Here is a 72,089-nt window from a genome sequence, read left to right on the forward strand (position 1 = left end):
GGCATCTTCACATGCACCATGGACAGGGGATTGGCTTGCATGCACAACAGCGGAAGAAGCAGTGGTGCCACCCGCAGACACTGTTCCTGAACCCTGGGGTTCGGCCCACAAAGTCGGGTGCTTTGCTGCCATGTGTCTGATCATGCTGGTGGTGGTCAGGCGGGTAGTTTTGACACCCCTGCTGATGCTGGCCTAGCAGGTGGTGTAAGTGGCCTTTTTGGGGTTATCGGCAGAGTCTTTAAAAAAACAACCAGACTGGGGAAGACCTAACAGTTGTACTGGCAACTTCCTTCGTGTTGGTGTTGCGGGGAACGGTTGCCTGCCTTCTGTCTGCGGCCACCACACTGCTTCTTCCTGCCTGTTGGGGTGCTCTGCCTCCCTCCCCCTGTGTGCTGCTGTCCTCGCTCTGCATGTCCTCCTGCCAGGTTGGATCAGTTACCATATCATCCACCACCTCGTCTTCCACTTCCGCACCCTGGTACTCCTCCTGACTTTCTGGCAATTGTGTCTCACCATTGTCCACCTCTTGTTTTGTTTTCAATGTTTTATTTATTGAAGAAATAGACATAACAGATAGATATCGTACACATATTTTTCAATCTGAATCAAATCGTATAAAGAAAAGTGTACAACAAATTTTTAAATATTTGAAATGTAGGTACACGGATTTGTCATGAAGATTGCAGCAAAGCATAGTAATACAGATGATGCAATTTGAACATATGATCAATGTACGTATAACATAAAAGAGGCAAATTTGTCTCCATATATAAGTAATGACAATATAAGAAAAACAAGAATAAGAATGCGTACAAAAGAAAGAGAATCAAATAATCAACTGGGTAATGAGGAAAGAGAAAACTTGGATATAAAAGGGGGGACAGTCAAGGTAGGAGGAAAAGAATGATGGGAGGAGAAAGTGAAGCGGGGTGGAGGAGTGGAGGAGGGGGAGGGGAAAGGTCCAGTCACTGTATGAAGAGGTTAAAAGTAAAAATAGCATATATTAAAATGTTCAAACAGTTTATGTGATAGAGGATAGGTAGGAGGCATAGTTTCTAAATTTCTGCCATGGAGTCCAAACCCGATGAAAGGAGGTGAGATTTTGCATTGACAAGGCTGCCAGTTGTTCAGTTTGGAATAATTGGTCGATTTTGAGAAGCAATTGCTTCTTGCTTGGTAAATCAGGTGTATGCCAAAGAGGTGGTATGAGAAGCTTACCCGCCGATAGAACAAAAAAGAGACTAATTTAGATGGAAACTTTTTGTCTGATTTAATTGGTAGGTTTAAGAATATGTGTTCAGGGGTTAAGGTCAGGCATATGTGTAGTAATTCAAATAGGGTTTGAGATATCATTTTCCAGAATCTTTGAATAACCGGGCAATTCCACCATATGTGTAAGTATGATCCTTTATCTTTTTCACACCTCCAACAAAGGTCTGGGGTAGTAGAAAACCATTTATGAGTCTGAATGGGTGTTGTGTACCATTGAGATATTATTTTATAGGAATTCTCTTGAACCCTGACACATTGTGAAGGACCATGTGAGAAATTAAATACACTGTGTTCCAAATTATTATGCACAAAGTGTTTCGGAGTGATAAGGTAAGAATTTTTTTGTTTGTCAGTTAAACTCATTGATGTGATATGTGTCAGGGCTCTTTATATCACTGTAAGCAATTGCAGACACCTGTGCTAATTAGTTTGGCAGGTGTGTCCAATGAAAGGCAAGACTACATAAGAAGGATGTCCCACATTATTAAGCAGCCTACATTTTCTGCCAAAATGGGAAAGAAAAAGGATGTGTCGGCTGCTGAGAAGCAACAAATTGTGGAGTGTTTAGGTCAAGGCATGACTACAATCAACATTGCCTAGACACTTCATCGTGATCATCGCACAATCAAGAAGTATGTAGCTGATTCACAGTACACACGTGTGCGTGCTGATAAGGGAAAATTGAGGACTCCTTCCTACAGGTAATTACGTCAGGTTAAAAGAGCAGCGGTAAAAAAGCCTTGTCATAGCAGCAGACAAGTTTTTGAAGCTGCTGGTGCCTCCACGGTCCCCCGAACAACAAGATGCAGGGTCCTTCAGTGGTTTGCAGCTGTGCGTAAGCCATCCTGTTGACCTCCTCTATCCACTGCACACAAGCAGAAATGGCTCCAGTGGGCCAAACAATACATGAAGACTGACTTCAAAACTGTTTTGTTCACCGATGAGTGCCGTGCAACGCTCGATGGTCCAGACGGATGGAGTGGAGGATGGCTGGTTGATGGACACCCCATGCAAACACGGCTATGGCGCCAATAAGGAGGAGGTGGAGTAATGTTTTGGGCTGGAATCATGGGGGGAGAGATTGTCGGCCCCTTTAGGATCCCTGAAGGGGTAAAGATGAACTCCATAATGTATGTTGAGTTTCTCAAACAGCACTTCCTGCCATGGTTCAAGAAGAAGAACCGTGTATTCCGCAGCAAGATCATTTTCATGCATGATAATGCACCGTCTCATGCTGCACATAACACATCTGCATCTCTGGCTGCTATGGGCATAAAAGGGGACAAACTTATGGTGTGGCCCCCATGCTCCCCTGACCTCAACCCCATTGAGAACCTCTGGAGCATCATCAAAAGGAGTGTCTATGATGGTGGGAGGCAGTTCACATCTAAGCAACAGCTCTGGGAGGGTATTCTGTCTTCATGCACAACAATTGCAGCAGAAACCATCCTAAACCTGACAAATTCAATGCACGAGAGAGTTCAGAAGCTCCTTTCGAACAAGGGGTCCTATGTGCAAATGTAACATCACCTAGAATAAAGTTTTGAGGTGAAAACGGTTTGATTTCAGTTTGTAATAACCTGCTAATGCTTATAATTTCAAAAATGACCATTTTTTTTGTTCTTTATTAAAATGAAAAGGTTGAAAACTCTGCTGTGCATAATAATTTGGAACATTCATTTTGAGTGCAGTTTGAGTGTTTTATTTTTTTAAAAATATACTGTTATCATAGGCAGTTTGTACAAAAACCTTTCAATTGTACTCTAATAGTTATTTGACTGGAAAATTACAATGACTGCAATTCATGTAGGTAATTTGGGAAAATCTGAGAAAATATTACTTGCATAATAATTTGGAACACAGTGTATTTGTTTAATTTGGGATTCAGTAAAAGAGATACCCAACTCTTTTTCCCATTTTAACAAGAATGCTCTCTTTTGAGAAATATCCTTCAAGAGTAAGATGTTTTAGAGAGAACAGAGGATTTTCTTTGGCGGGTTTGTTTGTGCGCATAGAGATTCATAAGCAGTGCGCATAGAGATTCATAAACAGTGAGTGGTCTAGAGGGATCTCCCTTTATCAAGGCTTGATGAATTGCCTTTTTTAAGGATTCATAATGGAGAAAATTAAAGTTGGACGTTGTGGGCAAGGCTTTCATTTCCTTCAGTAATTTATCTATTAAGGGGGAGGTTTCTATAAGTCTTTCTGCATTAAGTGATTTGGGTTTTCCTAAGCTTGGGGTGAGGAAGTCCAATGCTCGAGATAATGGAGATAGGAGGGGAGCTAAAGAATCTGCGACTGTTAACGAACGTTTGACTGTCGTGTGGGTTAGTTGGTTGTAAAATGTAATTTTATGTGTTAAAGTAAGGTTAGACAGTATTATTGAGCGCAGTGGTATAGGTGACATATCTTCTTCTATGGAGAGCCATAGATTTTCCCCCGGTTTTCTGATCCAATCCATAGTTCTGGAGAGTATGGCAGCTTGGTAGTATTTATGGATATTGGGTACTCCCATACCACCCGATCTCTTGGGGAGCGATAAAGTTAGGGAGTTAAATCTTGGTCAGTGTTTGTTCCAAATGTAATTAAAAAAGAGTGAGTTAATTTTGGATAAGTATGTTTTGGACAGAGAAGTGGGAAGCATTTGAAAAAGGTAAATGAATTTGAGTAAAAGAACGCTTTTAATTATTTTTTTTCTGCCAAACCAAGAGAGATAGGGAGCCCTCCATTTCTTGATGTGGTCTGGGACTGTAACAAGAAGAGGTTTATAGTTAAGTTTAAATAAGTCTTTATATGATGCACTAATCTTGATGCCTAAATAAGTGATGTGACTTTCTGGCCATCTGAACGGGAATTGGGTTTTTAAAGCTGTTTATGGTGTGTATTGGTATGTTTTTTCCCAGTGCTTCAGATTTGGAAAGATTTATTTTAAAGTTGGACAAGGAACCATATTTGTCTAGAATCTGCATTAGGGCCGGTATCCCTTTGTGAGGTTGTGTCATTGAGATGAGAAGGTCATCAGCGAAGGCCATAGTTTTATGGTGGATACCATCGATATTGACCCCCACTATGTCCTCACATAAATTAATGGATTTAATCAAGGGTTACATCACCATAATAAATAAAAGTGGTGAAAGGGGGCAGCCTTGCCTTGTTCCATTATGAATGGTGAAAGGATTAGAGAGGGAATTGTTGATTTTAATTTTAGCTGAGGGATGAGAGTACATTTGGAGTATTGCCGATGTCACAACAGGAGGAAAATTAAAGCTATTAAGTGTCTCTTGTAAGAAGGTCCAGTTTACCCTGTCAAAAGCTTTCTCCGCGTCGGTGCCTAAGAGCACCAGTGGAAGTTTATGGTGGATAGAGTACTGCAATCATCGTCAACCTCTTGTGACACTTTCCCATCGTCGCCTTTGTGTGACCGTGGCTGCTCAAATATTTGGGCATCGCTTCATGCGATCTCCTCTTGCCCCGCTTCAAGTGGACCGGGCGAGAGACCCGAATCTATAAATGGAAAAGTGAACAGCTCTTCAGAGTGTTCAAGTGTGGGATCAGTTGTCTCTGGGCACTCGGCATGGTGGGAGGAAGGAGGTTCAGGGTGAGGAATATGCGATCCAGACTCACGGCTACTGAGACTTGACCGTGTGGAAGACAGGGTGATGGTGGTTGTGGCTAAGTGACTGGAAGCATTATCTGATATCCAACCAATAACCTTTTCACACTGCTCTGTGTTCAATAGTGGTGTTCTGCGGTCCCCTATTAATTGGGACAGGAAGGTCGAACCAGAAGATGTGGGTATTTGATATGGCACAATTTCAGCTTGCCCACGGCCTCGGCCTCCGCATGCACCATCACCATCACGTCCAGTTCCCCGTCCCTTGCCACGTGCCTTGCCCATTTTAAATGGAGGACAATATCTTCCATGCTCACTACAAATGGCTGAATTTGATGTGAACTTATATGTGATCCGTGTGATGGACAAACCACAGTTTTAAATAGCTGGCCTGTAGGTAACTATTTTGAACAGCAAACTGGTGTCAATAGCTTCACTGACACACTGAAACAGTTTTTTAATGGAGGCCAGAAATGGCAGTATTTTCTGAAAACGTATATGTGATCCGTGTGACGGAGAAAACACAGCTTTAAATAGCAGGCCTGTAGGTAATTATGTTGAACAGCAAACTGGTGTCAATAGTTTCACTAACACATTGAAACAAATTTTAATTGGAGGCCAGAAATGGCAGTATTTTCAGCGCAAATATGTGATCCGTGTGACGGACAAACCACAGTTTTAAATAGCTTAATTTTTAGTGCTGTAATATGGAAAGGACCTGGCTGTATTCTGCAGTGCCAACAAACAAATGGCGCAGAAAAACAGTGTTCTCTGGATTGCTTTTTAAGCAAATAATGAGGATTAAGATCCAAAAAAAAAAATATTCCTGGCCCCTGAGACCCGGGCCTATGTCTAGAAATATCTAACAGCAGCAGCAGACAAAACTGGAATGGAGCCTCTTGTGCTATATGCACTTCAGTCTGCTATATACACTGCCTGCCTGACATCTCTGCAGATGGATTAGTCCTCAGAAGGACTGTTTGTTGAGATGGATATGTGTCTCTAATATAGTTTGGTAAACCTACACTAACTAGAAACAAGCAAATCTCTACCTAGCTCAGCAGCACCTCTGCCTACACTGTCTGATTCTGGAGTAACTGTGACGAGCATAGCGGCGCCAGGTCTGATATAGACCTGATGACGCTGTGCGGCCAGCCAATCACTGTAATGCCACAACCAATATGGCTGCGGCATTACAGTGAGTGGCAGACAATCTCTGCATGTTCATTGACTCTGTAAAGGGCGCCAAACATGCAGGGAGGGGACCCAAGCTCCCGCCCAGCAACCCCGGAAATACTCGGCGAGCGCCGAGCATCTTGAGCAGTGAGATGCTCGGGCGAGCACCGAGCATGCTTGCTCATCACTAGTTACAGCTTTACAATATTTGCTGGTGCAACATTAAACCAAAAGTCCTTTTCAGGGCTAATTAAAATAGATTCTATTCTATAATAAAACCGCTCTTAGCTGCAATTAGTGTAGGGTTAGCTGCTGGAGTAGGGATAGCGTATTAGAGGCAACTAGTCAGGAATTATTGCCTTAGAGTCCTTGGTGCTGCCACGTGCAACCAAAAGTCCTTTCAGGGCCAATTTAAATAGATTCTATTCTATAATAATACCGCTATTAGCTGTAACTAGTGTAGATTACCTGTTGGAGATGGGATAGCGTATTAGATGCATCTAGTCAGTGATTATTGCATTACAGTCCTTGCTGGTGCTACATTAAAACAAAATTCATTTTCAGGGCTCATTCCAATATATTCTATTCTATAATAATACCATTCTTAGAAAACAAAAAAGGAGGTGGGAAGCTCACCAACATTGCTAATAGAGATATCCACTTGAAATAAAACAACACGTCGAGTGCAGTATTCAACTAGCAGTTTGCAGCAATAATAGGAAATTCTGCACATCCATCCATAAGTAATATAAAAAAGTTATTTTTATTGTTAATCCATTAAAAAATGACAAAAACACATACAGAGGAATAAATAACTGACACGTTTTGAATGGCGAACTGCTCTTAATCATATCATATGCTATGATTAAGAGCAGTTTACTGCTCGAAACGAGTCAGTTTTTTATTCCCCTGTATGTATTTTTGTCATTTTTTTAATGGATTTACAATAAAATAACTTTTTTATATTACCTACAGATGGATGTGCGGAATTTCCTCTTCTATTACCGTTCTTAGCTGCAATTAGTTTTGGGCTAGCTGCTGTAGTAGGGATAGTGTATTAGAGGCATTTAGGCAGTGATTATTGCCTTACAGTCCTTGCTGCAGAAACCAAAACCCAAATTCCTTTAGAGGACTACATCTGTTCTATTCCCTATTATTACTGCTGTTAGCTGCATTTAGTGTAGGGATAGGTGCTGGATGAGGGATAGTTTTGGATTAGAGGAGGAGGAAGACAGGAAAAAGAAGAAACTGTGAATCGGAGCCCTATTTTGGGTTGGAAGGGGTGCATGGGATTACATCAGAAAAAAAGGAACACCTAACCCTTGGCCTAGGAACTTGCCACGTGTGGGTGCTCTGCGGAACAGTTGTCTGCCTTCTCCTTCTGGCCACCCCACTGCCTCTTCCTGCCTTTTGTAGTGCTCCTGATCCTGCCACCTCTGCACTTTTATCCTTGCTCTGCATGGCACCTTGCTAGGTTGAGTCAGTGACTTCATCATCCATCACCTCGTCCTCCACTTCCGCACTCTGGTCCTCCTCCTGACTTGGTGACTTAACAACATCACTTGTTGGCAACTGTGTCTCATCATCATCGACTGCTTGAGACACTAATTGCCATTGCACATCGCCTTCTTCTTCTGACCGTGGCTGCTCAAATATTTTGTCATCACTACGCACGATCTCATATCCCTCTTGAAACATGCAGGGCAGGGAAATAATAAATGGAAATGTAAAGACTCGCTCCTCGAAGTGTCCGAGTGTGGGATCACTTGTCTCCTGGGACTCACCATGGTGGGAAGAAGGAGGATCAGATTGAGGATTATGTGGTCCAGACTCTTGGCTAGCAAGACTGGACGAGGGGAAGATAGGGTGGTGTTGGGAAATAGACTGGAAGCATTATCTGTCATCCAACCGACCACCTTTTCTGCACTGTTCTGGGTTCAAGAGTGTTGTCCCGCATCCCCATGCAAAGTGGGACAGGAAGCTAGGTCTGGTGAATGACAGTGTTTGTTGTGCTCCCGCCTGCAAACTGTATGGTGTTATTTTTGAAAATAAAATATGTAACCCTGAAAATTAATTTAGCATGAGGGCCGCCTGCTCGCCCTCCAAAAGTTTTGTGTGAGGGTCACCTGCTGGCCCTCAAAAAAATTATGAGTAAGGGCTGCTTGATGGCCCTCCAAAATGTAAGACTGAGGGCCGCCTGATGGCCTTCCAAAATTTATGACTGAGGACCTCTTGATGGCCCTCCAAAATGTATGACTGAGGGCCGCCTGATGGTCTTCCAAAATCTATAAGTGAGGGCCGCCTGAAGGCCCTCCAAAATCCATGACTGAGGGCCTCCTGATGGCCCTCCAAAATGTATGACTGAGGGCCTCCTGATGGCCCGCAAAAATTTGAAGTGAGGGCCGCATGATAACCCTGTCTAGGCATCCCACTCCTTACAAATAGGAAAAAATTTCAGAAATCTCATGCACATGATTCCTTTTTTTTCGTGACTGAAATGGAAAACTGTTGCATTTTTGAAAGAAGGAGCATGTCAATACTTTCAGCAAAAATGCTACTCTATGGGTGTTAGGCGTTTGCTGGATTTGAAACGGGTTCAGAACCATCAGTGGACTGTGTGGTCTCTCATTCTGGTCCAGCCAGGGCTGATGCTGCTCAGCATTGACATCAGTCCCAATGCCTAGCTTGTGCACGAGATGTACAAGTTGTCTCTTGGGTCTTTGTTCCTAGCAACATGAAGCGTAGGTTGCAGAGGGAGATAGGGCTGCTACAGCCAAAGTCCAGGATTCACTGCACTGAGCATGCCAGTGACATGACGGACCGTGATTGGTGGTTTGGGAGTCAGCTGATCCGGTGACCTGGCACCGCCTGATTGGTCGCGGGTGACATCACCAATAGTGCGACGGTGGGCAGGGCTTAATCTGTAAATAACCCGCCCACAAACATGGCAGCGCAATCTGATCATTGAGCGGTGATGGTGTTGTTGTGTGGACGCTTGGTCATTTGGGCTCCACGTGTGCTTTAGCTTCTGTCAGGCAGGTTTAGCGGGGGATAGGCAGCCTTAGATGGAGGGAGGCAGGTAGCTTCGTCTGACAGTCTGGCTCCGACAAAGGGGTCGCCATACACCCCGAGCAGTCTGCAGACGCCGTATTCCCGGCACCGCCTGTAAGCCACATGGAGAGATACTCCTCAGTCCGGTAGCACGCCGCTTGGGAGCACGTATACGCCGGCGTGTATCACACACGCATCCTAGCGCCTGCTGTGTAGTCCCCATGCTGTAAACAGGGCTACAGATACATTATTTATCGCACATCTCTCGTGCAGTTAACGGAGATAGTGCGAATCCCTATTCCCGTTCCGGTGTGCAGGAACACGGAAGGGATTGTGATTTCAGTTGATTGTTTTACCTTCTTACCTGGAAGGTGTTCGGGCGCAGTCCTCCAGGCTGCATCACGGACCCCGGGTTTGGTTGCTTTGCATTATTTAATAAAGTTGTTTGCAACCGTCCCCTTAACAATGGGTGAACGTAGCCTAAGGGGTGAAGGAGGCATTTTTTTTTTTCTCTTTTTAATTTTGCCATATATACAAGTCATTATACAGGAAAGAATGTTTCCTAATATTTTTTCCTGTAAAATCCATTTTGTCTTACGTTTGGTATGTTTTACTGTTAGTCCGTAAAAGTGGTATAATACTCTGACAACATTGTTCCCAGCAGCGAGTTAGAGATGCATCCAGGCATCTTCCCCATGCTGTTCCCATTCTATTTGAGCACTTTTTCCATCTATTTCAGCAATTTTACTGCCCCCCAGACCTTCTGCCGGAAAAATGCTCGTTTCCCATTGACTTCCATTATACGCGTTACTCGAGTCGAGCACCCGAGCAGTCAGACGTGCTCGATTCGAGTAACCAAGCCCCTGAGCATTTTAGTGCTCGCTCATCACTACTTCTTACACCTCTTAGCTAGAATTTTAGACTACTCTTCTTTTGTAAATTCCTCCAGGTCTCTGATATTTGAAGGGTGCCTTCTCCCAACAGAAATTTTAAGATCTCTCCACAGGTGTTCAATGGGATTTAGATCCAGACTCACTGCCAGCCACTTCAGAATTCTCCGGTGCTTTGTTTCCATCCATTTCTGGGTGCTTCTTGAAGTATGTTTTTGGTCAGTGTCCTGCTGAAACACCTAAGACATAGGATGCAAACCCATCTTTTTCACACTGGGCACTACATTGCGACCCAAAATCCTTTGGTAATCTTCAGATTTCATGATATCTTGCACACAGTTAAGGCACCTAGTGCCAGAGGCAGCAAAACCCCAAAACATCTTTTAACCCTCACCATATATGACTGTAGGTACTGTGTTCTTTTCTTTGTAGGCCTTGTTCTGTTTTCTGTAAACCGTAGAATGACGTGCTTTACCAAGGATCTCTTTCTTTGTCTCAATTGTCCACACTACGCTTTCCCAGAAGGATTTTGGCTTTCTCAAATACATTTTGGCAAACTGCAGTATAGCTTCTTTTGTCTCTGTGTCAGCAGTGGGATCCTCCTGGGTCTCCTGCCATAGCGTTTCATTTCATTCAAATGTCGACGGATAGTTTGCGCTGACACGGATGCACCCTGAGCTTGCAGGACACCTTGAGTTTCTTTGGAACTTGATTAGTGCTGCTTACTGTATCCACCACCTGGGCTGTCCTGCATTGCAACCTTTTATCAATTTTTCTCTGCAGTCCACGTCCAGGGAGATTAGTTACATTGCCATGGGTTGTAAACTTCTTGATTACATTGTGCACCATGGACAAAAGAACATCAAGATCTCTGGAGATGGACTGGTAGCCTTCAGATTGTTGATAATTTTTAACAATTTTGGTTCTCAAGTCCTCAGACAGTTCTCTTCTCTTCTTCCTGTTCTCCATGCTTAGTGTGGCACACACAGACACACAATGCAAAAACACCTGTTACTTACCACAGATGAGCTTGAACGAGCATCAATGCTTGAAACAAAGTTGTTTACTCGCAATTTTGGAAAGGTGCCAACAATTTTGTCTGGCCCAATTTTGGGGGTTTTGTGTGAAATGATGTCCAATTTGCCTTTTTTCCTGAGTTCCAATGCCCAAAAAGCAAATAAACACGTGTATAACAAAACATGTGTAATTGCAATACATTTCTACGAGAAATACTTCATTATCTGGAACAATTTCAAGGGTGCCAACACTTTCGGCCATGACTGTATGGGTATGTATGTAGACTGTTATGCAGTGTGCAGGGCCCATGCTGGGCAGTACTATTTATCACAAGTTCTGCCTTTCATCAAATTTTTGATGTTGCACTAGACACATGATGTAAATGATGCAATAGCGGCTACAGAACGGAATTAAATGTTTTCTTCTTTTTAATTTCGCCTCTCTGTTGCAAAGATATTAGCAAACAAAGTATTTGGCATCTAATGAGTTAACATTTTAAAGTCCAAATGGGTGTTATCAGACAGCAACTCATACTGAGAGAAGAATTACATATCCCCAATGAAAAGTATCTGATAATAACCACTTCGACTTAACTAAAGTTAACTCATTAGGTGTCAAATACTTTGATTGCTAATATCTCTGCAACAGAGGGTTGAAATAAAAAACAAAAAAGTTTTATTCTGTCTGCAGCCACTATTACATGATATGTACAGCGCAACATGAAAAATGTGTTGAAAGGTCCTTTTTAAAGAGAAAAATGTTTATTACTGTGCCGCCCCTAAATTCTGTTGCCCTAGGCACTTGCCCTTGGCTGTCTACTGGCAAATACGGCCCTGACTTTATGTAAGGAAAATTGAAATGTTATTAACGTTATTCCAAACCAATTGGATATTCTTTTTTCCCATATGCATTTATCCAAATATGTCTTCACAAAAGCCTTTAACTTTCCCAACCACTGGATCTTAATAATATCTCAATTCTCAATAGTGATATGTCTAGTTTTAATTATTTATCCAATAATCTCATGGATTTCCACATTATTATAATAGGATGTTGAGACAAGTTCCCAGTAGTTACTCATGGCATTCCACGTGCAATAAGACAGGTGTTTATAAAGGTTTTATAATACAATTACAAGTGAACAGTTACATTGTGTTTTCTTACTTTCTTTTATTGCAAAGTCATCAATGAATTCATTCCATGTGGAGCTTTGCCATTGATGTTTGTGTCTTTATGTGTTTTTGAACCTGCAAGTCAATGAATAAACTTAAAACACAAATATATATTTTTTATGAGAAGTAACCTATGATATGGTCTGTCATTGATGACTTTATTTATATCTGAAACATTTCTAACCAATGGGATTGTTGCATTGTTGGATTTGTAATGTGGTATCAACCAGACATGTAAGAAAAAAGGGTTTTTTGAAGCTTACTACTTGCCGTATATTTCGGACTATAAGACGCACCGGACCATAAGACGCACCTAGGTTTTAGAGGAGGAAAAATAGAAAAAAAATGACGCAAAAAACGTGGTCATAATGCACTGTTAAGGGGGAGGGGGTCTGCTGCTGACACGGTTATAGGGGTAATGTCCCCCAATTCTGTTAATATCGCCCATTCTGGTATATATGTCCCCTTCCTGTTATACATGGCCTCCATCCCCATATGCATGGCACCCCTCATCCCCATCCTGGTATGCATGTCATCCCCTGATCCCCATCCTGGTATGCTTGGCACCCCTGATCCCCATCCTGGTATGCATGGCAACCCCTGATCCCCTTTCTGGTATGCATGGCACCCCTTGATCCCCATCCTGGTATGCAAGGCACCCCTGATCCTCATCCTGGTATGCAAGGCACCCCTGATCCTCATCCTGGTATGCAAGGCACCCTTGATCCCATCCTGGTATGCTTGGCACCCCTGATCCCCATTCTGGTATACTTGGCAGCCCCTGATCCCCATTCTGGTATGCTTGGCACCCCCTGATCCCATTCTGATATGCAAGCCACCCCCTGATCAAAATACTGGTATGCATGGCACCCCCTGATCATCATCCTGGTATGCATGGCACCCCCTGATCCCCATCCTGGTAATGCATGGCTTCCCTGATCCCCATCCTGGTAATGCATGGCCCCCCTGATCCCCATCCTGGTAATGCATGGCCCCCCTGATCCCCATCCTGGTAATGCATGGCCCCATGGGCGTGGGGAGCAGTAAATATTCATTTTGTTTAGCAGCGGGCACAGCGTAGGCTGCAGCAGGCGGCTGCTGCCTCCTGTGCCCCGCTCATCCCCCACTGCCGCTCCCCCCCCCCCATACCCTACCACCCACAGTATATACTATGGCTAGTACTAGTATTCGGACTATAAGACGCACCCCCATTTTCCTCTAAAATTTTGGAGGAAAAAAGTGCTTCTTATAGTCCAAAAAATACGATATCTTACTATTCTTAGAGTAGGTTGTCAATATCACATTCTTGCAGATTCGACACCTGACTCCTTCACAATCAACTGTTTTCAGCTCCGGCAGTGACTGGATGTAAGGAGTAAATGGAGCCGAATTTCACAATTCTGTGAAATGGAGCTGAGCTGCAGTTCCTGGGAATCGGCAAAAACACTATAAATGGAGCTGTGCTATTCACCTCCACTCGCTGTTTACATCCAGTCACTGCCATAGAAGTAAACAGTGTATTTTGGCCATGCAAGGTATAGGATCCCCACCATTGTTAAATTGATGACCTAAACTAGAGATAAGTGCCTGGTGGAAATGTCAGCACTCTCCCTTCCTGTGGCAATCACTTCCTTGCCTTCTCTCAGTAGATGAATACCTGACAGTTTATGTTCTCTGGTTCACCATTTCATTCTTCCACAGTGTGAGCATGTTTTTCGGCATCCTGTGCCATGTCTGTAGTTTCCAAAGTGTCTATTCAGGAATCCAGATTTTTTGTAGGTGTGATACCATCTCTATCTATTGAGTCACAGGAAGAGTCTCATGCTGTTCTTCCTTTTACTAGCTTCTTTCATCACCTGTTGAGAATTATCTCTGCTGCAGAGGATAAGTTCAATAGAATTACCAGCCTCAGAAACTGAAAATTGACAGCACCTCAGTTAACAGCCCTCATAAATGATGCACAGACATCAAGTAACAGACACATCTCAACATCAGCTGTCCAAAGGAGACTGCGAGATGCAGGCCTTTATGCTCAAATTGCTGCAAAGATGCCACTACTGAGGAGAGCAAACCAAAAGATGAGACTTGTTTGGACCAAGCAACACAAGGACTGGACATTAGATCAGTGTAAATCTGTGCTATAGTTTGATGAGTTATTATTTTAGATTTTTGGTATCAACTTCCATATCTTTGTGAGACTCAGAAAAGGTGAGCAATTTTTTTCTCTATCTATGGTGCCCACCATGAAGCATGGAGGGGAGTTGTGATGGTGTGGGGTGCTTTGTCTGGTGATACTTATGCAGCCCCACATAGGAAAACTGCCGCCACCACGTTTACCTTTAGACACCAAGTATTTTTTTAAATTCATTTTTCTAAATCCATGGTGCCTATGGTGAAACTTTCATGAGTGCTGCTGGTGTCGGGGAGCTGCATGTCACTGATGGTATCATGAATTCACAGATGTTCTTCTCTATATTGAAAGAGAAGATGCAAGGAGAGATAGCTGGAGCATGTCACAAATGCTGCGCTCCAGCCATGGCAATGCAAAGTTCAATACAAGCAGAATAAACAGTTTCTACAATAGTACTCTCTGCTAACTTCTTACCTGGCTTCCGATAATCGGGCAGCGCTGCTATAGTGCTCTAACTAGAGAGACCTGCTCTGCACCCTAACACAGTTGAACACCGGTGTCACACTCACAGTTCTGTAGGGCTTAGCAGAAAGTCTGGTAGGTGCTGCTTGGTCCTGATGAGATGAAGCAGAGTTTGTGTTGAGCTCTTTGTGACGATACAACCTAAAATCTTAATAAGCCAGACATTTAGATTTGTTAATCCAAGAGAAATACTCTATTATCTTTGTGTATTTGTGTGTGGTCAATAAGAACAGACCAGTATAACCCTGAATGTTGAATTCTATTCCTTTGGAAACAATCATGTTTACTATGCTAATGACCAATTGTACTAAAAGCCAGCTAGAGGTTTATTTACAATAGCCCCTGTGATACCAACTATGTAAATAGATTAGCTCATACAATGATAGCTGAGCCCTGCACCTTTACCTCTTACCTGTGACTAATGACCCTTGACCTGTGGATGTGTTATTAAAAAGGACATGTGCTTCTGTAGCAGAGAGACTTTAAACAGGGATGTCTGTAGTGCTGCAGACAGAATCAAGGAGCATTAGAAAGACAAGGAGAATGAGAGACATACTTCAGGACAGCAGATGAATTGCATGGCATTACTCAAATAAACACAGATTTGAATTCTATATGATTCTAGCCTAAGCGTGCGGCCCTGACTGAAAAGATTAGAATCTGCTCCATTAACCATCAGAGAGACATGGATACATTTTGGGGAGACCAGGGTGGGATGACGAAGTCACCTGGCCCCATGGAGATGTCATTTGGGGTTGTCAGGAGGGACCCACCGGTCGCCTGCAACCCACGGAGACATTCGGAGAAGCCAAATTGTGACCCGCCGGTCATCTGGCTCCATGGAAACTCTTGGAGAGGCCAGGTTGGGACCCTCGGGTCTCCTGGTCTTGTACCTCGATGGACTGCTAGCTTCCTAAGCTTGCTACTACCTTCTCTCTGTGGGGGCCTGCCAGAAGCGGGGGGCCACTGGTTGAGGTAGTCTGCCCTGGAAGTCTCCAAAATCGCAGCTGTTCTATCCCAGGCGGGTGGAGAAGGAAGAGAGAGACTGTGTACTGTTGTACCATCTTGGGTATCTGCTGGGACTGTTCTGCATGTTTATTGTCTATTTTGTGGTTCAATAAAGTATTGCCATGCTGTTTTACCATCACCCTGTGTTGTCTGAGTAATGTTATGCCCACAGAAGACCCCAGGTCTTTACACTTTTCCTTCAGGTTAATGGATCCATCCTCTTCCAGATCCATGCAAGTCTCGTTCCCACTTTCAATGTTGAGGGATCGCTGGTTCCACAGAGTTGTTTTCTCCCTCAGGTTACAGGTGCTCAGGTAGACAAGGTCCTGGAGATCGATCCTGCGATAACCGGGCACTATCTTCTCCCTTGTTAGGACACACTTATTGTCCTGCCTTTCTCTCACAGGCACCAGTCTCTCAGAGGGCAGCACGAGTCTCTCATAGGGCAGCACAAGTCTCTCATAGGGCACTTCCTGAACGCTAAATTCCTGCTTCTTGTCCAAACCAATACACAGCAAGCTGCAGGGGAGAAAGGACTAGTCCAAGTGCACACACATCAGAGGGGAGCATTGTCTCTTAAATTTACAGTGTAATTCAGTTGTTAGCAGGGGCTGACCACCTACACTGACCAGTGTATATACAATGGTAGTTTCTCCCTTCCCTTAATTCTCATGGTGATTTTGGTTTGCACTGGTTTTGTCAACCAACACAGAAGGGGGAGGTGTTGAGAGGGGTTTGTGCAGACAAATAAAGCACTGTTTGACAATGCATCCATCAGTAACAAGAGAGAGATGCTTCCATATTATTTTAGGTGGTCTAGTTATTGGATTAACATGAATAATTCTGCTGATACTCACATTACACTCACTGATTATTTCTTCGCACCTCCGTAGCAAAGGTTGCTCTCCTGGTTTTAATACCTGTCTTTTTTTATTAAACATAACTAGGTTGTGTTTCTTTTCCTACTAGATTTTATAAATAGGGATTGTCCAGAGTGGACAACTCCATTGACTACCAATAAAATGTATTTGATCCTGTTGCTAGTTTTACTAATGCTATGATATTTCTGATGACACTCATGTTCAGTATTATCTCCACATGCCAACAACTTAGCAGTCAAGTGTGGCTGTTAAACCAAACTAATTGTAGAACACTCCCCTATAGGAGTCTTGTAGGCTGAGGACCACTGTAGCCATTTTACAGTAAGGCTTTATTAATATATGTCTTTTAGTTGGTTCATAATTAAAGTGCAGGTATTCGAAACTTATGTGAGTAGATATATGACTATTGTTTTTGTTTTCCTTTTAAACCAATAGACAGCAAATGTATTTCAGATTGTTGAATAAGCATAATTCTGGTTGACAATTAAAGGGAATTTGTCAGTAGGTTCTTGCTATGTAATCTGAGAGCAGCACAGTGTAGGGGCAGAGACCCTGATTTCAGCAATGTGTCACTTTCTGGGCTGTGTGTGGCTGTTTCAATAAAATCATTTATTAAATTATCATTACAGGACTAGGTTTCCCATGGCTCCTAGTCAACTGCTGAGAGTAACCCCACCTACCACCACAGTGTACACAGAAAGCTGCCAATCAGTGGTGTGGGCGGGGTTATACAGAGTTCAGCATTCAGAGAACTGCTAGATCTGCAGCAGAGAAAACTGTGATTACATCAAAATGACAGCAAGCAAACCAGAAAATGACATCATTGGAATCAGGGTCTCAGCCCCTTCACCATACTGCTCTCAGATTACATTCCAAAAACCTACTGACAGATTCTCTTTTATTTAGACATTATACCAATGCACATTGACCTCTATGTAACAAACAAGTGACATGATTCTAAATATGCAATCTCACTGCAAAATACAAGGTTCATAATTTGCTAATGTTCCTATGGGGTTTCTGTTTTCCTCTTTTAGTCAATTCTACCTGTCTATACATAATAGAATACATACTGTTTAAATGTAATGTGTCCGAAACAGAGAGACTATTGTTAATTTCCCAAGCTGCAATATCGATAACCTCAATAATTTAAGGCTACACTCAATTTAATAAACATTCTACTGCTACAAACAACAATACAGATATAGCCTGTTGTGATGAAAGCCGGCCGGTGGGTGCAGCTCTCTGGCGCCCCCTTACCTCTCAGGTCAGTCAAGGTACTGCACCTAGAGAAAGTAGTGCCAGGAAGCTGCAACCAGCGCAGGGAACACGGTAGTGTGTTATCCCTTCAACGTCACTAAACCGTAACGTCACTACACAGCACAACTCGCTAGCGCCCTCTTAGCCTCAGGTCAGTCAAGGAACTGCACCTAGGATAAGCGGTCGCCAGGGAGACTGTCCTGTAACCTACTGGGTATCGGGGCCCTCTGTAGTGAGGGCGGTATATATATCTTCCTTGGCCGCGCCAGGAATATATATATCTGAACCTCCGACCGTCACTACCAGCCTTCCCCAATCCCCAGTTGGTATGCTGCCACCAGTCCCTATTTTAGATATACGCCCAGTCCGTGAATGGGCCTATATCGGGTCAGGAACCAACCCTGGGTAGCGTTTTTGGCTTGAGCCGAGCTCACACGGACGTGCGTTCGTTATGCAGAATAAAAGGCAGGCCCACAATTACTTGAGGTAATTGATTATAATAATACACTAGATACACGATATACAACTAAATATACACAGGTATAAGGTCAGGCTAAACTATACAACAATGGAATACAACACACAGAATCACCACAGCATATCAGTTACCGGTTTCTTGATTTTCTTGTGACGCAGGGAGAGGATTCTGCGATCGCAGGCACGGTTCTTTGTTACAGGCTGAGGCCTACCACCGCATGGTCAAACTGCTCCTCCCCTTGGTGGCCTCAGCTGGTGCTCAGATGTTCAGCACACCACTCTTGGGTCAAGACTGACTTGTCTCTTGTCTGTCCTGCTATCTTACCTGCCCCGTCCCGCCCACTGCTGGTGAGGTCAGCTGGCTCAGTCTCCACCCTCAGGTCTAACTTCGATCAGAAGCCCAAATTCTATGGAACCCAATAACTTCTTCTGGGATGGTCTCATGATACCCCCAGGGGTTCCCATGGATTCGGGCCGCCGTAACCGACCTTTTGATATCAATTATGATACCATACGGTCCTCAGGAATGGCTCCGCGCTATATCTTGGCTTCCAGAGCACGTACAAACGTCTACCGCGGAGGCTTGTGTGCGCAATGGCTCCGGGACGCCGTGATATTTTTTTATTGGCCCATCCCACGCAACATGCGTGTACTATTCATGTTTCTATATCTTATGCCTCCATGCTTGTGACAGACAAAGAAACTAGTCCTATGGGACAAATGGTCAGGTACAGATAGACGAAGCACCCCCCCCTGCTGGCTGTGTTTCCTCTCGAAGCCTTTGAAGCTCCTAGCATTCAAGTGTTAAGTAGGCTTCTTATCTTACAGGAGCCTGGATGGGGGGAAACTATCTAGTTGACGTGTTAACAGAAGGTCCCAAGGGTGGGGGCTGCTGAAGTGTGGCCATCCCTGGATATGATTTATCATTACCAAGATGGCGGCTACAGGTTCATCACACCTCCCCCTATACGAGGGCGCGAGGGGGTAGCACATTCCTGTGTTCCCCCGTGCGTCCTTCTGCACCCTCCCCTTGCCGGGATAACCCGTCAGCGTTACCGTGGTCACGGCCTCTTCTGTGGCGAATGGAGAAGTGGTACTGCTGGAGAGCGAGGCTCCAGCGTAGCAACCTGCCATTCGACCCAGAGACCGTGTGTAACCAGCTGAGGGGGTTGTGGTCCGTCTCCACGGTGAAATGGCTCCCGTACAAGTAGGGCTGCAGACGCTGCAGGGCCCATACAATTGCCAGGCATTCTTTTTCCACCGTGGAGTAAGCCACCTCCCGGGGCAGTAGCTTCCTGCTCAGGTACAAGACAGGATGTTCCTGGCCTGTCGTGTTGACCTGACTTAGCACAGCACCGAGGCCAAAGTCACTGGCGTCGGTCTGTACCACAAACGGCCGGTCGAAGTCGGCAGCTTGCAGTACAGGGGAGCTACTTAGGGCGGCCTTGAGTGCCCCGAAAGCTGTCTCGCAGGCGACTGTCCAGTCGACTGCGACGGGCAGCTTCTTCTTGGTGAGGTCCGTCAGGGGCTTGGCCAGGGTGCTATAGTGTGGGACGAACCTCCTATAGTACCCGGCGGTCCCCAAGAAGGACATCACCTGCTTTTTGGTCCTAGGAGTGGGCCAGGATGCGATGGCATCCACTTTCCCCGGTTCTGGCTTCAGAACCCCCCCGCCTACCCGGTGACCCAGGTAGAGGACCTCACTCATGCCCAGCTGGCACTTTTCTGGCTTGATGGTCAAGCCTGCCTGGTGGATCCGACCGAGCACCTGCCGCAGGTGCTCTAGGTGATCCTCCCAAGTGGGACTGAAGACTGCAATATCGTCCAAGTACGCAGCCGCGTACCCTTCAAGTCCCTCAAGCAGCGTATTGACCATCCGCTGAAAAGTGGCAGGGGCATTCTTCATGCCGAATGGCATCACTGTGGACTCGTACAGTCCAAAAGGGGTGATAAAGGCAGAGCGTTCCCTTGCCGCGGGGGTCAGAGGAATCTGCCAGTACCCCCGGCTCAGATCCATGATGGTCAGGTACTTAGCCCCGGCCATCCGATCGAGCAGGTCATCGATGCGTGGTATGGGGAACGCATCGGTGGCCGTTACAGCGTTGAGCCCCCGGTAGTCCACGCAGAACCGTGTAGTTCGGTCCTTCTTTGGTACGAGGACTACAGGCGAGGCCCACGCGCTGCTGGATGCCTGGATCACCCCCAGCTTCAGCATCTCGTCTATCTCTTGGCGCATGTTTCCCTGCACCTCGAAAGAGACCCGATATGCTGAACGCCGGATCGGCGGGTGATCGCCAGTGTCCACGTCGTGGACAGCCATCTCAGTCCTTCCGGGCAGGCTGCTGAACAGCCCCCGGAAGGGGTGCAGGGTGGTCCCCAGCTGGGACCGTTGGTCCTCCGTGAGCTGGTGGCCAACCCCCACATCCTCGATGGACCCACCCGCCTTGGCTTGGGTGAGCAGATCCAGGAGGGTTTCTACCTCTCCTTCCTCGGGAAGGTTGCACACTGGGTGGGCAGTCGCTTCCCGCTCATGATGAGCCTTCATCATGTTCACGTGGAAGGCCTTCCTCCTTCCACGGGCGTGATCCAGGGTGACCAGATAGGTGACGGCATTGAGTTTCTGGTGCACGAAGTAGGGACCTTCCCAGGCTGCCTGAAGCTTGTTCTGTGGTACGGGGACCAGTACCCACACCTTTTGACCCACCTGGTAGGTCCTCTCACAAGCATTCTGGTCGTACCACCGCTTCTGGTCGGCCTGGGCCTGGGCCATATTGTCCTGCACCAGCTTTGCCAAGGCCATCATCCTGTCCCGGTGGCGCACGACATACTCGATGACCGACACCTCGGGGGTGGCCAAATCCCCTTCCCATGCTTCCTTCACCAGAGCCAGGGGGCCCCGTACCCGTCGCCCGTACAGGAGCTCAAAGGGGGAGAACCCCGTTGAGGCCTGCGGAACCTCCCGGTAAGCAAATAGGAGGTGTGGGAGGTAACGCTCCCAGTCTCTCCCGTGGGAGTCGACCAACATCTTAAGCATCTGCTTTAAGGTGCCATTGAACCGCTCACACAGGCCATTAGTCTGTGGGTGATACGGGCTGGCCACCAGATGTTGCACCTGCATTTGCTTACAGAGGGACTCCATCAGCCGCGACATGAACTGGGTCCCTCGGTCGGTGAGCATTTCTTGGGGGAAACCCACTCTGGAGAAGATCTCCAGTAAGGCGGTAGCCACCTTGTCGGCCCGAATGGACGACAAAGCTACCGCTTCCGGGTACCGGGTGGCATAGTCCACTACCGTGAGTATGAAGCATTTCCCGGAGTGGCTGGGAGTGGACAGAGGTCCAATAAGATCCACAGCAACCCTCGAGAAAGGCTCTTCGATGATTGGCAGAGTTACCAGTGGGGCTTTGGGGCGCGGCCCCGCCTTCCCCACCCTCTGACAGGTGTCACACGAACGGCAGTAGGCACCCACCGCGGCTCCCATCCCAGGCCAGTAGAAATGCTGAGCTATCCTGGCCTTGGTTTTAGCGATCCCTAGGTGTCCGGCCATCGGAATCTCGTGTGCGATCCGCAACAATTCCGCCCTGAACGGATAGGGTACCACTAACTGTCGGTCCCTGGGCCACGCCTCCGGTGAACCCTGCTGGACCGTTACCCGGTACAGCCGTCCCTGGTCCCAGACCACCCGCTCGCAGTCTGACTCCATGGGAGGCTGTGCCGCCTGTTCCTTGAGAGCTTTCAGGCTGTCGTCTGCTTCCAACGCAGCCTGAAATTCCTGACTTGATGTGGCCAGAATCGACGAAACTGCCACATCCTCCGTCAGCCCCTCCGGGCATGTCACCTGGCCGCTGTCTGACCCGGCAGACACTTGGTCAGAAGTGGGGAAGCCGTCGGACCTCTGCAAGGCTCCTTGGGCTCCGGCGCTCCCACTCCTGGTGACAGCGGCTATGACCGCTGTGACCGTGGGTAGTGCCTGCTTCCCCTCTGTTTCTGACCAAGCCGCCCGATCAGGCAGGCTTCCTAGGCCTTTGGACATCTCGGATGTGGGGAACTCCTGCCCTGGGGTCTTACCTGGCGGCTCCTCTCTTGGGACACCCCCACCTCCCATGGCCTGTTCCTCCCCCTGCAGTGGGCCTATACTCAGCAGCCTGGATACCCCTGGGAGCCCTACACTGCCGGTAGCTGCCCCCCTCTCCATCCCTGAGCTTCCCTCTACAGAATCCTGCCCGCCCCCTCCCTCACCGGAGGACAAGAGGTCACGGCACGCCGGCTGAGCACCTCTGCGGGCATCCCCACACTCCCCACCTGCTTTCACTAACCCTGTTTGTGTTGTGTCTGTGCAGGTGTTACCCTCAGGTTTCACTCCCTCCTCCTCAGCAGGACACACACTACATACAACATGGTTGGCATTAGCAGCAGACAAATCAATACACTCTTGGGGGGCCGAACTTGGGGGTTCAGAGGGTACATACTGCGATACTAGACGCCCCAAGTCGGTCCCTAATAAAACATTTGCGGGAATATTTGGCGTTACTCCCACCTCCCGCATCCCCCTCCCGGCACCCCAGTCCAAATACACCATGGCAACGGGAAGTGCCGGCTCCACGCCTCCAACCCCGGAGACGGAAAGAGTCTTTCCTGGTACCAAGTCCTGGGGGGACACCACCTCAGGCCGTACCAGTGTTCGTTCAGCGCCCGTGTCCCGCAGTCCCATGACCGCAGAACGGCCTATGGTGACGGGTTGGATGTTGTCCAGGGACCTACCACCACCCCCTCCCACACACAAAACATTGGGCGCTCTCTGGGACTGGGATGGGGTCTTTTGGCGCTGGGGACACTCAGCCCTAAAGTGTCCTGGTTTGTTGCATAGATGACAACGTCTTACGTCTGGTCCTTGCCTGGAGAGGGCAACAGGGGGATACACCCCTTGTGTTCTAGGGGCCGGGGAAACAGGGGCATGACTGGGCTTACCCCCTCTCCAGGTGCTGCTGGCAGACTTCTTCAGCTCAGGCGCCCTGTTATTGGCATACTCGTCTGCCAGGGCGGCTGTAGCAGAAGCCCCTGTTGGTTTTCGGTCACGGAGGAACTGTCGGAGGTCCTCTGGGCAGTTCCACAAGAACTGCTCCGTGACGAACAGTTCCTGGACCTCCTGGCGGGTAGTAAGCGCTAGACCCGAGGTCCAGTGCTCTGCGGCTCTCAACAGCGCCCGCATATGATCGGTCCAGGTGTCCTTGGGGCCACGCAGCAGGCTCCGGAACTTCTGGCGGTACGACTCGGGAGTGAGGTTGTACTGCCGGATCAGGGCCCGCTTGATGCAGTCGTAGTTCTGTACCTCCCCGGCAGGTAAGTCCCCCAAGGCATCCAGGGACTTACCCCTCAAACGGGGGGTCAGGTATCTGGCCCACTGATCCCGGGCCAGATGGTGCTGAAGACAGGTCCGTTCAAATGCCACCAGAAAGGAGTCCAGGTCCCCATCCTTCTCCAGTAGAGGGAAGTCCTCAGCTCGGACTTTGGACGACTTGGTCTCCTGATGGGTTGGTTGCTCTAGCGGAAGCCCCCGCTGGGCCAGGTCCAGTTGGTGCTGGCGCTCCGCAGCTCGCTCTGCACGCTCTGCAGCTTCACGCTCCGCAGCCTCCCGGCGCTCTGCAGCCCGCTCTGCACGCTCCGCAGCCTCCCGGCGCTCCGCAGCTTCGCGCTCCTCCTCCGCTGCCTTCTCTGATGCTGCCAGGAGGGTTTTGTAGACGGCATCGCCATGAGACTGGAGACTTGCCATAGCCGCTTGTAAAAGGGCTTGTGATCTGGACAGGCTGGGCTGGGTAGGTGGTGGGCAGCCCACTGCGGGACCGTATACTGGGGACTGGCTCCCTGAGGTGCCCGGGCTGGACTCCTCCTCGCCATGAGTAACAATGTCCTCCCCTCCTGCCACACGGACCGTAGCATTAGCCTCCTGCAGGGTCTTGCTCCTGGTGCCGTCTGCCATCTTGGTAACCGACACCGCTGCAACCCTGAGTTTGCACACACCTTGTTATACTTTTAGCCTGACCGTCTAATGTTGGGCTGACCTTAAGACTCCAGCAGTGGAAGTTACCACTGGCAGTCTTTAGTGCCTGGGAGTAGGGGTCCCACAACACTATTATTCTGCAATCCCACCGCTCTGCCACCAATGTGATGAAAGCCGGCCGGTGGGTGCAGCTCTCTGGCGCCCCCTTACCTCTCAGGTCAGTCAAGGTACTGCACCTAGAGAAAGTAGTGCCAGGAAGCTGCAACCAGCGCAGGGAACACGGTAGTGTGTTATCCCTTCAACGTCACTAAACCGTAACGTCACTACACAGCACAACTCGCTAGCGCCCTCTTAGCCTCAGGTCAGTCAAGGAACTGCACCTAGGATAAGCGGTCGCCAGGGAGACTGTCCTGTAACCTACTGGGTATCGGGGCCCTCTGTAGTGAGGGCGGTATATATATCTTCCTTGGCCGCGCCAGGAATATATATATCTGAACCTCCGACCGTCACTACCAGCCTTCCCCAATCCCCAGTTGGTATGCTGCCACCAGTCCCTATTTTAGATATACGCCCAGTCCGTGAATGGGCCTATATCGGGTCAGGAACCAACCCTGGGTAGCGTTTTTGGCTTGAGCCGAGCTCACACGGACGTGCGTTCGTTATGCAGAATAAAAGGCAGGCCCACAATTACTTGAGGTAATTGATTATAATAATACACTAGATACACGATATACAACTAAATATACACAGGTATAAGGTCAGGCTAAACTATACAACAATGGAATACAACACACAGAATCACCACAGCATATCAGTTACCGGTTTCTTGATTTTCTTGTGACGCAGGGAGAGGATTCTGCGATCGCAGGCACGGTTCTTTGTTACAGGCTGAGGCCTACCACCGCATGGTCAAACTGCTCCTCCCCTTGGTGGCCTCAGCTGGTGCTCAGATGTTCAGCACACCACTCTTGGGTCAAGACTGACTTGTCTCTTGTCTGTCCTGCTATCTTACCTGCCCCGTCCCGCCCACTGCTGGTGAGGTCAGCTGGCTCAGTCTCCACCCTCAGGTCTAACTTCGATCAGAAGCCCAAATTCTATGGAACCCAATAACTTCTTCTGGGATGGTCTCATGATACCCCCAGGGGTTCCCATGGATTCGGGCCGCCGTAACCGACCTTTTGATATCAATTATGATACCATACGGTCCTCAGGAATGGCTCCGCGCTATATCTTGGCTTCCAGAGCACGTACAAACGTCTACCGCGGAGGCTTGTGTGCGCAATGGCTCCGGGACGCCGTGATATTTTTTTATTGGCCCATCCCACGCAACATGCGTGTACTATTCATGTTTCTATATCTTATGCCTCCATGCTTGTGACAGACAAAGAAACTAGTCCTATGGGACAAATGGTCAGGTACAGATAGACGAAGCACCCCCCCCTGCTGGCTGTGTTTCCTCTCGAAGCCTTTGAAGCTCCTAGCATTCAAGTGTTAAGTAGGCTTCTTATCTTACAGGAGCCTGGATGGGGGGAAACTATCTAGTTGACGTGTTAACAGAAGGTCCCAAGGGTGGGGGCTGCTGAAGTGTGGCCATCCCTGGATATGATTTATCATTACCAAGATGGCGGCTACAGGTTCATCACACCTGTGATAACATATTACTGTATATTATTAGAGGTTGCATACCTGTTTAACACCAGGATCCAGTTAGCAACTAATTGTAACAACAGCTTCTGCACCGACAAGCGAAAAATATAATTATTATCTTACATTTTAGAACTTCATCAAAGTTTGCCAATCACCACTGTGTTTCAGGCATGGGCTCGATGACTCAGTATCACCTAGAGCTGTGTAGCTCGCATGAACCTTTTAAGTGAGAATAGATGTCATTGAGACTCCAAGTAGGGTTTTTTTCATTTTATGAACCCTGACAGAGAATAATTCTTTCTTCATTTTGCTTTCTTTCCACTTTTCATTGCTTTGCAAGCTTTTATTTGACGTGCAAGGAAAGTGTTACAGATTTTAGAAAATCAATCACTGCTTCCTGTATATGATTGCATATTTATATCTAGGAGTAAGTACTGTTAGCAGTCATTGTGCAGGGAAGAATAAAGCTGCTTTATCAGCTAGGCCAGGTCAAATGAAGGAGGGATGTATGTGTCTAACGTCTTGTGAGCAGTCGCTCTCCTGTTGGATATAAAAGTTTTGCGAGTCTTGAACCAGTGACAATAGAAGTGAAAAGGAACACTAATATGGTCTAAGTACACATTGATATTAAATTACTCGGCTGCTTTACGAAGAATTAGTGGCCTACAGAATAAGGAATTATGATCACATCATTATCATCTAACCTGGATCTTGCTGTTTTATGTAGCGATATAATGGGCTTCTTAATACTTTTGCAATCAATAATATTAAACAGCAATAACATGTTATTATACATTACTTGGACCAAATATAGCATGTTTCTTATGATTTATTATGGAAATATATATATATTTGTTTGATGACTCATGTAATGATAGGAATGAATATATATTCAGAGATACAATATAGCTAACAGTACAGCTTTCCTATGAAGACAGCAAACTTTAGTGCCAATGTTGTAAAAGAAAACCAAAACTTTCTGGTATTGTAACAGCCTCTTAGAAAAATGTCTGCAATGGGTGGCATTTTTATAAACTTGGACAATTTGCAATGGAATGTAATATTCAACCATTACAGTCACAGAGACCTGGATTCCCAGATAGACACCGCTTACAACTGTATCCAAGTCCTCAGGATGCAGATATACTTGAAAACTGTGACAGAGCAGAGAGTGATTGGCTCCCTGCACCACCACTTTTTTTCTGGCAAGTCACAGCCTACATTAGGCCGATGATCTACCAGGTGCCAGAAGCTTGGGGAGGAAGTCAGGCAATGTGCCTATGCTGAGCAGCAGACTACTAAGGGTAGAAGCAGTGTAGCACCCTGAGGATTCGGCTGCTACAGGGGTATTGCACCTCAGCCAGAGGTGTGATATTCCACTCCCGGGTAAGGATGGAGTGTGGAACTGAGCTCAGTTAGCTGCATGCACTACACACATCCCATTTCCGAGGAACAGACCGATGGTACTCCCACTAGAGAAATGTGCAGGTACGACAGTGTCTGTTCCTGGCTGGAGTGGGAGGGGGGTGGAACATCCCAGTAGTGTAGGGGCAGATAGGGGGAGCAGTCTGGGTAGTGCTAGGAGCTCATTGGGTGCTGGTCACCTGAGCTCACACATAGAGGGAGTATATAAGGTGGGCACCATCTTAGATCAGGGTCTTTGTAGAGGAAGAGAGCAGAGGAGAAGAGCAGCTCCAAGGCCAAGAGAGAGAGAGAGGAGAAAGAAAGACCCAGAGGGGGAGAAAGAAGGAACTCCAAGAGCCCAAATTAGACCAGAGGGTGAAGAGTTGGCAACAGGGTACCGGATCCCAAGCTGGCAGAGGCTACAGCACACCTTAGCCAGGAACCGTAGGTCATGGACAGGATCGATCTGCCACGATCACCCACTAAATCCACCCGGAAGGCAGACCAGGAATAGGGTCAGGGAACCCAGAGACAAGGGTTTACCACCAAGAGGCCCGAGGGAGCCGGACATAGGTGGATCCCTGGTGGGGAAGGCCAGAGAAGAGGACAGGACAGAAAGGGAGCTCAGGACCACGCTCCAGAATCACCTGGGGGTTGGCTGAGTCCAGGACCTGGTGGACGCAGCACGGCTCGGGTGGTCACTTAAGGCCGGAGTGACCAGAACAACTGCAGTAAGTAAACAAACCCTGAACTGCACAGCCCGACTCTGAGTCTCATTTCCATCCTCGCTGCACCACCACAACCCCCATCCTCTGCAACTGACCCCCTGAGGCTATACCCCTCCCGTTGGGGGTTATACTACCTGAGCTGCACATACATCACCAGCCTCAGCGGACCCTGCTGCAGCGGCGGCCGTATTGACGCAATTCAACGGGTGGCGTAGTCGACACAAAAGAACATCTAGTAACATCATAAGGACTGCCACACACTGAGCTTGACACCCTGGGCACGGACCGGGTCACAGCCACTCGGAGACTACAACCCCCATCTGATCCGGCTCCGGGTATCCCCAACAACACTGGCCCAGGGGGCGCGTCAATTTTGGCGTAGTCGGCAGGATAACGTGCCCGCAACAACCGGGTACTGCGTGCCTGAAGAGAAGTTCACCGTTACCTTAAAAAGAAGTCTCCTGCCGGTTCCGGAGGGTCCCCGCCAACGGACCCCATCACAGGTCGTTTCCCGCCGGTTGTCCGCCATTTGCAGCTTTTTCCCGCCATCCATGGAGTTTCCCGCCACTGGGAGACGATTCCCGCCATTTCCGAAGATTTCCCGCCTTGGAAGAGCGGACGCCATTATGGGCGTGCCAGAGGGTGGCAAGAGGCCACCTCCCATCGTGGGCCAGGTCGAAGAATGGCGCCAAAAGAGGAAACCGCGCCCACCAACAGAGACTGTGATGCTGGAAGTGTCCATCAGCGTGAGAGAACTGCCCCTGGAACTGAAGTTGCCCCGGGACCACCCTCGATGTGGGCGGAGACAGAACAAGAGAACAAAGATGGGTGCAGCCTGGAGCAGTCTGGAGAGAGTGCACCCGGAGACAAGACGTCTGGAGGAGAGTCCAGAGAGAGCCTACCTGGAGATGGAGGGAGAGTCAGGCAGCACCGACCCAGTGGTCAGGAGCCTGTTGCAGGTCGCCACTCCAGAAGGCCTGCTGGAGATCCTGGCACAGCTCCCCCGAGACCGGGAGTGTGCACAGACCGCGCTGGAGGGCCTCGCACGGAGGATGGCCCGGGTGCAGCGAGAGACGTTGGCGGAGTGGAGCCGAGAGATGGCCCAGCAGACTGAAACCTGACAGCGGAGCACGCCACCCGAGACGAGGAGACAGACCGCCTCTGAGGATGGCGCAGGAGGAATGAAGGCAGGAGACGGCGCCGAGAAGGGAGCCGAACGAATGGAGGCAGGTAAAGGGGACGTCTCTACCCCGAGCCGGGAAACCGCGTGCCTGCCCCAGCTCCCCGTCGCAGAGCCCGAAATTCCCCCTGCCGTGCCCGTCGCTGCATCGTCACCGCCGCCGACTAGGCCTCAACCGGAAACCGCGGCCGCGACCCCTGTGACGTCACACGCCTCGACCTCGAGCGTGGCCAAGCAGGAAATACCACCGGCCTGGTCGCAAGGCCTAGTACCTCCGGGCGCCGCAATACCAACAGCGCCCCCTACCTCCGCGGAGCCACCGGCCTGGTCGCAGGGCCGAGTAACCCAGGGCGCCGCCGTTCTTACGGTGCCCTTTGCCTTTAGGGTGCCCCAAGCCTGGTCGCAAGGCCTGGTCAACCCGGGCGCCGCTACCATCAACGCGCCCTCAACATCTCGAGTGCCGCACCTGGGTGAAGATCTATTCGCCCAGCATACGTGCCCGGATGGGCAGCCCTTCATATGGCCACCGGAGTTTCACCATCCCCGACTCCGGAAAGAGAGACCCCTAGATGAACCCCTGATTCCGGTTCCGAAGCCCGCAAGGAGGACCTCGCCCCCGCTGGAGGAGGCACAGTTCGAGTGGGACCCCACTGGAGAAGACCTCATGGGGTTCACTCAGGAGACTCGGGCGGCCGCAGCAGAGCGTACAGAGTGCTGCCGGCAGCAGCTCGAGGTCTTCGAGAGGGAGCGGAGAGAGAGGCGGGTCCGGGAACAGCAAATGCAGATAAGGAGCGCGGAGCAGAAGAGCCGGACCAGGAGGAAACCCCGTGCAGCTCATGGTCCCCGTGCCACCGGGACTGTGATAAAATTCAATATGCAGCACGGATGGGGCTTTATCAGAGACCATCAGACCCCCGGCGACGTCTTTGTAACTCGCAGAGACGTAGAAAGCCATCTGCCGGAGGGACACAGAGGTCGTGACCTGTATGTAGGGGACGAGGTCACCTTCACCCGGCACAAGTGTGCCAAAGGACCCTACGCCCTCCATGTGCATCGCCTGACGGAGGAGGAGCTGCGGTGTGAGGAGGAGCAAGAGGACCCGGACGGGTCTGAAGAATCTAAAGAAGGAGCAGGAGGACGCCGTCGTTAAAGTACGGTAAAGAGACTGTAAATAGTTACCCATCGGGGTACAGTGAACTGTTGCTGCTTTAAATAAGTCCCCGTTGGGACAAGAGTGAACTGTTAACCCCGTGTGTCCCTATTCCCACTGACCGAGGACTGAGAGCGGTCATATCCCCTTGTATATAGTTGCGCTTCCTAAAGCGCCCCCTACCGGTTTTATAGGAAACTGTTTTATTCCAAGAGAGACTGTCGCACTTTACCCGGTCACAAGTTGCACCGTGGCCGGAGGAACAAGAATGTTTCTAATGAGGAGTTTTATATGAAAAGTTTATTGCTGCTGATGATGTTTTATATGTTTTATATGTTTATGTTTATGAAAAAAAATTGTATGTTTTGGATGTTTTGTTTATATCTTACAGCCCGAGGACGTGCTGTGATTTACCAGGGGGGAATGTAGCACCCTGAGGATTCGGCTGCTACAGGGGTATTGCACCTCAGCCAGAGGTGTGATATTCCACTCCCGGGTAAGGATGGAGTGTGGAACTGAGCTCAGTTAGCTGCATGCACTACACACATCCCATTTCCGAGGAACAGACCGATGGTACTCCCACTAGAGAAATGTGCAGGTACGACAGTGTCTGTTCCTGGCTGGAGTGGGAGGGGGGTGGAACATCCCAGTAGTGTAGGGGCAGATAGGGGGAGCAGTCTGGGTAGTGCTAGGAGCTCATTGGGTGCTGGTCACCTGAGCTCACACATAGAGGGAGTATATAAGGTGGGCACCATCTTAGATCAGGGTCTTTGTAGAGGAAGAGAGCAGAGGAGAAGAGCAGCTCCAAGGCCAAGAGAGAGAGAGAGGAGAAAGAAAGACCCAGAGGGGGAGAAAGAAGGAACTCCAAGAGCCCAAATTAGACCAGAGGGTGAAGAGTTGGCAACAGGGTACCGGATCCCAAGCTGGCAGAGGCTACAGCACACCTTAGCCAGGAACCGGAGGTCGTGGGCAGGATCGATCTGCCACGATCACCCACTAAATCCACCCGGAAGGCAGACCAGGAATAGGGTCAGGGAACCCAGAGACAAGGGTTTACCACCAAGAGGCCCGAGGGAGCCGGACATAGGTGGATCCCTGGTGGGGAAGGCCAGAGAAGAGGACAGGACAGAAAGGGAGCTCAGGACCACGCTCCAGAATCACCTGGGGGTTGGCTGAGTCCAGGACCTGGTGGACGCAGCACGGCTCGGGTGGTCACTTAAGGCCGGAGTGACCAGAACAACTGCAGTAAGTAAACAAACCCTGAACTGCACAGCCCGACTCTGAGTCTCATTTCCATCCTCGCTGCACCACCACAACCCCCATCCTCTGCAACTGACCCCCTGAGGCTATACCCCTCCCGTTGGGGGTTATACTACCTGAGCTGCACATACATCACCAGCCTCAGCGGACCCTGCTGCAGCGGCGGCCGTATTGACCGCAATTCAACGGGTGGCGTAGTCGACACAAAAGAACATCTAGTAACATCATAAGGACTGCCACACACTGAGCTTGACACCCTGGGCACGGACCGGGTCACAGCCACTCGGAGACTACAACCCCCATCTGATCCGGCTCCGGGTATCCCCAACAACACTGGCCCAGGGGGCGCGTCAGCAGAACCCACTCACTTATGGTGAAAGTGGAGTGAGATGAGGTTTAGTATATATTTTTTAATGGCACAACCACGCAGGGGTTATGGAAAAACAATAATTGGAAACATTACTATTATATAATGACACAAAAGCGACATTAGAAATATATTGAGACACCAAGGGGGCATAATTAAAATATAGAGGCACAAAGGTGACATTATTAATACCTGGAAGCTCAAGGGGGCATTATTAGTACATGAAGGTTCTAAAGGGGCATTATTAATACATAAAGGTTCAAGGGGTATACATTAAGGATCACTAGGGAAATTATTATTATTTTATGGAGGCATACAAAGGGCATTGATAATATTTTGAGTCCCAATTAGTGAACTATTGATTAATTGTGGCATAAAGTGGCGTTATGAAAAAAATCCAGACATGGGGTAGGTAGTAGAGATGAGTGAGCATGTTCGCTACTGCTCGGTGCCCGCCTGAGCATCTCACTGCTTGAGATGCTCGGCGCTCGCCGAGTATTTCCGGGTTGCTCGGCGAGAGCTCAGGTCCCCTCCCTGCATGTTTGGCACTCTTTAGAGCGCCAGTGAACATACAGGGGTTGTCTGCCACACACTGTAAAGCCCCAGTCATGTTAGTTGTGGCATTACAGTGATTGGCTGGCCGCACAGCGTCATCAGGTCTATATCAGACCTGGCGCCCCCATGCTCGTCACAGTCTACTTCGGAATCAGGCAGTGTAGCGAGAGGTGTTGCTGAACTAGGGAGAGATTTGCTTGTTTCTTAGTTAGTGTAGGTATACCAGCATATATTATTCACATATCCATCTCAACGAACAGTCCTTCTGAGGACTAATCCAGCTGCATAGATATCAGTGCTAGGCAGGCAGGCAGTTTATGTGGCAGACTGCAGTGCATATAGCAAGAGAGTCCATTCCAGTTCTGTCTGCTGCTGGTGCTTTTACAGAAATTTCTAGAAATAGCCCCAGGAATAATTTTTTTTGGGATCTTAATCCTGATTATTTGGTTAAAAAGCAATCCAGAGAACACCGTTTTTGTGCTCCATTTGCTTGTTGGCACTGCAGAATACAGCCAGATCCTTTCCATATTAGAGCACTAAAAATCCATCTATTTAAAACTGTGGTTTGTCTGTCACACGGATCACATATACTGTAAGTGCACTGAAAATTCTGTCATTTCTGGCCTCCATTGAAATTTTGTTGCAGTGTGTTAGCAAAGTTATTGACACCAGTTCACTGTTAAAAATAGTTACCTACAGGCCAGCTATTCAAAGCTGTGGTTTGTCCGTCACACAGATCACATATAAGTGTGCTGAAAATTATGCCATATCTGGCCTACATTGAAATTTTATTGCAGTGTGTCTGAAGTTATTGACACGAGGTCGCTGTTAAAAATAGTTACCTACAGGCTAGCTAAAAGTGGTTTTCCGTCACACGTATCACGTGGTTCAAATCTAGCCATTTGTAGTGAACGTGGAAAATATTGTCCTCCATTTCAAAATGGGCAAGGCGCGAGGCAAGGGAAGGGGAAGTGGACATGATGGTGATGATGGTGCATGCAGAGGACGATACCGAGGCCGTGGGCTAGCTGAAATTGTGCCACAACAAACAACCAACATCTTCTTGCTCGACCTTCCTGTCCCAGAACACCACTTTTGAACACAGAGCAGTGTGAAAAGGTTATTGTGGTTGGATAGCAGATAATGCTTCCAGTCCCTTAGCCACCACCACCACCACCACCTTGTCTTCCACACAGTCAAGTCTTAGTAGCTGTGAGTCTGGACCGCATATTCCTCATCCTGATCCTCCTTCCTCCCACCATGCCGAGTGCCCAGAGACAACTGATCCCACACTTGGACACTCCGAAGAGCTGTTCACTTTTCCAATTATAGATTTGGGCCTCTCGCCCAGTCCACTTGAAGCGGGGCAAGAGGAGATGACTTGTAGCGATGCCAAATTATTTGAGCAGCCACGGTCACACAAAGGCGATGGTGGGAAATGGTCACAAGAGGTAGATGATGATGAGACAATTGCCAGAAAGTCAGGAGGAGGACCAGAGTGCGGATGTGGAAGATGAAGTGGTGGGTGATAAAGTAACTGACCCAACCTGGCAGGTGGACATACAGAGCGAGGACAGCAGCACACAGGGGGAGGGAGGCAGAGCACCACATCAGGCAGGAAGAAGCAGTGTGGTGCCCACAGACAGAAGGCAGGCAACCGTTCCCTGTAACACCAACATGAAGGAAGTTGCCACAACTGTTAGGTCTTCCCGAGTCTGGTTACTTTTTAAAGACTCTGCCGATAAACCCAAAAAGGCCATTTTCACCACCTGCCAGGCCAGCATCAGCAGGGGTAGCAAAACTACCAGCCTGACCAACACCTGCATGATCAGGCACATGGCAGCAAAGCACCCAACTAAGTGGGCTGAACCCCCGTGTCCAGGAACAGTGTCTGCGGGTGGCACCATTGCTTCTTGCGCTGTTGTGCGTGCAAGCTGATCCTCTGTCCATGGCGCATGCCCTTCACCTGTCATTGCACACCCTCAACTAGCACGTCCACATCCTTGTCCAAGTGCAGCGTTCAGTTGTCCCTACCCCAGTCCTTGGAATGCAAGTGCAAATACGCAGCCAACCCCCCACAGGCCACACTACTAAATTCACACATTTCACGAATGCTTGCGCTCAAAATGTTGTCTTTTAGGCTCATGGAGATGGAAGCTTTCCGCAACCTGATGGCGGACGCCGTTCCTCGGTCCCCAGCCGCCACTATTTCTCCCGGTGTGCGGTCCCTGCATTACACAAGCACATGTCCCACAACCTAAGCCATGTCCTCAACAACGCAGTTACAGGGAAAGTCCACCAAACCATGGACAAGTGCTTGTAGGCAGGGATGGTACATCTCGCTGACGGCACACTGGGTTAAGCTAATGGAAGCCGGGACCCAGTCGGACTTTGGGACGGAACATGTCCTCCCGACGCCGAGGATTGCGGGCCCTGGGTCAATCAAGGTGGCCCTCACATTCTACAGCTCCTGAACCTCCTCCTCCTCTTCAGCCTCCATCTCCTAAATGACCACATTGTTATGATCTGCAACATGAACTAAGGAAAGATAGGGGAAAGCAGTCCCTACAGTAAGACTAAGCTGAATCCCTACCATGTAGCGGGCTGCCTGTTCCTAGCGAACAGACCCGCTTTAGTCCTCGGCTAGTATGAATGAAGACCTATAGCAATAAGGGAGGGGTCCCTAAAAGAACTAAGGACTGGGACAAAAAAATGGGACACCTCCTAAACAGAGAAGTTGTTGCAGAACACAAAAAGACAAACTGACAAAAAGGTACTAGAGGTCCCAGAAGGACCAAGCTAACTGACAGAGAAAGGCACAGAAGCACCTGGCTAGAGAAACAGTCAAACACTGAAGTCCAGCACAGCCAGAAGGGCGGAGCTGGAATATAAAGGCAGATGGTCATGTGACCGCAAAACACAAGATGGAAAAAACAAACAGGAGGGTTCTAACAGTATCCCCTCTTTTATGAGGATCCTCCGGATCCTCCAGGCCCAGGCCTATATGGAAACCTCTTGTGGAAAACTTTAACAAGCCTAGGAGCAGAGACATCATCCGTCCTTACCCAGGAGTTGTCTTCGGGACCGAATCCCTTCCAGGAGACGAGATACTGTAATCTCCCTCTATGCCATCTAGAATTCAAGATACGAGAAATTTCATATTCGCCGTCTACCACCACAGGAGGAACTGTGACAGTGGCGTCCCTATCAGATACATCAGCCTTTTTCAACAAGGAAACATGAAACACAGGATTAATTTTCCAGGAAGTGGGGACATCCAACCTAACAGCAGACGGGTTAACAACCTGAAGCACTTTAAATGAACCCACAAACTTAGGACCCAGTTTTTTGAGGGAATTCTCAACCGCAGGTTCTTCGAGGACAACCAAACCATGTCACCCACAGTAAACAAAACTTCCTTACGTTTCCTGTCAAAATACTTCTTGGACTTCTTGTTAGCCTCTTGAAGGTTGCAACGTACATTAGTCCAAAGTCCAAAGTCTCTCCAAATCATCGGAAAAACTCTCCTCCTCCGGCACCGCCGACCCAAATTTGGAGAACGAACCAAAAGACGGAGGTCTCCCAGTACAACAAAAAAAAAGGAGAACACCCAGCAGAGGAGGATGTTAAGAGCAAATTCTGCGAGAGGCAGAAACTCAGATCACACCTCTTGATTATCCGCCACAAAACAACGCAAAAACTGTTCAACATCCTGGTTCTTTCTTTCTTTCAGTCTGTCCATTAGACTCAGGATGATAACCAGACGAAAATGACAAATGGACTCCCAACCTGTCACAAAAAGAATGCCAAAAGCAAGTCACAAACTGCGGTCCTCTGTCAGAAACATTATCCGTGGGAACGCCATGGAGCTTGACAATCTCCTTAACAAACGCCTTAACGAGTGTCTTGGCGGAGGGCAACTTAATGAATAGAACCAAATGACCATCTTACTAAAACGGTCCACGACCACCCAGATGACAGTAAAACCCTCGGACACAGGAAGATCAGTAATAAAATCCATTGTGAGGTGCGTCCAAGGCGCACTAGGAACCTCCAGAGGGCAAAGCAACCCTGCAGCAGGAGTATGGGAAGCCTTTGACCTAGCACACACAGTACATTGACGCACCCACTTGATGACTTCCTTCTGCCATCACGGCCACCAAAAACTGCGACTGATAAGTCTCTTAGTCTCCGAAATTCCTGGATGACCTGTCAACCGAGACTCATGACACTCCACAAACAAATCTGCTTTGTACCTCCATGTTCTGCAGCCAATCACTGGTATATATGTCTCACTCCTATGTGTGATCTATTCTGAAAACTGCTTTGTACCTCCATGTTCCTTGCAATGTTCTGCAGCTAATCACTGGTATATATTTCTCACTCCTCTACGTTGTTTAATCCATGATACTTTAAGGTCATCACACTTACTTTAGCAGTTTATGATCCATGTAGAGTTGCCAGTCTGTTTTTTTTTCTGCAGTTTTATGGTCTCCTGTTGTCTTAAGCTAGTTGATTGATTGCTAACGAGTTAAATCTGTGTAGATCTAAGCAGATACGTCCCTATATATTGAGACATAGTGTAGGGGCAACATTTATGCGGGGGCATTTATGCATATAGCATTTATGCATACTTTATCGAAATGCCATCATTGATCAAAGTGCCTCGGCAGTTAGATATGGACAGAGCAGGAGACAGGTAAGACATGCAAGACAATTAAACAAACTTGCTTCCAGGTCATCTTTTTGGCAAACAGTATTCACCATTTGTATCTGTGCCATTTATATTCTGGCTGCTACAATCATCCACATCCACCGTTCTCCCACAAATTCTGCACACTTCATCCATATTAACCCCTCACTCCTCTCTTCTCCTATGTACAACTCTCATGCTCTCTTCACAATGTTATACCACACAGATCCATTCATTCCCACCATACAACACAGGAAACGCTCTCACAAATCACTCAACCATCTGCTCACTCTCTGTATCTTCCTTCTCTTAGTCGCAGGTGATATTTCTCAGAATCCAGGAACCTCCAGTAATAACACTAACTCTTTCCCTGTTACATTCAGAAACCCTGCTAATCTCATTAATATTCCCTGCATATCTTCTGTCTCATTCAACTGTGCCCTTTGGAATGCGCGCTCAGCATGTAATAAACTCTCTTACATCCATGACTTTTTCCTCTCTAATTCCCTCAACCTTCTGGCTCTCACTGAAACCTGGATCCAGCAGTCGGACACCACCGCCGCTGCAGCTCTCTCCTATGGTGGCCTACACTTCTCTCATACTCCGAGACCTGACAAGAGATCAGGTGGAGGTGTTGGTCTGCTTCTTTCAACAAAATGTACTTTTCAGGTTATCCCCCCAGTACCCTCCCTTATGTTCCCTTTTTTTGAGGCCTACATAGTCAGACTCTACTGGCCCTTCTCCCTGCGAGTGGCAGTTGTCTATCGCCCTCCAGGTCCCTCCCGTCAGTTCCTGGATCACTTTTCTGCCTGGCTTCCAATTTTCTATCCTGTGACATCCCCACGATAATCATGGGAGATTTTAACATCCCAATTGGCGATCCTCTTTCCCCATCTGCCGCTCACATTTTATCACTAACCTCCTCCTTCGGCCTTTCACTGCTTGCTAATTCTCCTACACATGAGGACGGGAACACATTGGACCTGATCTTCTCCCGGCTTTGCTCAGTATATGACTTTACTAACTCTCCCCTTCCACTGTCTGACCATAATCTTCTTTCATTCTCTGTCAAGAACTGTGACTCTACTCAAGACCCCCCCACTTTTCACACTTATAGAAATATACGTGCCATTAACACCCAGAAATTTATGAAAAAGTTGCAATCATCATTGGCCCCAATCTCCGCCCTCTCATGTCCTGACTCTGCATTGAAGCATTATAACGAAATAATGCTATGCGCCCTGGATGAAGCCGCACCTCCTACACAAAGAACAATTTGGCATAGACGGCGACAACCCTGGCACACGCCTCAAACACGTCTTCTCCAGCGGTGTTCCAGGTGTGCTGAAAGGCTGTGGAGAAAATCTAATCTGCCCGAAGATTTCCTCCATTATAAATTTATGCTGAAAACATAACTCTGTGCTTCACCTCTCCAAACAAACCTACTTTAACAACCTCATAATCTCACTTTCCAATAATCCTAAACGACTCTTTGACACGTTTCATTCTCTCCTCAATCAAGCAGCACAGGCCCCGATCACCGACCTCAGCGCAGACGATCTGGCCAATTATTTCAAAGAAAAAATTGACCATATCCGACAGGAAATTTTCTCCCAATCCCCAAACGTTTTGCATGCTCTCCCCCACCACATTGTATCTTGCTCACTTTCTGATTTCGAACCAGTCACGGAAGATAAAGTGAACAGACTCCTTGCATCTTCTCGTCCTACCACCTGCACCAGTGACCCTATTCCCTTACATCTCCTTCAGTCCCTTGCTCAAGCTGTCACCACTCACCTAACTAAAATTTTCAACCTCTCCCTCTCATCTGGTATCTTTCCCTCTTCTTTTAAACACGCCAGCATACATCCATTACTTTAAAAACCATCCCTTGACCAGAACTGCACGGCCAACTACAGACCTGTTTCCAATCTTCCCATTATCTCTAAACTCTTGGAACGCCTGGTCCATTCCCGTCTAATCTGCTATCTCTCAGACAACTCTCTTCTTGACCCTTTACAATCTGGTTTCCGCTCTTTACATTCTACTGAAACTGCCCTCACTAAAGTCTCTAATGATCTACTAACAGCTAAATCTAATGGTCACTATTCCCTGTTGATTCTCCTGGATCTCTCTGCAGCATTTGACACTGTGGATCACCAGCTCCTCCTCACTATGCTCCGCACTATTGGCCTCAAGGACACCGCTCTCTCCTCGTTCTCCTCCTACCTCTCTGACCGCTCCTTCTCGGTGTCTTTCGCCGACTCCTCCTCCTCTCTCCTTCCTCTTACTGTCGGGGTTCCTCAAGGATCAGTCCTAGGCCCCCTTCTTTTCTCCTTATACACTGGTCCCATTGGACAAACAATCAGCAGATTCGGTTTTCAGTACCATCTCTATGCTGATGACACCCAATTATACACCTCTTCTCCAGACATCACCCCTGCATTACTACAAAAGGCGAGTGATTGTCTTTCTGCTGTGTCTAACATTATGTCCTCCCTCTGTCTAAAACTGAATCTGTCAAAAACTGAACTACTCGTATTTCCTCCCTCCACTAACCTACCTGTGCCCGATATTGCCATTTCCGTTTGTGGCTCAACCATTACTCCCCAGCAACAAGCCCGCTGTCTTGGGGTAATTTTTGACTCAGATCTTTCCTTCACTCCTCACATCAAATCACTCGCTCGCTCATGTCATCTACACCTCAAAAACATCTCAAGAATCAGGACTTCTCACCTTTGACTCGGCAAAAACTCTTACGGTCGCTCTTATTCATTCTCGTCTGGACTACTGCAACTCTCTACTTATCGGGCTCCCTCTTACTAAACTCTCCCCTCTCCAATCCGTCCTTAACGCAGCAGCCAGGATCATATTCCTCGCCAACCGCTACACCGATGCCTCTTCCCTGTGCCAGTCATTGCATTGGTTACCCATCCAATATAGAGTTCAATTTAAAAACTTATCACACTTACCCACAAAGCGCTCCATGCTTCAGTACCCCCTTACATCTCCTCCCTTGTCTCAGTCTACCACCCTACACGTGCCCTCCGTTCTGCCAGTGACTTAAAACTTAAATCCTCCATAATCCGAACTTCCCACTCCCGTCTCTCGCGTGCTGCGCCAATTCTTTGGAATGCACTACCCAGGACAGTTCGATTAATTCTCATTACCCACAGTTTCAAGCGGACCCTAAAAGCCCATTTCTTTAGACTGGCGTATCGCCTCCACACATTATCTGTCCATCCCAGTTGTCCGTCCCAGTTTTCCCCCATATTAAAATCTTCAATTTCAGGTTCATACCAACCATGCACATAATAGCCTCGGTCAGGACTGCACACATACTGGCAGGCGACCAGTCCATGTATTATTTATCCTATATAGTATATCAAGGCTGCATTATACAATATATGTACATTATACCTTTTGTGTCTCCCCCATTTCCTCATAGACTGTAAGCTTGCGAGCAGGGTCCTCACTCCTTTCGATATGAGATATGTTTATTCTGTATTGTTTGTATAAGTCCCCCCTAAAATTTGTAAAGTGCTGTGGAATATGTTGGCGCTATAAAAATAAAAATTATTATTATTAATTATTATAAATCTCTCCTAAAGGCTGTAGGCATGAACAACCTCCCATGGGGAGTGTTAGATGGAGCATCATCTTGAGCTTTCAGAATCCCATTCTCCAAAACGGAGTCCAATGCCGCCACCACAACTGCTTCCTGTAAAATGCTCTCCTCCTCCTCAGCACCGACCGCAGGAGAGAAGCTGCGAGATAGACCATCAGCTTTAGCATTCCTAGTACCAGGGATATATGACGCGCCCCCGGGGCAAAGGGGTACTCGGCAGCCGGGCCTATGGATGCTGGTGGGGGATATCACGGTGGCTGGCCTGGTCCGTGGCCCAGGGCAGTCAACCAAAAGGGGGATTTGTAACTTGAATAGGAAAATAAAATAGTTTGTGACGCCACCTGTGGTACCTGGTAAGGTTTACCAGCGCTGCGGCAGACCTCCGGGGGGTGATGGGATGGCAGCTGAGGTGTTTCTGCTCCCCACAGGTGGAGCGGGCCCCCGGGGCAGTGTGGAGTTTGATGGTGGTGATGCTGGGACTTGTAGTGCAGGCGGATGGCGCAGCAGGAGTAACTGACAGAGACAGGGGATTCGCTTCAATACCTTTACTGGTGCGGATGTCAGGTACGGTCCAGGGTACTCAGTAGGATGGGTGCACTTCAGGACTTCTACCCAGTGAGCGGGTATAAGGCCTCCTGGTTCGTGTCTGCCTCTCTGTATGCTCCTGGCCAGCCTGCAACTGGGTCTAGCTTCTGTGTCGTGCTGTTCCTTCACCTGTCGCTCGGTAGTAGGACCTTCTCTTGGAAACCACTCTCCCTGGATGCTGGGGCCTTGTGGTTCCTGGTCCTGTAATGGGTCTAGCTTCAGGTCAGCCAGGGACTTGTAGTTATCCTGGGATGCCGGTTATCCCTACTGGGTATAAAGGGACCCTGTAGGCGCGGACCCGGTGTCCAGTTTGTATATTGGGGTGAGCCTATGATGCTACTCTGCCCCCTCAACTCCTCTCTCCTTTCTCCTCTTGCCATTGGCCACACTCGGGGCCCTCAGAACTCAACTCGTGCTGTAGGCCTTGGCTCGCCTAAGCACAGCAGCCAGCATACTGCCTCTTCGCTGCTCTCAGTGTCAGCACGCTCCCCAACAACTAACTCTGACTGAGCTGCCTGGCTCCACCCTCCATATATATATATCCCTAACGGGCTCCCTCTGGTGGTGTGAGGTGGAAGGGTGGAGGTGTTTGTATGTAATGAGGGCCTCTTGTGGAGAAGTCCGTCCATGCACCCTGGGTCCTGTGGTACCTGTGCACAGCAGGGTGCCACATATAGGTAACAGAAAAATGAAACCGAGAAAAAAAAAGTGCCAAACCTAGCTTAACGGGCATTCAAGCGCTTGGCAGCATCCAAATAGATCAAATTCTTATGATCTGTGAAAACCAAGCGCCTTCCAAAAAATGATGCCAATGTTCAAACACGAGTTTAATAGCCAGCAACTCCTGATTTCCAACATCATAATTCAGTTCGGTTTCCGAAAAGAAGGCACAAGGATGTACTCCACCCTTGTTCTCCTGAGACAAAACTGCTCCAACCCCCACTGATGAGGCATCAACCTCGACCAAAGAAGGCTTGGTCTCATCAGGCTGCATAAGGATAGGGGCAGAACTGAACCTCTCTTTGAGATATTCAAACGCTTCAATGGCATCAGTAGTCCACTGGGCCGTATTCGCACCTTTCCTGGTGAGATCGGTTAGAGGTTTAACAATTACAGAAAAATTCTTAATGAATTTCCTGTATTAATTGGCAAAACCCAAAAATCTCAGTATAGATTTCAAACCAATAGGCCTAGGCCATTCCTGCACAGCCTGAACCTTCACAGGGTCCATCTCAAAGCCCTCGCTGGAGACAATGTAGCCCAAAAAACTAATTTTTTGCACAGCGAACTCACATTTCTCCAGCTTAGCAAAGAGTGAATTATCACTCAATAACTGCAAAACTTCACGTACGCTCTGCCAATGGGACTCTAGATCTGGTGAATAAATCAAAATGTCATCCAAATACACAACCACAATCTTACCAATCAAAGGTCTCAGGATGTCATTAATAAGGTTCTGAAAAAATGCAGGTGCATTGGTAAGACCAAAAGGCATCACCAGATTCTCAAAATGACCTACCGGAGTATTAAAAGCAGTTTTCCATTCATCACCCTCCTTCACTCGTAACAAATTGTATGCCTCCCGGAGATCAATTTTAGAGAACCACTTGGCCCCCACTAACTGGTTAAACAAGTCAGGAATTAACGGCAATGGGTAGGAATTGCGTACGGTAATCTTATTAATTAATTTCACGAAAATCCAGACATGGACGTAAACTCCCGTCCTTTTTTTTAACAAAGAAAAATCCAACTGCCACAGGCGACTTAGAAGGTCTAATGTGACCAGCAGCCAGGCTAGTCTTTATGTATTCCTCCAAGGCCTTTCTTTCAGGGATAGTCAGATTAAACAAGCGACTCTTGGGAAGAGTAGCTCCCGGAACAAACTCAATGGTGCAATCATAATCCCTATGAGGAGGTAAAACTTGCGACTCCTCCTCCGAAAAAACCCTCCAAAAATCTTGAATAGGTACAGGTAATTTCCATTTTTCTACAGCCGCAATGCGACCATTACAACATTTATCATAGCACTTCGGACTCCAAGACTTAATCACATTAGTAGACCAGTCCAGTAAAGGATTGTACAGTTTTAACCAAGGCAATCCTAGAACAACCGGAGAGGGTAAATTATCTAAAACAACCAAGTCCAAAATTTCTTGGTGAACTCCATTGAAAGTGAGGGGAAATGCAGCAGCCTTGTGAGTAATACATTTCAAGGGAGTGTTATCAATTGCAATCACAGAAATAGGAGATGACAAAGGTTTGGATTTCAATTTAAGGTTTTCCAAAAACCCTTTATCAATCACATTAAGTGTTGAACCACAATCCACAAATATCTGAAATTCAATCAAATCTCCCTGCAAAGTAGTACTCCCAGAAAGAAGTAATCCTGCAGAGCATAAACAAGCTATACGGGCGTAACTGACCTTTTCTTTTTTTTCTTTACTTAAATGAAGCTCACAATACTTAATCAAATGGTCAGCTTTACTACAATAAAGACACAATCCCTCGGTGAACCTCCGGTCTCTTTCCTGAGAGTGGAGTGACATAGCCCCAACCTCCATCGGTTCTCCGCCGTCTGAGCAGATTTTCTGGGGACTAGGAACTGACATTACAGGAGTCTTTACCTCATTCAACCTGCACCTCAGCCTCCTGTCCACACAAACAGCTAATTGCATGGCATCCTGCAGAGTCTCAGGTGCAGGGAGTGCAATTAGCAGATCCTTAACCCTTTCACTAAGACCAGCAAGAAATAAACATTTCAGCGAAGGATCATTCCATTTAACTTCTGAGGCCCATCTTCTGAAGTGTGTGCAATAATTTTCAACATCACCTGACCCCTGAATCAAACGCCTGAGTTCTGCCTCAGCAGGTGAGATTCGATCAGGATCGTCATATAATAGCCCCATAGCAGAAAAAAAAATATTTTACAGACCTTAAACACGGATCATTAGGTTGGAGTGAAAAAGGCCACCACTGTGGTTCATTGCGCAAAAGTGACATAAAACCAATGCACTGTGATTCATTCCCAGAGGACCTTGGTCTCAAACAAAAATATAACAAACAATCATTTTTAAAGTAAAAAAAATCTTGCTGTTTACCATAAAAAACATCAGGCAGTCCTACCTTGGGTTCGACAAAATGCACTCCAGAACAGCTACTCACATGTTGTTGAAGCTCGGCCACCTCCAGAGACAATCCCTACAGGTGTTGAGCCAAATACTGGACGGAAACCATACTGATCCCCGAATTTCTTTCCTTTTAGTTTTTTGGGCTGGACTTACTGTTATGATCTGCAACATGAACTAAGGAAAGATAGGGGAAAGCTGTCCCTACAGTAAGACTAAGCTGAATCCCTACGATGTAGCGGGCTGCCTGTTTCTAGTGAACAGACCCGCCTTAGTCCTCAGCTAGTCTGAACGAAGACCTATAGCAATAAGGGAGGGGTCCCTAAAGGAACTAAGGACTGGGACAAAAAATGGGACACCTCCTAAACAGAGAAGTTGTTGCAGAACACAAAAAGACAAACTGACAAAAAAGTACTAGAGGTCCCAGAAGGACCAAGCGAACTGACAGAGAAAGGCAAAGAAGCACCTGGCTAGAGAAACAGTCAAACACTGAAGTCCAGCACAGCCAAAAGGGCGGAGATGGAATATAAAGGCAGATGGTCCCGTGACTGCAAAGCACAAAATGGAAAAAACATATAGGAAGGTTCTAGCACACATCAGTCGAAAGCTGTAAGCACTGCAGCACTGCCTTGGCCAAGCGGCAACAGGCTGTGCTGAAGCTAATATGCTTAGGTGACAAACCACACAATGCTGAAGAGTTGTGGACAGCTCTGAAGCAGCAGGCAGTTCTGTGGCTGACACTGCTGAAGCTACAGCCAGACAATGGCCAGAACCTGGTGGCGGCTCTGAAGCGAGGAGAGTTCACACATGTACCATGCCTGGTCCATGTCCTTAACCTCGTGGTTCAGCGGTTTCTCAAAACATACCCGAAGCTGCAGGATCAGCTTGTCAAAGTACGCCGCCTATGTGTCCATTTTAGAAAGCCACCTACAGCTTCCGCAGCCCTTGCCATGTTTCAGCAGCGTTTGCAGCTTCCGGCTCACAGACTGGTGTGTGATGTCCACACCCGTTGGAAGTCTACATTGCAGATGTTGGGAAGGATTTGTGAGTAGAAGAGGGCAGATGTTGACTACCAGCATCAACAAGACTGTCGGTATTCCGTTCAGATTCCACACATAAGACCTCAGGAGTGGACATGGATGTGAGACATATGTACCATCCTCCAAAACTTCGAGGACTCCACCAAGATGGTGAGCGGCGATGACGCCATAATTAGCATCAACATACCGCTTCTCTGTCTTCTGAAATGCTCTCTGCTCACAATCAAAGAGGATGCATTGCAGGCGGAGAACGATGAGGTGGAGCAAGGAACCATACAGGGTGATTCCACACAGTCCAGCCTCGTTTGCATTGGGTGACAATGAAGCGGAGGAGGAGCTAGTTTCATGCGCTATAGATGGTACTACCTGCACAACTGTCATACCGTCTATTCAGCATGGATGGCCTGAGGACAGGGAGGAGGAGGACAGCATGGTCAGTCGGTGAGGACATGGAAGTCTTGCCTGTTAGCAGTCTGGCTTGCATGGCTAAGTTTATGTTATGCTGCCTTTCCCATGACCCTCTCTTTCTCCAAATTTTGGGTGACAGTCATTATTGGTTGGTGACACTTCTAGACCCACCCTACAAGGAGAACTTTCTATCTCTTATTCCCGAGGAGGACAGGTCTGCTAAAATGGGGCAGTACCAGAAGGCCCTTGTTGCAGAATTATTAAAAAAATTTCCATCTGAAAACGCTGGCGGCAGAGGTCACAGTTCGTTGAACAACCAAGGAGTACAGGTGAGAGAGAAACAACTTAAATCCAGCAGAGGCTTTGCCTACCGTACCAACGTCCTCCGTGATTCCTCGGTGCCTTATAATTACTGGGTATCAAGCTGGACATGTGGAATGAACTGGCTCTCTATGCCTTGGAGGTCCTGGCCTGCCCTGCCGCTAGCGTTTTATCAGAGCGGGTTTTTAGTGCCGCTGGTGGAATTATAACTGATAGGCGCATCCACCTGTCAACTGAAAATGCTGACAGGCTGATTCTTATAAAAATGAACAAGGGCGGGATTGGGCCAGACTTCTCAACACCACTGAATGATAGCAGCATAACCTAAACTCAAAAATAGTGTGTTTTTTTGGGAGGTCTAATTCTATTCCCTTACACCTCTGTCTTCACACCCAGACATGGGTATAAGCGTCCTGATTTTGTCTATATGTTTTTGTCCTTCTCCTCATCCTCCATCACCATATCATTCACCACCATATCTACCTTATCACCTCCTCTACGTGTCTTGCAAGGGGCATTGGAGTTCCTCAAAATTTTTGGCAGCTTTTGCATTCACTGCATAGGCAAACACCATGGGAGACCCACTTCCTAATAATGGGAACATTGTTTTTAGGATGCTTTCTGACCTCTACATCTCTTCCAAGGGGCATTGGAGTACATACAAATTTTTGGCAGCCCTTTTGGCAGGCTGATGGCTCTCTTAGAATAGCGAGGGTCGACTGCTGGCCCTTTAAGATTAGTAAGGGCCGCCTGATGGCCCTATAAAAATAGGCTTTGTGACTTTCAGAGTCCCTCCATCATAAATGAAACAGGATGTGTCTGATGATGTGTCACACACCACATGGTCAGATAAGGTTGTAAAATGTTAAAATGACATTTCCCGGTGAATGCATTTGTCTTGGTTCAAAGCAATGCAAAAGTGCAAAAACACATCAAAAATGCTACGTGTGAAAATAGCCCAAGGTGTGGAGGAGCATTTTTGTTTTTGTATATTTATTTTGCCTTATATTCAAGTAATTACCCTGGAAAGGATGTTCCTTAACATATTTCCCAGGAAAATCCATTTTGGTTTTGTTTTTGTATGTTTTATTGTGAGTCCGTAAAAGTGGCGTAATACTCTGACAACGTTGATGAAAGCGGTAACCTGGGAGTCAGAAATGCTTCCAGGGGTCTTCCCCATGCTGTTCCCATGTCGATTTGGGCAATTTTAGGCCCTCTGCAGACCGCCGGGGGAAGCCGCCTGAAAAATGTTCGAGTTTCCCATAGACTTACATTGGGCTCGTTGTTCGGGTCAAGCACCCGAGTATTCCAATGTGCTCGACCCGAACATCGAGCACTCGAGCATTTTAGTGCTCGCCCATCACTAGTAGGTAGGACTTTTTATATATGTAGGCACGAAAGGGGCATTTTTATGGTATGGAAGCACAAAGGGTCACTATTAGTGATGAAGACACTATTGTTATGTAAAGACACAAAAGATGCACAAGTAGTGGTAGGGTCACTATTTCTATGTAGGGCTCACGTGTGTGTATAGGGTGGAATTTTTACTGTCTAGTGAACTAGGAAAGGCTTTATCACTATGGACTACTGGAAAAACAATCAGCTAATGATGTCACCTGTAATGCCCTGAATTTACCTGTACAGTATTCACTTATTGTATGTGGTGTAGGAGCTTGTCTATACCACTATAAAATCACTGTATGGGTGTGATATTGAAGTTAGTTCAGTTTTTTTGTTATGTTATCAGTATGATTGGAGAATTTATTACCAGAGTGGAAACACGCTATCAAAACTTGGAAGGAGTCACTGGGAGACATGGCATTGGCTAGTGTAACAGTAATGGCCTTCTGCTACTCAAGATGTGTGCTACACATGACCTTGTCATCACCAATATACTGTTACATCTACCCACTCACAAGAAGACATTGTGGATGTACCCTCACTCGAGAAACTGTCATCTCATTGACAACATCATCACCAGAAAGATGGATTGGATGGACTTTAGAGTAAAAAGAGCAATGTGTGTTGCTGACTGCTGACTGACCACTACCTCATTGTGCCTAGGTACAGACTTCGCATTCTGTTGTCGAGGAGACCCCAAAGACAAAAGACTACAAGAATGCCTCCCACCTGCAAAGCAGAAGAGTTGCAGGGGAACTTGCCAATGACCTTGACAGCAGACTGTCAGACACACCACAGGCAGACGAGGCCAGCGCCAATGAAAATGGGATGATTCTTAACCCCTTAATGGCCCAGGGCATATTAGTACGCCCCAGGCCATCACCCCCTGTTCAGCATGGGCTCCGGCACTGAACCCGTACTGAACCGGGCACATGTCAGCTGATTCTTACAGCTGACATGTGCCCACAACAGCCGCGGGTGCAATCGCGATCTCTGACAGCGGCATTTAACAGCGCCGTGCTGGAAGCGCGTTTCTTACCCCGACCATCGGTGACCCCGTCACGTGATCACAGGACACCGATGGGTGGGCATGACAACCCTGGGTCTGCAACAGACCCTAGTAGTTATCATGTACTGCTCTCTATGAGCACCACCTAGCTGCCTCCTTCAGCAAGGTCTATTACCTGAAAGCCAGTGTGGTTTCTGTACTGAATGTGGAAGGGCAGATATGGTCTTCGCGGCATATCAACACCAGGAAAAGTGACAGGACCAAAGCAGCAACCTTTTCAAGTTATGCACCAACCTGCTTCAGGAAAGCCATCCCAGGAGCCACGCATTACGGTGAAGGAGCACAACCTCAAAGCAGTTGACAACTTCACCTATCTGGGTAGCACACTCTCCTGCGTAATGACCATAGACGCTGAGGTCTACAACAGAATTGCCAAAGCCATCTCTGCCTTCGGGAGATTCCATAAGAATGTCTGGGAATTAAGAGGACTCAGTCTTACCACCAAGCTGAAGGTCTACTGCGCGGTGGTCCTTACCACACTTCTCTATGCTAGTGAGACCTGGACTGTCCACAGACGGCATGGTAAACAGCTCAATTACTTTCACCTGAGTTGTCTCCATAGAATTCTCCACATTAGGTAGCAAAACAATGTCCTTGACACGGACATTGAGGCAAAAGGAAAGTGAGCTTTGCACAAGACACAAGCAATATCTACAGTCCTGACTACATTTACTTGTCATGTATGTGGGCGAGCCTTCAGGGCCCAGATTGGCCTCATCAGCCACCTTCGAACCCACAGTCACTTATCCTCCACTAAATCCTGAAGTCATAGTCATCTTCGACTATGAAGGATGAGCAACGATATGTAGTCATTATCTGCCAGTATTTTTTTGTCCCTTCTACAGTAGTACTATTGGTAATATTAGCTTTATGTTGGGTTTTGTTGAGTAACAGTATGGTGGTATTTTTCACTACTTCATACACTGTGTACACAATTATTAGACACTTGTATTTGTGAAGATTCATTTTATTATTGAACAACTATAGAGCTGTTGGTCAATCCAAAATATTAATAAACCTGAAACCTGAATATTTAAGAAAGTAAAAGTGAGGTTTTGTCTTTCTTAGGAGAATATATATGTGTGTAAAAATATTGGGCAACTATCAGTGTGCAGAATTATTATGCAACTAAAGGAAAAATGTAAATTTTCCCATCTCAATTGTTTATTTTCATCTGTTAAAGTGAGAATAATAACCAAACAACTCAAAATGTACAAAAATAAATTTATGAGTTTTGACATTTCAAAAAAATATTAGTGATCAATATAGCCGCCCTTCTGTCCAGTAACAGTCATATGTTGGAGACACGCCCCTGACGAAGCTAGGGTGAAACGCGCGTAGCGGCGCCAGGGCCACACAGCTCCTACTTGTATATTGTGTTTTTACATTTTCCACTGTGATATATACTATAGACATCAGGAAGCACACTAAATAACTTACAAGCTTTATTATATGCTAAATATATTACAGGCATTGGGAAGCATATTAAATAACCTACTAAGTTTACTGCATATGTGCATACGTGGCCCTCCATTGTATTACTCTGCTTCTTAATATTATTTTTGCTTATATATTTGATTTACTAGAATAAAGTATTCTGTTTTGTGAGACCTCAGTGCTCCATTGTGTTGCTTTTTGTCGGTGTTATTGCATTTTTGCTGTTTTTTATGCATTTTCCCCTTTATTTGATGCTTTTTTGGTCCAGATTTGGAGCAGAATTTTTTATGCTTTTTTAATTTAGAAAAGCTTTGATTCTGCACTTAAAAATGCAACTGCATTGTTTACATGCATCTTTTACATGTTTTTTTCAGACTTTCCATAGAAGCCTCTAAAGAAAAAATGCACTAAAAAATATAAAGTTCAACTGCATCTACAACCCCTGGCAAAAATTATGCAATCACCGGGCTCGGAGGATGTTCATTCAATTGTTTAATGTTGTTGAAAAAAAGCAGATCACAGACATGGCACAAAACTAAGGTAATTTCAAATGGCAACTTTAGGGCTTTAAGAAACACGAAAAGAAATCAAGATAAAAAAATGTGGTACTCAGTAAGGGTAATTTTTTTTCAGACCAAGCAGAGGGAAAAAATTATGGAATCACTCAATTCTGAGGAAAAAATTATTGAATCATGAAAAACAAACACACAAAAGAACACTCCAATAAATCACTAGTATTTTGTTGCACCACCTCTGGCTTTAATAACAGCTTGCAGTCTCTGAGGCATGGACTTAATGAGTGACAAACAGTACTCTTCATCAATCTGGCTCCAATTTTGCTGTTACCAGATCAGCTTTGCAGGTTGGAGCCTTGTCATGGACCATTTTCTTCAACTTCACCAAAGATTTTTAATTGGATTGAGATCCGGACTATTTGTAGGCCATGACCTTGACCTTATGTGTCTTCCTTCAAGGAATGTTTTCACAGTTTTTGCTCTATGCCAGGATCCATTATCATCTTGAAAAATTAGGTCATCCCCAAACATCCTTTCAATTGGTGGGATAAGAAAACTGTCCAAAATATCAATGTATACTTGGGCATTTATTGAAGATGTAATGACAGCCATCTCCCCAGTGCCTTTACCTGACATGTAGCCCCATATCATCAATGACTGTGGAAATTTGCATGTTCTCTTCATGCAGTCATCTTTATAAATCACAATGGAACGGCGCCAAACAAGTTCCAGCATCATCACCTTGCCCAATGCAGATTCGCGATTCTTCACTGAATATGACTTTCATCCAGTCATCCACAGTCCACGATTGCTTTTCCTTAGCCCATTGTAACCTTGTTTTTTTCTGTTTAAGTGTTAATGATGGCTTATGTTTAGCTTTTCTGTATGTAAATCTCATTTCCTTTAGGAGGTTTCTTAAAGTTCGGTCATAGACTCCAGTTTCCTCCCATTCGTTCCTCATTTGTTTTGTTGTGCATTTCCAGTTTTGGAGACATATTGCTTTAAGTTTCCGGTCTTGACGCTTTGATGTCTTCCTTAGTCTACCAGTATGTTTGCCTTTAACAACCTTTCCATGTTGTTTGTATTTGGTCCAGATTTTAGACACAGCTGACTGTGAACAACCAACATCTTTCGCAACATTGCGTGATGATTTACCTGCTTTTAAGAGTTTCATAATCCTCTCCTTTGTTTAAATTGACATCTCTCGTGTTGGAGCCATGATTCATGTCAGTCCACTTGGTGCATCACTCCTTTTTAGAAGCAGACTAACAAGCAGATCTAATTTGATGCAGGTGTTAGTTTTGGAAGTTAAAATTTACAGGGTGATTCCATAATTTTTTCCCTCTGCTTGGTCTGAAAAAAAATTACCCTTACTGAGTATGTGTCACCCTGGCCTGGATGCCACAAAATATATTAAAGCTGTGTCTGAGAGCAAGGGGGAGGTTCTCTAGTCAGGGGAACATTAGCATGCAATGCCTCCTGTCTCAGGCCAGTAGGGGGAGCTGGCTGCCCCTATAAAAGCTGGTACTGGGGCAGGGTTAGGGAGAACTTGATGGCCTGTCTCAGGACTGAGACGTGTCCCAGATCAGAGCAGGGACAGACAGTTTTGAATTGCACCTAAGAGGAAGTGTGGCAGGAGGAGAGCCACAAGCCAGAGACAAGAGGCGAAGCAAGCCTGTCTTGGCAGATAAGAGACTGACTTTACCAGACTTTGGTGTCTGAGGCTGGGAGGATTCCACATCCCCGAGCAGAGAACCAGTCCGCAAGGGACTGTATATTCCTTGGCCTAAGAAGCCTGGAGGCCCTGCCACAACCGAAGGGACCAGTAAAGCCGTACAAGGCTGGGAGCAGAAAGGAATCCACGTCGCAGGCCATACAGGCGAGAATACACGGAAAGCTCGGAAACGTGGGCTGTTACCCTATAACGAGGAGATAGCCAGAAGGAGCGCAGAAAGCACGGTAGGCCTACACCCTCACCCTGACCAGGGCCAATTTCCCCGTTGCTCTCAGACATCCAGGTCCCCTCCTAGCTGGGACTGTTTATGGGTCAGTTTACCTGTTTCAGTAAAGACCCTGGACTGCAATCTATTGTCTGTGTGCTCCTTCGCGCCTCTAGCACTACCGGTACTGGGACTCTCACCACCATCACTCCCACCATCCACTACACTGCCCTGGGGCCGCACTCTTCCCGTGGGGAGTCACACCATCCCAGCTGCACACCTCATCAGCCCCAGCGGTCTGCATGCAGCGGCGGTACCTAATGACCGCAAATCCACGGGTGGCGTAGTCGGACATTATCAATAGCACATAACGGACTACCACTGGCCTGACCACCCTGAGCCACGGAACCGGGTTGCCACTACTACTCCCACCGTTTCCCTAATTGCCCGGATCCGAGTGCCCCACGGCCCAGGGGGCAAGTCAGCTTTGGCGTAGTCGGCAGGATTTCATGCCCGCAACCACCAGGTACTGCATGCCTGAAAAAGACTTTTGTAACTTACCTGTGGCGAAGTTTCTCGCCGTCCGAAGTCGTTTCCCGCCATCCGGAGCCATCTTGGACCGTTCCCCGCCGTCTTCTGCCGTCTTCCCGCCATCCGCAGCTGTTTCCCGCCATCAGACGCCATCTTCAGGACGCCGCGCGGGAAGAAGAGGGGCGTGGACGGCGAAAGCGCGCGAGACCCAAAGCTCCGCCCCATGCACCGACGCTGCGCAAGGTCCTGGAAGGGAGAGAGAGCGACGCTGACGTCATCAGGACGCGACACAAGGTCCTTGTCCAGAGCAGCAGCAGCGGAGCCGCGGCCTACAGAAGAGGATCGTCGGAAGGTAGGCCACGCTTAACTAGTGGGGAGGAAGATGTCGGACAGAGAGGCGCCCACTACCACCAACGCAGCTGCAGCAGTGGTGATGCCCTTTTCCCTGCCCTACATCCCTGGAGCGGCCTGGCTGCCCAAATACTCAGGGGAGCCCCATGCCCTAACTGACTTCAAGGAAAGGCTATACAGTTTGTTCCAGGTTTACCCCCTGACAGAGGAACAGAAGGTCAGCATATTAACAGGGCAGTTAACTGGCGCAGCCCAGAGGGAGGTAAAATCATGGCCCACTGAGGAGAAAAGAACTGTGAAGGGTATTCTGGCCCGGCTGCGGGGTACCTTTGACACACGTACCTCCGCTGAAATTAAAATGAGGTTCTATGGGTGTAAGCAGCGGGCACAGGACAGCATCAGAGACTATGCCCTAAATCTGCAGGAAGCCTTGAGGGCTATCCAACAGTGGCAGTGTGCAGGAAACGGACAAACTGCTAACAGAACAATTCATAGAAGGTCTGCTGTCCAGCGCCCACAGGGCCCAGCTGCGCCTCATGTTCTTTCAGAACCCCGACCTGACCTTTGCCCAATTTAAGGACAGGGCCATAAGGGTGCTCCGTGAATCTGCAACCAGTGGCGCTATAAACCCCCGGCGCCCTGCTCTCACCTACCACCAGGAGGCGGCGCCCTCCTCTATGGACCCCGTGGGGGCTGATGCACAGGCCCTGAACCAAGCCCCGTCGAAAGACCTGCACCACCAAGTCCAGGAGCTGACCAAGAGCGTCGTGGCGTTGACCAGGACCGTCCAGGCATTGCAAGTGGACCCGTCAAGACCCATCGAGCTGGCTTCAAGTCCGGAGGATGTCCCGTGGCGTCGACAGAGGAGGATCCCGTCGTTCCGAGGGAGGCCCACAGACCGCTACGCAGAGGATGGACAGCCCATTTGCCGTCGATGCAACCAGCCCGGACACATTTCCAGGTACTGTAATTTAAACGGGTCCAACCTGGGGCAGAGGGCCAACCCCCAGGCATAAGATCACCAGGCCGTTATAATTGGCGTGATAAGTACATTGGGGGGCGCCCGGTTTTACCCATGGTGCTGGACGGTATCCCCATGAGCGCCTTGCTGGATACTGGGTCTCAAGTAACCACTATCCCTTATGTACTTTTTAAGCAGTATTGGACTGATACTGATATCACACGGTATCCAGACAGTAACTTGAGCATCATCGCCAGTAATGGCTTACCCGTGCAGCAGATGGGGTTCAAGGAGATGACCATTAAAATTGGTAAAGTTGAACTGCCGGCACAGGGAGTGATTATTGTGGACATTGACCGTCGTGAAAGTCACCCTAAAATAACTGTGGGTACTAACGTAATTGAAAATTGTCTTTCAGAGGTAATTGTAATCTTACAACAGGTGGTGGTGAATGCTAGTTCCAGCCAACAGAGAGTCCTCAACAAGGAGATAAAAGCCCTGATGAGACGGCAGCAGGTAGAACTGTCTGGTGGTGAGATCGGTAGCGTAAGACTGAGTGACCCATTCCCCATTTCCATGCCTCCCAAAAGTGAAATGATGATCTGGTGTCGGACTGCAATCGGGTTGAGAGGTAGAGACTACCAAGCCATGGTAGAACCCGTGTACTCAGACAGCAGGCCCACCATTTTGACAGCCCGGGGGGTGGTTGATGTCCGTTATGGGAGGGTGCCCGTCCGCATCCTCAACATTGGGGAGAGGGAAGTACACTTACCCAGCTACGCTACACTCGCCAAACTGTTTGTTGTCGAACACCAAGCTATCAGGGCCGTGGAACCCTTGCCTCCATCTCCACAGGCGGAGGGTAATGGCTCCCAGAAACAAAAGGAGGACTGGTGCCAGAAACTCCATGTGGGTGCTGACTCCACTCCCCTGCACCAAAAACAAGGAGTCTACCGGGTGGTACAGGAGTACGAGAGTCTTTAGTAAGCACCCGCTAGACTTCGGCAGAGTAAAGGGGATAGAACACCACATCCCCACAGGGAGCCACCCACCAATAAAAGAGAGACACAGGCCTGTACCCCCTGCACATTATCAGAACGCAAAGGGCATGCTAAGAGAGATGAAAGAAGCTGGGGTTATTAGAGACAGCTGTAGCCCCTGGGCAGCCCCCTTGGTTCTGGTGAAAAAGAAATACGGCACCATGAGAATGTGCGTGGACTATAGACAAATCAACCGTATCACCCACAAAGACGCATATCCGCTGCCTAGAATAGAGGAGTCTTTAGCCGCACTAAAATCAGCTAACTTCTTTTCTACTTTGGATCTTACTAGCGGGTACTGGCAGGTTCCTGTGGCAGAGGCTGACAAGGAGAAGACCACCTTCACCACCCCGATGGGACTGAGTGAGATCAACTGTATGCCCTTCGGGCTCTGCAACGCACCAGGGACCTTCCAGCGGCTGATGGAATGCTGTCTAGGGCACCGAAACTTCGAGACAGTCCTCCTTTACCTGGACGACGTGATCGTCTATTCGAAGACCTACGAGGACCATCTAAAGCACCTGGCCGAGGTGTTCGAAGCCCTGGCAGGCTACGGCCTGAAGGTGAAACCATCGGAGTGTCACCTGCTGAAACCAAAGGTCCAGTACCTAGGGCACATGGTAAGCGCGGAAGGAGTAGCCCCCGACCCTGACAAGGTCACGGCAATCAAGAGCTGGCCAAGCCCCTCGAACATCAAAGAGGTGAGACAGTTTCTCGGGTTGTTAGGCTACTACCGAAGGTTCATCCCCGGGTTCACTAAGATGGCAGCTCCTATGCAGGACCTCCTGATAGGACAGTCTAAGTCCAGAAGTCAAAAGCCACCCTTCAAGTGGGATAAACCGGAAGAGGAGTCCTTCCGCCAGCTAAAGATGGCCCTCACAGGAGACGAGATCCTGGCCTACCCTGATTATGGCCAGCCTTTCATTCTCCACACAGATGCCAGTAATGTGGGACTGGGAGCCGTACTGTCCCAAAACCAACAGGGCAGAGAAAGGGTGATCGCGTACGCCAGCCGGAAGCTGAGGCCCACCGAGAGGAACCCGGAGAATTACAGCTCCTTCAAGCTAGAATTCTTGGCGGTGGTGTGGGCCGTCACGGAACGCTTCAAGCATTACCTGGCCTCCGCAAAGTTCACCGTGTACACGGACAACAACCCGTTGACACACCTGGACAATGCAAGACTGGGTGCCCTGCAACAGCGGTGGATGGCCCCTCTCTCCAACTATGACTTCGTGATCAAGTACCGGGCAGGCAAAACCAATGCCAACGCGGACGCCCTATCAAGAATGCCTCACTTACCTGAAGGTGACGAAAACCCATAAGAGCTGGAGGAGGTAGAACTCCCCGCGTTTCACCGGTATGGAGCCGCTCAATACTCTCACCACGTGAAGGAGGAGGATCTAACAACTGTGATGATCAATCCCCTACCTCACCACAGCTGGGCCGAGACCCAAGATAGTGACCCTGCAGTCCGCCTGGTGAAAGATCTGCTGACCCGGGAAGACGCCCGCTTAGATCCAGATGCCCCAGAGGAAGCCAAGCAGCTATGGAAGGAGAAGAGCAAGCTGTTCCTCTACGAAGGCAAGTTGTGCAGAAGGATTGTTAACCACCAGACGCACGAGCTTACCTGGCTAGTCGTGGTCCCAAGACGGGATGCAGCTATGGTCCTGGGGGCTTACCATGACAGAGTGGGACACTTCGGTTGGAAGAAACTGGAGTTCCTACTAAGAGGAAGGTTCTTTTGGGTCGGCATGAGAGGAGCTGTAGAAAAGTGGTGCAGAGACTGTGGCCCTTGTCACCTAAGGAGAAAGGACCGCACCAGCCAGAAGACACCCTTGAGGCCCATCGTCACCACGCAGCCTCTTGAGCTGGTAGCTCTAGACCACGTCAAGTTGGCTCCAAGCCGGTCAGGGTACATCTACACCCTGACAATCGTGGACCACTATTCCCGTTTTCTCGTGGTGGTCCCAGTAAAGGACTTGACAGCCCAAACAGCGGCCAGAGCCTTCCAGCAATACTTCTGCCGTCCACACGGGTATCCGGAAAAGGTCCTGACAGACCAGGGTCCAGCGTTCGAGGCTGAAATCTTCCAGGAGTTCTGCAACCTCTATGGCTGTAAGAAGATTCGTACAATGCCTTACCACCCCCAAACCAACGGGATGTGTGAGAAGATGAACAATATAGTCATTGGTCTCCTGAAGACATTGCCCCTGGAGGAACGCAGCCTGTGGCCAGAAAAATTGCCGGACCTGATAGACCTATACAACAATATCCCGGTGAATGCTACAAACTGCACCCCGGCTTACCTGATGTGAGCTAGACCAGGTAAGCTGCCCGTAGACCTGGAGATGGGAGTCCTAATACCTGAGGACACCTCCCCGTATGCGGACTGGGATACGGAAAGGCAACTGCAGTACAAGAAGGTACAGGAGAGTGTGGAGAAGAGCCTGGCCCAGGTGAGAGAGAGGCAACAAAAACTCTTCAATCAACACGCCCCTGCTGGTCCCCTAGAACCTGGTGAGTAGAGATGAGCGTTGTTCTACTCGAACTGTTCGCCAATCTCAAATTCGAGCTGTTTTGGGCGGTGTTCGAGCCGTTCGGCGAACACGAACAATTTGAGAAAAATTCGGCTGTTCGAGGTTATGTTCGATAACTGTTCGTGCACCAAAATCATAACTGGATTTTTTCTCAGTAATGATGAAAATTAATGTTAATACGCAGTTTGAGTGTACAGCGGGGTGGGGGGAGGGGCAGGGGATGGATCTCTGCAGGAACAATGAAGATCTCCATTTTTTTTTCTCTTTCCCGCATTTGCAGTGGGGAGGTGCAATCTGTCAGCCTATCAGCAGCGCACACATGGAGCGAAGTGCTTTTTTTCACACAAGCAAGGGCATGTGTCATTGGCAGTGTATGTCACATGTCCTTGCCCTATAAGACCAAGCCATTTTCCCCGTCGCCACCATTTTCTCACTGCTGCAGCTGCGTGTTAGACGGCACCGCTGTTGCTGTGTGCGCTATACCTTGTTAATTTCAAGCCAATTTTCGCACAAATATACAGATAGCTTGGGAGTAGGGAATAGTTGTGATTGCAGTCCTTTTAAGGACTAGGTTACAGCATTTCCTACGACTTTTATCAGGGAGGTCTGTGCTCTTAAATAGATAGGTTGTGGGAGTAAAGACTAATTGTAATTGGAGTCCTTTTCAGGACTAGGTTACAAGAGTTCCTATCAGTTTTTGCCAGGCAGGTCTGTGCCAGTGCTGTGCAAGTTTTTTTCACAGCATTTGGCTGAATCTAGCAAAGCTAATCCTTTTTGGCCTATTGCAGAGTGTGTTAGTCAGTGGAGTAGCCTATCTGTGTTGCAAGATATACCACCTGTGTATAGAATACCAATTTTTTTACTGCACCTAGTGAAGTAAAATCTTTTGGGCATAGCATCATTCTATTAGTCCATCTATACTGACCTCCATCAGGTTGCAAACTGAATATAATTTTTTTCTGCATCTAGCTCTGAAAAAATATTTGGCCTTCTAGCAGTGTGTTGGACTTTCTCTATTAGTCCATCTATACTGACCTCCATCAGGTTGCAAATTAAAAATAATTTTTATCTGCATCTACAGTACCTCTGAAAAAATATTTGGGCTTCTAGCTGTGTGTGGGACTTGTTGTATTAGTCCATCTATACTGACCTCCATCAGGTTGCAAACTGAATATATTTTTTTCTGCATCTACCTCTGAAAAAATATTGGGCTTCTAGCTGTGTGTGGGACTTGTTGTATTAGTCCATCTATACTGACCTCCATCAGGTTGCAAACTGAATATATTTTTTTCTGCATCTACCTCTGAAAAAATATTGGGCTTCTACCTGTGTGTGGGACTTGTTGTATTAGTCCATCTATACTGACCTCCATCAGGTTGCAAACTGAATATATTTTTTTCTGCATCTACCTCTGAAAAAATATTGGGCTTCTAGCTGTGTGTGGGACTTGTTGTATTAGTCCATCTATACTGACCTCCATCAGGTTGCAAATTGAATATAATTTTTTTCTGCATCTAACCCAGCCAATAGTTTTGGCCTAATACCACAGTTTGGCCACTCAGCTCTGCTCGGTTACCATCCATTGTTTTTTTGTGCAAACAACTCCAGAGTTGTGAATTAGTTAACCACCAAAATGAGTGGAAAAAGGCCTGCTGCTGGTGGAAAGGGGAATAGGCGTGTTGGGAAGGGGAAAAAAGGTTGTGTCCGTGGGGTAGGTGTTAAAGCAACAGTAACATCTGCAGAAGAAAGACCATCTTCCAGCCAAACTAAAATGTCTACTTCTTTTAGCGGACAATGTGATAAGATCCCTTTCTTACGGCCACGCCAATCGCTACAAATTCCAGATGAGGCACAAAAACAGCAGGTGCTTCAACGGATATCAAGTGCTCCTTTAAGTGGGCTCTCCTCCACATCAACTTCAACATCACAAATACTCCAGTCCTCAAAGGTGTCACCCCAATCGCACTTGCTTCCTCACAGCTCCCAAATCTCCAGCTGCCCGTCTGAGTATGAGGTAGAACAGATGGTTGAGTCTGCAGAGCTGTTTACTCATACTATAGCCTGGGAATCAGAGGTCGACTCCAGCGCTTCTGTGAATCCAGACGAGGAAATGATCTGCACTGATGCCCAGAATCTTTATGAGTCGGATCCAGGACCAGACGCAGAAGGTTCTGACCATAATGTAGACCCTCATTCCCAAACTGTAACTCCTGTTGGTGGAGACAATGAGGAAGACGATGATAAGACTCAAATACCTGATTGGAGCGACAACTTTAGTTTTTTGTCAGGGCAGGAACAGGTTGGCTCTGAGGACGACGGGTGTGATAACGCACAGGGTGATGATGATGAGGTTGGAGATCCCACTTACTGTCAACCCACAGTCAGCCAAGAGATGAGGTCAGCAGAGGAGGTGGAGGAAGATGCTAGTGACGACGAGGTCAGGTTGCGCCTTCCTGGACAGAGACGTAGTACTGGAAGCACGTCAATAACTGCATCCTCAAACACAACTCTGCCTCTCACCACAAGTCGTGGTGGCTCTTCAGGTCGCATGGGTGCTAAGCCTTGCATAGCCTGGGCATTTTTTCAGATCGATAAAGATGACCCAACTCGTGTTATCTGTAACATTTGTCAGCAAAAGCTAAGTAGAGGCCAAAAAATACATAGTTTGAGTACTTCATGCATGAACCGGCACATGGACATGAAGCATAAGTTGCAGTGGGAAGCTCAGTGTGCTACAATGCGGCCTAGCCGGCTGGGCCAACCACCGTCTGCCATATCTTGTGCATCCGCGGCCTCTTCATCCTCTGTGACTGGGGGGACAGCAGTCACACCTGTTTTGGGGCGCAGACCTGCCACCTCTTTACCCGCAACAGCCAGCGTGATTGGCAGGTCATCATTTTCTTTGGAGGTGGGAACACCAGCTGGTGTTGAGCGCTGTCCGACATCGATAGCACCACCTTTGGATCAAGGCAACCTAACATGTCCGCCTGCATCTTCCTCATAGACCGGCAGTTTGCCGGGGACACCCTTATCAACCCCGTCTAAGCACAATAGCCAGCCCTCGGTCCCTCAGATGTGGACAAGTAAAAGACCATTTCCTCCTAGCCATGAGAAAGCTAAGAGGTTGAATTTCACCATCTGCAAGCTCTTGGCTACAGAAATGCTGCCTTTCCGCCTGGTGGACACAGAGGATTTTCGAGACCTTATGTCCATCGCAGTGCACCAGTACCAGATGCCCAGTCGGCACTACTTCTCAAAGAAAGGTGTGCCTGCGCTCCACCAGCATGTCGCACACAACATCACCGCTTCTTTGAGAAACTCTGTGTGTGACAGGGTGCATTTCACCACAGACACTTGGACGAGTAGGCATGGACAGGGGCGTTACATGTCGCTGACTGGGCACTGGGTAACTATGGTGACAGCAGGACAAGGGACTGCTGTCCAAGTCTTGCCGTCCCCACGAGTTGTGCGTCAATCCTCTTTATGTCAAAGTTCCTCCACTGCTTCTGCCTCCTCAACCTCCTCTCGGTCTTCCACCTGCACCCAAAGCCTGTCTGGTCATGCCACAAGCTTTCTAACTGCGCAGAAGGGATCCTGCACACCTCCTTACTATGCTGGCAGTAGGGCTCAACGTCATCAGGCGGTTTTTACATTGAAATGTCTGGGAAATGTGAGTCACACAGCTGAGGAGTTGTGGTCAGCTCTGGAGAACCAATTTCATGAATGGTTGTCTCCACTGGACCTGAAACCAGGGAAGGCCGTGTGCGACAATGCTGCAAACCTGGGTGCGGCCCTTCGCCGGGGCAATGTCACACACGTGCCTTGTATGGCTCACGTGTTGAACCTGGTTGTCCAGCAATTTTTAGCCCACTATCCCAGACTAGATGGCCTTCTGCAGAGGGCACGGTCGCTGTGTGCTCACTTCCGCCGTTCGCATCCCGCAGCTCAGCGACTTACATCTCTACAGAAGTCGTTGGGCCTGCCACTTCACCGGCTAAAATGCGATGTGCCTACCCGGTGGAATTCAACTCTGCACATGTTGCAGCGACTGTGGCAGCACCGACAAGCCCTGGTGCAATACGTTCTGACGTATAGCCTGGGCCAACGAGATTCAGAGGTGGGGCAAATCACGCTGGAGGAGTGGTCTCAGATCAGGGACCTATGCACCCTTCTGCACAGTTTTGAAATGGCGACGAAGATGTTTAGTGCTGACGATGCCATTATCAGCATGACTATTCCGGTGATTTACATGCTGGAGCACATGTTAAACAGAATTCGGAGTCAGGTGGTGGCACAAGAGGAGGTGGAGGAAGTAGAGAAGGAGGAGTTGTATGCGGAAGGGCTAACATCTGCAAGGTCCAGACGGTCGGCAGCACCAAGGCGGCAGGCATGTGAGGGTGGGGGAGATGGTTTTACCAGGGCGCATGGTAGCAGCCAAACTAGTGAGGAAGGTGCAGGAGCCCAGGAAGAAGTGGAGGACGAACTGATGGAAGACTCATCAGATGAGGGAGACCTTGATCACATTTCTGTTGTGCGAGGTTGGGGGGAGAGGACAGAGGAAGGAAGCATGATTGCTACCTCGCCACCAACACAACAGGGACTTGGTGCTCCTGGATGCGCAACACACATGAGTGCCTTCTTGCTGGACTACCTGCAACATGACCCTCGAATTGTGAGAATTAGAAATAATCCTGACTACTGGGTTGCCACACTGTTAGATCCCCGGTACAAAAGTAAATTTGCAGAAATTATTCCTGCCATAGAAAGGGATGCACGCATGCAGGAGTATCAGCAGAGACTGTTGCAGAATCTTACATGTGCTTTTCCACAAAATACCAGTGGTGCACGTAGTGAATCTCACAGTTCCAACTTGCCAACCGTGGGACCGTCAAGTGTTCAGCACTCAAACCGTAACAGAACCACAGTATCTGCTGGTAACATCAATTTTGCGGAATCATTTCACCACTTTTTTAGCCCATCCTTTGCAAGGCCACAGGAGACAAGAAGTCTGACACATAGTCAACGCCTAGAGACGATGGTACAGGAGTATCTCCAAGTAAACATTGAAGCCACGACTGTGTCACTGGTCCCTTGCTCTTTTTGGGCTTCCAATCTGGATAAATGGCCGGAGCTAGCCACTTACGCCTTGGAGATCTTGTCATGCCCCGCAGCCAGCGTTCTGTCTGAACGTGTGTTCAGCGCTGCTGGTGGTGTGCTGACAGATAAGTGCACGCGGCTCTCCACTGATAATGTAGACAGACTCACGTTCATAAAGATGAACAAATCATGGATCCGAAACGACTTTTCTACCCCTGTGTCATCCTGGGGAGAGTAAAAGCTTGATGATTGGTTAAAATCACCCTACCAACCGTTTTAAGCTTTCAAATTACTAATCATGTTTATCTGTATCTTGACTGGAAAATAATTTGGGCTTTGTAGCAGTGTGCAGCACTGATCCTATTAGGCCATCTATACTAAAGCTTCACCAGATTTAAAATTAAAAATAATTTTTAGCTGCATCTAGCCCGGAAAATAATTTTGGGGCTCCGAGATGCGCAAGACACATAAGTGCCTTCTTGCTGCACTACCTGCAGCATGACCCTCATATTGTCAGAATTCGAAGTAATCATGACTACTGGGTTGCCACACTCTTAGATCCCCCAAACTTTTCGATCAACCTTTTCATTTTAATAAAGACCAAAAAAATGGTCATTTTTGAAATTATAAGCATTAGCAGGTTGTTAGAAACTGAAATCAAACAGTTTTCAACTCAAAACTTTATTCTAGGTGATGTTACATTTGCACATAGGACCCCTTGTTCGAAAGGAGCTTCTGAACTCTCTCGTCCATTGAATTTGTCAGGTTTTGGATGGTTTCTGCTTCAATTGTTTTGCATGAGGACAGAATACCCTCCCAGAGCTGTTGCTTAGATGTGAACTGCCTCCCGCCATCATAGACACTCCTTTTAATGATGCTCCAAAGGTTCTGAATGGGGTAGAGGTCAGGGGAGCATGGGGGTCACACCATAAGTTTGTCCCCTTTTATGCCCATATCAGCCAGAGATGCAGATGTTTTATGTGCAGCATGAGATGGTGCATTATCATGCAGAAAAATGATCTTGCTGTGAAATACACGGTTCTTCTTCTTGAACCATGGCAGGAAGTGCTGTTTGAGAAAATCCACATACATTATGGAGTTCATCTTTAGCGCCTTCAGGGATCCTAAAGGGGCCGACAATCTCTCTCCCCATGATTCCAGCCCAAAACATTACTCCACCTCCTCCTTGTTGGCGCTGTAGCCGTGTTTGCGTGGGGTGTCCATCAACCAGCCATCCTCCACTCCATCCATCTGGACCATCGAGCGCTGCACGGCACTCATCCGTGAACAAAACGGTTTTGAAATCAGTCTTCATGTAATGTTTGGCCCACTGGAGCCGTTTCTGCTTGTGTGAAGTGGATAGAGGAGGTCGACAGGATGGCGTATGCACAGCTGCAAACCTCTGAAGGACCCTGCATCTTGTTGTTCGGGGGACGTTGGAGGCACAAGCAGCTTCAAAAACTTGTCTGCTGCTGTGACAAGGCTTTTTTGCCGCTGCTCTTTCAACCTGACGTAATTGCCTGTAGGAAAGAGTCCTCAATTTGCCCTTATCAGCACGCACACGTGTGTACTGTGAATCAGCTACATACTTCTTGATTGCCAAGACACTTCATCCTGATCATCGCACAATGTTGATTGTAGTCATGCCTTGACCTAAACACTCCACAATTTGTTGCTTCTCAGCAGCCGACACATCCTTTTTCTTTCCCATTTTGGCAGAAAATGTAGGCTGCTTAATAATGTGAGAGAGCCTTCTTAAGTAGTCTTGCCTTTCATTGGACACACCTGCCAAACTAATTAGCACAGGTGTCTGCAATTGCTTACAGTGATATAAAGAGCCCTGACACACATCACCATCAATGAGTTTAACTGACAAACAAACAAATTCTTCCCTTATCACTCCTAAACACTTTTTGCATAATAATTTGGAACGCAGTGTAGATGTGCTTTTCCACAAAACACCAGCGGTTCACGTAGTGAATCTTACAGTTCTAACTTGCCAACCGTGGTCTGTATGGAGTTGTTCAATAAAGGGCCCAAAATTAAGATAACATAGATGGGAGAGGTCTCTATGAATAGGAATTCCTAAGTATTTGATACCCTGTGCCAGGCAAAGGGAAAGTTGGACTGGATGGAATCCTATATGGATTTGGGGAGGGAGACATCGAGGGCCTCAGACTTCGCTGCATTGATTTTAAAATTTGACCATGTAGCAAAGTGATCTATTTCAGCCATAACAGCATGGATGGATATATGTGATTGAGTGATATATACTAGGACATCATCAGCAAATAGAGAGCACTTGTACTCGGTGCCTCCCACCTCAATCCACCTAATATTGGGGTTATGGCGAATTGATGAGAGCAGGTGCTCCGTCACTAGGATGTATAAGAGAGGGGACAGAGGACATCCCTGCCTTGTCCCATTGGTGATTGTGAAAGGTGATGAAAATGTTCTGACGCACCCCCTGGGCCTTGGGACACCCGGAGCCGGACCCTTTTTGGTGGATGCTGGTGGTTGTAGTCTTCGTGGCGGCGACCCGGTTCCGTGGCTCAGGGCGGTCAAACCAGTGGCGGAACTATTTATGTGGTTTTGATGTTTAAATGTACGACTACGCCACCCGTGGATTGCGGTCAGAGTGAACCGCCGCTACAGGGCAGACCGCTGAGGCTGGTGTTGTGGGTGCAGCAGAGCGTAGCATAACTCCCCACGGGAGGAGTATAGCCTCAGGGCAGTGTATGCGGAGGATGGGGGTGATGGTGCAGGGCAGCAGCAGTAACGACACGGAGTCAGTGATGCAGTTCAGGGCCTTTACTCACAGTTTTTATTATCCAGACCACGTCTGCAGGTAACGGCTGCCCACGTCGTACTGTGCTCACCAGGTGAGGGGCTCAGACAACTCCCAGATAACTTTGGAGCACTTCACAGGACCCCCTTAGTGTGTCCTTTGTATGGCCTTTCTTACCAACACTTCTGTCCGGCTGCTTCGGGCCTCCTCTTGGTAAACTTGGCGCCAGTTTCCCTGACCCTATGTGGTGCCTTCCTAGCGGGTGTAGCGAGGGGCTGCGCCACATAAAATGTCAGAGCCTCGGGTTTCTAGCTGAGGGTCGTTTCCTGCCTCCACTAGTTCGGGGACCGGTCTCCCCCTTTGGCCTGACCCCTCCACGCAGGTGGATTCGGGCGTGCGGTGGCGACTCGCCCGTCCGCACCCCTGGGATCCCTTCATTCCTCGTTCCTGGAGCCTTCTCGGCTCCTCTTCCTTCCTTCTCCCTCTTCCAGGCCTGGGCCTCTGTTACTAGGCCCGCCTCCGGAGCAGAGCTCATGCAGAGCCCCTGCTCCCTGCCACTTCTGCTCAGACTTCTCTGCACTGAACTAAGATGGTGCCCACCTTTTATACTCCCTTCTCAATGCACCCAGGAACTGCTTCCTCCCTGCTCCTGCACTACAGGGTTCCCCTTCCTCAGTGTTCCCTCCCCCCACTCCAGCCAGGGACAGGGACTGTCGTGCCAATCTCAGGGGCATATTGGTCGCCCTGCCCCACGACAATGTGGTGTAATGCATGCAGGTGTCGGGTCCTGATCCACACTACATCCTTACCTGAGAGTGAGATATCACACCTCTGGGTGAGGTGCAATACCTCTGTAGCAACCGAGCCCTCAGGGTGCTACAGTTCCATTTATCTTCAGCCTAGGTGACGTATTGCGATACAGGGCCGTGATTTTGGCTATAAAAGGGTCCCCTAGACCCCTACCCCAAGCTTTTTAAGAGAATCATATATGGCGTGCCAGGAGCCTCTATGGAATGCTTTCTCAGCATCCAACGAGAGTATCTAATTACAAATTTTTAACTGCATCTAGCCCAGGAAATACTTTGTGCCTAGTAGCAGTGTCTGCTAGTCAGCGGATTATCCCGGCTGTTAAGCAAGCTACACCACCTGTAGTTTGGACACTTAATTTTTTCAAAGGAAATGCTTCGGGACCCCGGGATACTCAGTGAAGAGCATCAGGAGGCACCCCAAGGCATAGGGGCTCGGACTGGCAGTAGGATGCCTTGCGATGGACAGCCGAGCTCGATCCTTATAAAAGCTTTTTAACTGCAGCAGCTTTAGTGGACGCTACTGGAGCTGGAATTACACGGCTGCTGGCATGAGACTTGCCCTCCAATAGATCCTTGTAAATGGATTTAAAGTGTATTTATTCAAATTAGAGAGACAATTTAAATTAAAAAGCTTAGAGCTGCCTCCACCACAGGGGGGCTCGCTCGACCCACCAGCGGACAGGCACCAGTATTGGGAGAGGGGGGCTGGCCATCAGGGTTCACCGCGGCTCTGGCACAAACCCGGCGACACGGAGGTGGCACGGGCAGGAGCGGACTGGCCGTGTCGGCTTCTCACTTTTTGGATTTTAGAAGGGCATGACATGCCTATATCTGTGTCTCCCCCTCCTTTTACTCCTCCACCTCTTTTCTTTTCGCATGACTATATGTACTTGTCACTTTTCCATGTGTTAGTTATGTCTTCTGAGCAGTTTGTCAGCTTTTGGACACCTTTGAAGGTGTTTTCTATGTGTTTCTATGTGTTTTTGTTTGCCTGCCATTGGTTTTAACGGTGTTCGAAGGTGTTCGACGAACCGAACCGAACTCGAACACTACGGGGGTGGCTCAACACTACTGGTGAGCAAGTCCTAAAGCGAAAAAGAAGGCTACATAAGTTGGACGACCACTGGGAAAGGGAACCCTACACCGTACTGCAGTCTGACCACGACAACCCAAAGGTGTGCGTAATCACCAAGGACGGAGGAGAAACCACTAGTGTCGTCTCCAGAGACCACCTCAAAAGATGCCCCGAGCAACTCCGTAGTGCAGAAGAGGATCAGAGTGACCTTGAACCCGCAGAGGACAAGGAAGAAATGATCAGCACCGTTCCCTCAGTCCTGGACTCGCATAAATGATGCCATAGTGGTACCCGACCTGCATTTCCTGCAACCGGCACAGCAACAACCAACACCAGATCCGGAAGGTGAAGAGGAGCAAGCGGTTCCAGAGGCAGAAGAGCCTGTACCAGCAGCCCAGGAGAGTCAACCCTCTGCTGACAGTGAGCCTGCCATCCCTGTGGTAAGCCAAAGGACCCGCAGACAGCTGCCTGCCCTACCTGTACACCCAGCTGGTAGCTGTACCCCTAACGCTAGTGCGGAAAGCCAGGTTGGTCCACCACCAGACAGTGGGTTAAGGAGGTCAACCAGGAGCACAAAGGGGCAGATACCCGCTCGCTGGAGAATATAGAGCGCGCTAAAATTGTAAATAACCCTGTTGCCAAATGTTGAATTGTTTGCCAAGTTACATGCTTGTTTGGTAATTCTGTGTTTCAGTTTCTTGCAGTTACCGTATGGACTCACAGGTTATGGACTTTTTATAACCAGGACCTTGTATGGACTGCGTTTGGAGCCTAACCCAGGAATGAACTAAGACTGTGAAGGACTTGGGGTAGGACAGACCCCCACCTGGTTAAGGCTCCCCGTTGTATTGGTGATATGGACACCCGGTCACAGACCACACGGTGACCTTAAGAACTCAATTTGTGCGTCGTCTGTCTATTAATGTTTTATGGTTATGCATATTGTCTTTGTTTACTGTTTAGTCCCGGAGTACTAAATTTCACTAGGGGGGAATGTGTCACCCTGGCCTGGATGCCACAAAATATATTAAAGCTGTGTCTGAGAGCAAGGGGGAGGTTCTCTAATCAGGGGAACATTAGCATGCAATGCCTCCTGTCTCAGGCCAGTAGGGGGAGCTGGCTGCCCCTATAAAAGCTGGTACTGGCGGCAGGGTTAGGGAGAACTTGATGGCCTGTCTCAGGACTGAGACATGTCCCAGAACAGAGCAGGGACAGACAGTTTTGTATTGCACCTAAGAGGAAGTGTGGCAGGAGGAGAGCCACAAGCCAGAGACAAGAGGCAAAGCAAGCCTGTCTTGGCAGATAAGAGACTGACTTTACCAGACTTTGGTGTCTGAGGCTGGGAGGATTCCACATCCCCCAGCAGAGAACCAGTCCGCAAGGGACTGTATATTCCTTGGCCTAAGAAGCCTGGAGGCCCTGCCACAACCGAAGGGACCAGTAAAGCCGTACAAGGCTGGGAGCAGAAAGGAACCCACGTCGCAGGCCATACAGGCGAGAATACACGGAAAGCTCGGAAACGTGGGCTGTTACCCTATAACGAGGAGATAGCCAGAAGGAGCGCAGAAAGCACGGTAGGCCTACACCCTGACCAGGGCCAATTTCCCCGTTGCTCTCAGACATCCAGGTCCCCTCCTAGCTGGGACTGTTCATGGGTCAGTTTACCTGTTTCAGTAAAGACCCTGGACTGCAATCTATTGTCTGTGTGCTCCTTCGCGCCTCTAGCACTACCGGTACTGGGACTCTCACCACCATCACTCCCACCATCCACTACACTGCCCTGGGGCCGCACTCTTCCCGTGGGGAGTCACACCATCCCAGCTGCACACCTCATCAGCCCCAGCGGTCTGCCTTGCAGCGGCGGTACCTAATGACCGCAAATCCACGGGTGGCGTAGTCGGACATTATCAATAGCACATAACGGACTACCACTGGCCTGACCACCCTGAGCCACGGAACCGGGTTGCCACTACTACTCCCACCGTTTCCCTAATTGCCCGGATCCGAGTGCCCCACGGCCCAGGGGGCGAGTCAAGTACCACATTTTTAATCTTGATTTCTTTTAGTGTTTCTTAAAGCCCTAAAGTTGCCATTTGAAATGACTTTAGTTTTGTGCCATGTCTGTGATCTGCTTTTTTCAACAACATTAAACAACTGAATGAACATCCTCCGATCTCGGTGATTCCATAATTTTTGTCAGGGGTTGTATAAATGCACAGTGGGCATGACTTTTCCTGAAAGCATATCCAATTTATTTGGACTTTTTAAAAGCAGCAGATTTTTTTGTAAAAAAAAAAAAGCAATATTTACGCTACATGTGAACATGACCTGAGCCTTCTTTCATCTTCATTAGGTAATTATTATTATGCATCATTATTCCTACAATAACCACATATGTAAATATGAATAATTAGAAAACAAACAAACATTAAACCTATAATCTAATAAAAAAAATACATAATTGCTAAAAATAAAATTACTTTATTAATCACAAAAAATAAATACAAAAATGCAAAGAAAAACCACAATGTAGACCCAAACCACATAATAAAATCATAAAATAAGAGAGGTAAAAATTACACAGCCTATAGTTAAAGTTAGATGCTAAATAACATATATACTTGTATTAAGTACCAGCAACAGACTTGTAGATATACTCAAAATAATACATTAAAACTTGGTCATGATAAGAGATAAAGCATAATTAATTACTAGCCAAAAACAAACAACAGTCTGATCATAACATGATTCTGAAACATGTAATTTTTGTGATCAATAGCTTACACCATCATATATCGGACAAGTGCAAGTCGATTTTATCAGATAGCACTCAGACCAATGTTATTCAATGGGGCAGTACTAATTCATGATTTTTTTCGCTGACAGAATCTGTCTGTGAGAAAAATCGCAACACGCTGCAATTTCACTTTGAAATCTGATGTCACTCATCCACTCATATCTATGGGTATGCGGAAAACCTTGGACTACACTTGGATGACATCTGAGTGCAGTCTGATTTATGCAGACTCAGACAATGGAGAAGACGGAGAAATCTTGTTCTCCATCTTAACCTCACAGCGTGCTCGGATTCTGTCTTCCAAGAGAATCAGATCACACTATGCTGACATTCAGATTAAACGCTGATCAGAATTTAATTAGTGTCATTTGCATAATCGGCCCGATTCTCTTGAATGGGAGATTCTATGGCCGCCTGACCATAGCCATAAAGTAATTTATTTTTATTAATCATGTATTATATTATTTTTTTTTATTAGATTATAGGTTTAATGATTATTATACATCACTTTGTCTCTCCCTAGCAAAACTTTTATGGCAGACAGCATGTTTTCATCTAAGCAGTTGTGAAGAATCTCAAACAATTTCAAAGTTTTAAGAAGCTTAAAGTAACAGTAGTTTTAAATGTTATTTCATAAATGAATAGTACACATTAGAATAAGCAACTTTGTAGTGTATCTTATCGGGCAAATCTACTTCTTTCTCCTTCAGGACTGATCTTTCATTATCAATTTAAAGATAAAATCTGTAAAATGTGTATTCAGTGAAGACAGATTTTCCCATTACTCAGACAGGAGATGACAGTTGCTGTTTAATTTTTTTTAAAGTGTAACTATCATTTCAGGAGCACTGGTAGCAGAATGTCTGTGTAGCCTCTAGCTCCCCCCTTCTTATCCCACCTCCCCTCTCCATAGAGTCTTATGAGCACCAACTGTCTTCTCCTAATACAGATTTTATTCTTAAATTGGTAATAAAATGTCAATCCAGGAGGAGAAAGAAACAGATTTCGTTGATAATATACATTACAAAGTTTCTTATTTTTATGTGTATTATTGATTTCCAAAATAAAAAATAATACAACAATTACACTTTAATGTCAAGCAAGAGAAAAATACAAGATACAACAATCTTTCTCACAAGTCAAGTAGTGCAGTGTTAGCACCAACAAAAGGAAAACTAGAAC

The sequence above is a fragment of the Phyllobates terribilis genome, unplaced genomic scaffold (genome assembly GCF_046119375.1).
Source record: "Phyllobates terribilis strain yellow unplaced genomic scaffold, ASM4611937v1 Scaffold_13__5_contigs__length_258822181, whole genome shotgun sequence".
NCBI lineage: Eukaryota > Metazoa > Chordata > Amphibia > Anura > Dendrobatidae > Phyllobates > Phyllobates terribilis.